Genomic DNA, 72,089 nt, shown 5'->3' with positions numbered 1-72,089 from the left:
AAAGCCACTACAATGGGGAAAAGTTGTAGCAGAGTAATGTTCTTTGTCAAGCCAATATCACTCTAAGTAGCTGGCCAGGACGCTTTGCACCAGCATTTGCCTAAAATCGCTCCAAAACCAACACTTCGAAGTGCCGCGTGAGCGCCCCTGCAAATAGAGCATTCATGACGGAACTTACAGGTTGCAAAGGACCTGCAATGCCCCTCATTGTATAGCCAACAGGCTCCCGCAGGAGCTGCTCCTGGACCCGCAGCCCCACTGTGAATGGGTCTAGACTGCTTCCCACTCTGAGCTAAGATTAATCGTAACCATACATCCGTTGCATTTGAAGCCCAACCAATCTCAGACGGCGACTAAATTATTAGTCGTAATGCCACCAAGCCGCACTACCGTGTAGCCTATGGGAGCTAAATATGGTGTCCAAATACACGAACAGCTCAGCACTTCTCTCAGGGTGGCGCTGGCATACTACATGCGCCAGGGTAGCAAAACCCCATGAGCCAATTGCCAAAAGTTTTGGCAACCCTACCCTTCTTGTCAGAACCTTTCTAAAAACGCGCCCCTTATCCACAGTCACCTGTTCTACCAAGACCAAGGACCAAATATCCACAAATCCATTTTTCCAAATTTTGTCTCTGACCTCGGCAGATAAGTGTGTGCCGAAAGGAGCTATACCGCAGAACATGGAATCCCTAGACGTAAGACAAGCTCAACTAGCTTCCTTCACAGACGGGGGCTTGTGCCCCCCTGGCGGAACAGGATGCACAGACGCACCTCCACTTTTTTCAAAACCGGGCACCATGGCCTTTAAAACAGATACCAAATTACTACCAAGCACATTCGTTTTATTCAGCCATGCATCAACGCATGAAGACTCACCGAGTGCAGCGGTCTCCGCCACTCTCGAGGTTTCTTTGTCCACAGCGGGTATTGCCGGAGCCACAGACTGCTCCCCGCCTGGAACAAGGGCCGAGGAAACAACCTGGGACGGTCCGACCACATCTTCCACATGATAGGAGACATTATGATGTTAATGTGCTAAATGACTATTCTAGCTGCAAACGTCTGGTTTTTAATGCAATATCTACATAGGTGTATAGAGGCCCATTTCCAGCAACCATCACTCCAGTGTTCTAATGGTGCATTGTGTTTGCTAACTGTGTTAGAAGGCTAATGGATGATTAGAAAACACTTGAAAACCCTTGTGCAATTATGTTAGCACCGCTGTTAACAGTTTTGCTGTTTAGAGGAGCTATAAAACTGACCTTCCTTTGAGCTAGTTGAGAATCTGGAGCATTACTGTAATGACGAGGGTGGGGAGACAGACAAGTGAGCCCTAATCTACCCACCACTCAGTCCCTGCCTACTTGCAATGACCCGCCCTAGGCGACGGGGTACAACTGGGCGACGGTCCCTACGCTCAATAAGTGCACGACAGACAAACAGACAGGGGTACACAGAGCTAGGGGGAGAAAGGGGCAGTTGCCCACGGCAACACCGTGAGCAACAAGAGAAGTGAACAAGCCGAGTAAAACCAGGAGAGTACGAGGTGCCAAACGCAGAGCAGAAGAGTAGTAAACAAGCCGAGTCAAACCAGGAGTGTACGAGGTACCAAACGCAGAGCAGGAGAGTAGTCGGCAAGCCGGGGTCAATATGAAGCAAGGACAATGGTACAAGAAGCTGCAGCAGGGCCAGGAAACCAAACGAGAAGAATCACAAGCAAAGGAGGAACAGGAAAGGCAGGTATAAATAGACAGAGGGCGGGAGCTAGCTCCGTCTGGCCAGGCTGTGATAGGTTCTCCCACTCCTAAGCCTGCCACCCTGAGTGGTGGAAGATGGAGTCAGTCTCACAGACATAGAAGCAGGTGCAGACTGATTATCTATGGGCGTTAACCCCGAAGCTGTGCCTGGCAGATCCTTTACAGTACCCCCCCTTTTATGAGGGGCCACCAGACCCTTTCTAAGTGGACCTGGTTTACTGGGGAAACGAAGGTGAAACCTCCTGACCAATATCCCAGCGTGAACATCCCGAGCGGGTACCCAAGTCCTCTCCTCAGGCCTGTATCCTCTCCAATGGACCAGGTACTGGAGGGAGCCTTGGACCATCCTGCTGTCCACAATCTTGGCCACCTCGAATTCTGCCCCCTCAGGGGTGAGAACAGGGACCGGATGTTTCCTCGAGGGAGCCAAGGACGGGGAGCAGCGTTTAAGGAGGGAGGCATGGAACACTTCGTTTACTCGAAAAGATGGGGGCAACTCCAGTCGGAAGGAGACAGGATTGAGGACTTCAATGACCTTGTACGGCCCTATAAACCGGGGAGCAAACTTCTTGGACGGGACCTTAAGGCGCAAATTTTTTGACGATAGCTACACCAGATCCCCGACCATAAACAAGGGGTTAGCAGAACGTTTTCTATCTGCCTGAGTTTTTTTGTATGCTCTGGGATGCCTCTAGGTTCTTCTGAACCTGGGCCCAGACTGTGCACAGTTCTCGATGAACGACCTCTACCTCGTTATTGTTGGAACTACCAGGTGAAACGGAAGAGAACCGTGGATTAAACCCAAAATTACAGAAAAAGGGGGAGACCCCTGACGAGTTACTGACCCGGTTATTAAGGGAAAATTCGGCGAGGGGAATGAATGAGACCCAATCATATTGACAGTCAGAGATAAAACACCTTAAATATTGTTCTAGAGACTGATTAGTCCTCTCAGTTTGGCCATTAGTTTCAGGATGGAAGGCAGAGGAGAAGGACAGATCAATCTCCAATTTTTTACAGAAGGCTCTCCAAAACAAAGAAACAAATTGTACCCCTCTGTCAGAAACAATATTGACAGGGACCCCATGGAGACGCAGGATGTGTTTGACAAACAAGGTAGCTAACGTCTTAGCATTGGGTAGTTTTTTGAGGGGCACAAAGTGGCACATCTTACTGAAGCAGTCTACTACAACCCACACCACCGACTTGCCTTGAGATGGAGGCAAATCGGTGATAAAATCCATGGAGATATGGGTCCAAGGTCTCTGGGGAATGGGCAAAGAACATAGTAAGCCTGCTGGTCGGGACCTGGGAGTCTTGGACCTAGCACAAACTTCACAAGCGGCGACGTAGGCCTTAACGTCTTTAGGCAACCCAGGCCACCAATAGTTTCTGGCAATGAGGTGCTTGGTACCCAGGATGCCTGGATGGCCAGATAGTGCAGAGTCATGATTTTCCCTAAGTACCCTTAGCCGGAATTGCGAGGGAACAAACAGCTTGTTCTCAGGAAGGCTCCCGGGAGCTGAACCTTGATCAGCCGCAATTTCAGAGACTAAATCAGAATCAATAGCGGAAATGATTATACCTGGAGGCAAAATACAAGCAGGATGTTCCTCCGAAGGAGGGCTGGCCATGAAGCTACGTGACAGTGCATCAGCCTTAACATTTTTAGACCCAGCCCTATAGGTAACCACAAAGTTGAATCTGGTAAAAAATAACGCCCAACGAGCTTGTCTCGGGTTTAGCCTCCGGGCAGATTCTAGGAAAACCAGATTCTTGTGGTCGGTAAGGACCGTTACCTGGTGCCTAGCCCCCTCCAGGAAGTGGCACAACTCTTCAAATGCCCATTTAATGGCTAAGAGTTTGCGGTTGCCAATATCATAGTTACTCTCAGTGGGTGAAAACTTCCTGGAGAAGTAGGCACAGGGACAGAAATGGGTGAGGGACCTGGTACCCTGGGACAAGACAGCCCCCACTCCCACCTCGGACGCGTCAACCTCCATGATAAATGGCTCCATTTGGTTGGGCTGAACCAGCATCGGGGCCGAGATAAAGCACTTCTTAAGGACCTCAAAAGCCTGGACAGCCTCAGGAGACCAGTGGAGGAGATCAGCACCTTTGTGAGTGAGATCCGTAAGAGGCTTAGCGATGACCGAGAAGTTAGCAATAAACCTCCTGTAATAATTAGCGAACCCCAGGAAGCACTGTAACGCATTTAGGGAGGCAGGTTGGACCCATTCCGCCACAGCCTGGACCTTGGCGGGGACCATGCGGAATTCATGAGGAGTGAGGATTTGGCCCAAAAATGGTATCTCCTGCACCCCAAACACACATTTTTCGGTCTTTGCAAACAGTTTGTTTTCTCGAAGGACCTGGAGCACCTTCCTGACATGCTCAATGTGGGAGGACCAGTCCTTGCAAAACACAAGTATGTCATCAAGGTACACTACAAGAAATAACCCCAGGTAGTCTCTTAAAATCTCATTTATGAAATTCTGGAAGACCACGGGAGCATTACACAACCCAAAGGACATGACGAGGTATTCGAAATGATCTTCGGGCACGTTAAACGCAGTCTTCCACTCATCCCCCTCTTTGATGCGGATAAGGTTATACGCCCCCCGTAGATCAAACTTAGAGAACCATTGTGCACCCTGAACCTGATTAAAGAGATCAGGAATCAGAGGAAGGGGATACTGGTTCCTTACAGTGACCTTATTCAAGCTTCGGTAGTCAATGCATGGCCTAAGACCACCATCCTTCTTCCCTACGAAGAAGAAGCCAGCACCTACCGGAGAAGTAGAGGGGCGAATGTAACCCTTGGCCAGGCATTCCTGGATATACTCTCTCATGGCTTCACGTTCGGGACAAGAGAGATTAAATATCCTACCCTTAGGGAGCTTAGCTCCTGGTACCAAATCGATAGCGCAATCGTATTCTCTATGAGGAGGTAACACTTCGGAGGCCTCCTTAGAGAAAACATCAGCGAAGTCCTGAACAAACTCAGGCAGCGTGTTCACCTCCTCAGGGGGAGAAATAGAATTAACAGAAAAACATGACGTCAAGCATTCATTACCCCATTTGGTAAGATCCCCAGTATTCCAGTCAAACGTGGGATTATGCAACTGCAACCAGGGAAGGCCTAAAACCAAATCGGTGCATCAACAGTACAGAGCACTGCTCCAAATGCATGGAGCCAACAAGGAGTTCAAAAACAGGGGTATGCTGTGTAAAATAACCATTAGCAAGAGGAGTGGAGTTGATACCCACTACCAGGACAGGTTTAGGCAAATCAATCAAAGGCATAGCTAGAGACATAGCAAATTCCACAGACATGATATTAGCAGATGACCCTGAATCCACGAAGGCACTGCCGGTAGCAGACCTACCACCAAAAGAGACCTGAAAGGGAAGCAAGATTTTATTACGTTTCATATTTACGGGAAATACCTGTGCGCCCAAGTGACCTCCCCGATGATCACTTAGGTGCGGAAGTTTTCCGGCTGCTTATTCTTACGCCTAGGACAGGTGTTCACTTGATGCTTGTCATCCCCACAATAGAAGCAGAGACCATTCTTCCTGCGGAACTCTCTACGTTGTTGGGGGGACACGTAGGCCCCGAGTTGCATAGGTACCTCCAAGTCTTCCGTGGAAGAACGAAGCAACGGAACCTCGGGAGGCATCATGGGGGAGTCAGAGGAGAAAACACAAAAACCTTCACGTTGTCGTTCCCTGAGACGTCGGTCAAGTCGTACCGCTAAAGACATAACCTGGTCTAGGGAGTCAGAAGAGGGATAGCTAACTAGCAGGTCTTTCAGGGCGTTCAACAGACCCAACCTAAACTGGCACCTTAAGGCAGGGTCATTCCACCGAGAAGCTATGCACCACTTCCTAAAGTCAGAGCAATACTCCTCAACAGGTCTCTTACCCTGACGTAAGGTCACCAGCTGACTCTCGGCAAAGGCAGTCCTGTCAGTCTCGTCATAAATGAGTCCGAGAGCAGAAAAGAAAAGATCAACGGAGGAAAGTTCAGGGGCGTCAGGAGCCAAGGAGAAGGCCCATTCTTGGGGCCCTTCCTGGAGCCGGGACATAATTATACCCACCCGCTGGCTCTCAGAACCTGAGGAGTGGGGCTTTAAACGAAAATAGAGCCTACAACTCTCCCGAAAGGAGAGAAAAGTCTTCCGGTCCCCTGAGAACCGGTCAGGCAACTTGAGGTGGGGTTCAAGAGGTGAGGTGAGGGGCACTACCATGGTAGCATCAGGCTGGTTGACCCTCTGAGCCAGGGCCTGGACCTGTAGGGGGAGACCCTGCATTTGCTGAACCAGGGTCTCAAGGGGGTCCATAGTAGTGTGAGGGACCAGGGTAGAGTAGGTATATGGGCTTGTGATTATGTAATGATGGGGGTAAGGAAACAGACAAGTGAGCCCTAATCTACCTGCCACTCAGTCCCTGCCTACTTGCAACGACCCGCCCTAGACGACGGGGTACAACTGGGCGACGGTCCCTAAGCTCAATAAGTGCACGACAGACAAACAGACAAGGGTACACAGAAGCAAGGGAAAAGGGGCAGTTGCCCACGGCAACACCGTGAGCAACAAGAGAGGTGAACGAGCCGAGTCAAACCAGGAGTGTACGAGGTACCAAACGCAGAGCAGGAGAGTAGTGAACAAGCCGAGTCAAACCAGGAGTGTACGAGGTACCAAACGCAGAGCAGGAGAGTAGTCAGTAAGCCAGGGTCAATATGAAGCAGGGTCAAATGGTACAAGAAGCTGCAGCAGGGCCAGGAAACAAAACGAGAAGAATCACAAGCAAGGAGGAACAGGAAAGGCATGTATAAATAGACAGAGGGCGGGAGCTAGCTCCATCTGGCCAGGCTGTGATAGGCTCTCCCACTCCTAAGCCTGCCATCCTGAGTGGTGGAAGATGGAGTCAGTCTCACAGACATAGAAGCAGGTGCAGACTGATTACCTATGGGCGTGGATACAGAAGCTGTGCCTGGCAGATCCTTAACACTATCACTCCATTTTTCAACGCCATGTCATACCCTGTGGACAGCGCTTGATTGGAGCAAATTTCATCCTACAACAGGACAATGACCCAAAGCACACCTTTAAATTATGCAAGAACTATTTAGGGAAGAAGCAGGCAGCTGGTATTCTAACTGTAATGGAGTGGCCAGCGCAGTCACCAGATCTCAACCCCATAGAGCTGTTGTGGGAGCAGCTTGACCGTATGGTACGCAAGAAGTGCCCATCAAGCCAATCCAACTTGTGGGAGGGGTTTCTGGAAGCATGGGGTGAAATTTCTCCCGATTACCTCAGCAAATTAACAGCTAGAATGCCAAAGGTCTGCAATGCTGTAATTGCTGCAAATGCAGCATTCTTTCATGAAAGCAAAGTTTGAAGGAGAAAATTATTATTTGAAATAAAAATCATTATTTCTAACCTTGTCAATGTCTTGACTATATTTTCTAGTCATTTTGCAACACATTTGATAAATATAAGTGTGAGTTTTCATGGAAAACACAAAATTGTCTGGGTGACCCCAAACTTTTGAACGGTAGTGTATGTCCAAATAGAAAAAGAGAGCAGCACAGTAGTACAACAACCTCCAGGGTAGCAGGGTGCAAGCCTCCAGGAATCCAACTTTAGAATCCCCAGATATCAGGCAAAGAATAGAAATAGAGGCAGCACTCCAAAAGTAAAAAAATGGATTTTTATTCACCCATCTGTGTGATAGAATGCAATGTTTTAGCTGCTCAATGCAGCCTTTGTCAAGCAATAGAAACGTTGCATTCTATCACACAGATGGGTGAATAAAAATCCATTTTTTTACTTTTGGAGTGCTGCATCTATTTCCATTCTTTTCCTCCCCCTTCTAGACGATCTCCTCACTGAATTTGCAAAAGAAAAGAGAGACAAGGCAGAAGAGTGACTAGCTGCATCACCTCTATTCCCCTTGGAAACTGCCAAAGAGGAACCTTCCCTGTCCTGACCCCCCAAAGGAAGTGCTGAACAGGAGGGGTAATGTGGCAAAGGATACAGTGGTCGTTGCTGTGGATGACCCTGCAGCCCTGGCTGAGCACTGTCCTCTTCCATCCTTGCATCCACAAACCTTGCAGTTGATAGGGAGCAGGGCCATGAGGCACTCCCACAGCAGCACCCCTGCACTGCCTTGTCTGCCTAGCCTTACCCCTTACCTCCCTCGTAGCCCCGGCTGCCCCTGCACTCTCACCTGCTTCCAGGATCAAGGGGGGTGCAGCGATGTCAGAAAGGGTAGCAGTACCGCAAACCGTGCCATGCGCACCTGCGCTGTTCAGCTCCAGGGTGCAGGCCTCGTGGCAGGCCACCATGGCAGCCCTGTCTTCAGAAGCCGCTCCACCATGCACCACCCGCCCAACCACCAATGCCAGCTCCTCCCTCCGCCCAGGAGCCAGGTTAGTGCTGTGACTGCCAGGCGCATGAGGGGGAATAGCAGATGTCCGCACTAGGCCAGGGGAAGGGGGGACCAGGGCCGGCCTTAGGATAGATGGCGCCCTGTGCGAAATGATCTTTCGGCGCCCCACCTCCATCATAAAAAAAAAGGCCCCATAAAAAATGTATAATGCACCAAGTATTATTTATTATAATAATAATATAATATATAATTATTGTATATATAATATATAATATAATTTAGTATAATAATAATATTTAATTATATAATATATTACAACCCCTTCAATGAAACAGTATTTTGACCTCTAATTGTGCCCACAATAGTATGCCCCCTGTAGTACCCCTACACAGTATAATGTCCGCTTAGTGGCCCCCACACAGCATAGTGCCCCCTGTAGATTTTGCCATACAGCCTCCCTGTAGACAGTGCCCCCAAACAAAGGCCCCGTTCACACGACGAACTGAGCTGCTCCACAACGGGATCTTTGGGTAGGCCGGAATGATCTTGTAGCCTAGTACAGAGTTTCCCAACCTTTTCGGACTCAAGGCAGCACTGGAAAAATAAAATTTCTTCAGAGGAAATTTTTTTTTTTGAGAAAGACAGAAAACAGCTAAAAACAAGCACTACACTCGTAGGGTATGTTCACCCTGCGTGTTTTGTAAGGCAAAAAAAATCTGCCTTAAAATTCCTTCAGGAATTGACAGCGTTGTTTGACCCTATTTTTTTTTTTTGCGTTTTTTCTTAAGCCGTTGAAGCGAATGCAAAAGGCGCAGGAAAAAAAGCTCCAAACGGGCAACACATTTTCTGGCTCGTATTAATTTCAATTGGAGGTCAGAGGTGGAAACCACTTGAAGACCATCAGCCCCCCCACTCACAATAAAATGACCATCAGTCCCCCACTTACAGTAAAATGACCATAAGCCCCCACTCACAATAAAAGGACCATCAGCCCCCCATTCACAGTAAAATGAGCATCAGCCCCCCACTCACAGTAAAATGACCATCAGCCCCCACTCACAGTAAAATGACCATCAGCCCCCACTCACCGTAAAATGACCATCAGTCCGCCACTCACAGTAAAATGACCATCAGCCCCCCACTCACAATAAAATGACCATCAGCCCCCCTCTCACAGTAAAATGACCATCAGTCTGCCACTCACAGTAAAATGACCATCAGCCCGCCACTCACATATTCCCTCTGTAGGTAGTGCCACACAGCCCCTTGTAGGTAGTGCCACACAGCCCCCCTGTAGCTAGTGTCACACAGCCCCCTTTGTAGATAGTACCACACAGCCCCCTTGTAGATTGCACCACAAAGCCCCCTTGTAGATAACGCCACACAGCCCCTTATAGATAGTGCCACACAGCCCCCTTGTAGATAGTACCACACAGCCCCCTTGTAAATAATGCCACACAGCCCCCTTGTAAATAGTACCACACAGCCCCTGTAGAAAGTGCCACACAGTCCCCTGTAGAGAGTGCCACACAGCCCCCTGTAGGTAGTGCCACACAGCCCCCTGTAGGTAGTGCCACACAGCCCCCTGTAGATAGTGCCACACAGCCCCCTTGTAGATAGCGCCACACAGCCCCCTAGTAGATAGCGCCACACAGCCCCCTTGTAGGTAGTGCCACATAGCCCCCTTGTAGATAGTGCCAAACAGCCTCCTAGTAGATAGCGCCACACAGCCCCCTTGTAGATAGTGCCACACAGTCCCCTTGTAGATAGCGCTACACAGCCCCCTTGTAGATAGTGCCACACAGCCCCCTTGTAGATAGTGCCACACAGCCCCCTTGTAGATAGTGCAACACAGCCCCCTTGTAGATAGTGCCACACAGCCCACTTGTAGATAGTGCCACACAGACCACTTATAAATAGTGCCACACAGCCCCTGTAGAAAGTGCCACACAGCCCCCTGTATGGAGTGCCACACAGCCCTGTGTAGAGTGCCACACAGCCCCCTGTAGGGAGTGGCACACAGCCCCGTGTAGGTAGTGACACACAGCCACCTTTAAGATAGTGCCACACAGTCCCCTGTAGGTAGTGCCACACAGCCCTCTGTAGGTAGTGCCACACAGCACCATGGTAGGTAGTGCCATACAGCCCCCTGGTAGGTAGTGCCACACATCCCCCTGGTAGGGAGTGCCACACAGCCCCCTTGTTGGTAGTAATACATAGCCCCCTTGTTGGTAGTGCCACACAGCCCACAGCCCCCTTGTTTGTAGTGCCACACAGCCCTCTTGTAGGTAGTGCCACACAGCCCCCTTGTAGATCGCATCCCCCCCCTTCCTGTAGATAGCGTCACTGTAGCTCGCTGAAGGAGCGGAATCGCCGTGTGGCCAGGGATTCCACTCCTTGAGCGTTCCGCTTGTTGTCTCTGTCAATATATGGACAGTGACATTAGAGGCAACTCCTGAAGCAGAATCCCCGTCCACAGCGTTGCCTGTCGTCTGTGTCCATTAATGGACATTGACGTCATTGACTTCTCCTAGAGTGGAATCCCCAGTCACAGAGTCGGCAATGCTGTGGACGGGGATTCCACTTCAGGAATTTCCTCTGATGTCTCTGTCACTGTCGCTATAGCTGCTACAGCGGCAGCAACGCTACTAAGTGAAGAAGCACCCGGGCGGAAAGGCGACTGCTGAGTCGCCGGGCCCGGACGCTTCAGAAACAAGCAGGGGAAGGGAGCCAGCGCAGCGCCCCCTTCCACCTGTTGGAGTGATGCGCCCTGTGCAAAGGTACAGGTCGCACACCCCTAAGGCCGGCCCTGGGGGGGACCACATCCTCCGACGATGTGGTGAGGGAAACGGGCCGAATCCGCCTTGTGTGCCTCCCGGCACCGTCGGTGGCAACCGCCCCTGAAGAGCAGGCAGGTCTGGGAAGGGGACTAGGGATTTTTCTAGCAGGAGGACGGGGAATCCGTTGCGGCCTACCTCTGGTCACACCTGATGGCTGTCCTAAGTCCAGTGAATTAACCTCTCCCTCCTTTTGCTTCAGGAAATCCTCCAGCCAGGCGGTACCTTCAGCTGCCACCCGCTGACCCACCTGCTGCATCAAAGCATCAGTCATGCTGGAAAGAAGAAAAGAGAGGACAGAGATAAGAAAAAGTTCCCCTCACTACACAGATTCACTACACAGAGTGTAACTCCAAGGTGTTACTCCACGCTGCAGCAGAAGGTAAGAGAGGGCTATGCCCTTGAACTCAACCCTATATCCCCTTAACCACTCCTCCTTTAGATCTATTACCCAATCACGCTCCTGATTAATTTTGTACTCCACCTCCTCTTCCCTGCTCTCCCTGGAGCTCTCCCTATGCGGATTGGCTCCATCAAGTCCCGGAGCAGAGCCGCTTGTAGCGCTCTGCCTGGGACTCCTTCCTGACATCACTGTCCATATATGGACAGTGATGCCGTGACGATGGCAGCGATAGCACTCAGCAGTCGACTGGGCCCCCCTAAAGGTAGTGGGCCCCGGCACTTGCCCGGGTTTGCCAGGTGCTGACACTGGCCCTGCCTATGACAGTAGGTTTGTTAGGGCTCCGTTCACACCTGTATCAGGGCTCCGTTTATGGGTTCAGTCTGAGCTTTCCGTCAGGGGAACCCATGAACGGCCCTGACTGAAACAAATGAAAACTATAGGTCCATCAAAGCAATGAAACCCTTAATCAACGGTGAAAAAACGGAAACCATTTGCACCGGATCTGTCACCATTGAAATTAATAGTGATGCAAACGGAAACCTATAGTTTCCATTTGTTTTAGTCAGGGTTCCGTTCATGGGTTTCCCTGATGGAAAGCTCCGTCAGAACCTATGAATGGAGCACTGACGCAGATGTGAACTTTGACTTTTTTGTATCGCACATATTGTATTGCTTGGATTTTTGTGTACACATTATAAACCCAGTCATTCGCTTATCTTTCTGTGGTTTCAATTTGCATTTTTATCCGCCCCTGACAGGTGTGTTTGTGTATGGCGTGGTAGGCAGTTAGGATTCTGTGTCCGTATGGTTTGTAGTGGTGAGCCATATTCTTGTGTGACCATAGAGTATGTTGACAATTGACTTATTAACTGTGGATTTTCCGGCAACGGATTTCATTTCGGAAAATCCAAAGCGTATTACAGTAGCAGAAAAGTGAAACAGATTTGAACAAATCTTATCCACATGCTGCAAAAAAAAATTAGGTTGCGGTGTCGCTGCACTTTTGCTGCGGGTTTTCCTTATTGTATTCTATGGGAAGGTAGAACCTAAAACAAATAGCAAATGTTGCAATTTTTGCGGCAGAAAAGCTGCCATTCCACCGCAAAAATCATATATATCAGAAAAAAAACAAATCATTCTTATTGTATAAATCTAACAAAAAGCGTCTATGCTTTCCCCCTACAGTTTCAGCGACGTGTCCCTCTGTTCTTTGTGCGGCTCGTTCACCCAGGATGACATTTCATCCCATGTGACTGCTGCAGCCAATCACAGACTGTAGCAGTCACTGTGACTTCAATTCTGTTTTCCGCAGCAGAGATTCCGCCCCAAAATCTGGTCCACAGTTTGGTACGGCTTTTCTAATATCCACCCTGAATTTGTATATACATTTGATATATTAATAAAATTATATTTTTTTAGATAGACGGCTTTGGCCATTCTTTTCCTCCACTTTTTGTTTTGGTTTAGCTATTTAGCCCTTGTTTGAGAGAAACTCTTTGTACGTCTTATAAAAATATGCAACAGGTCTGATCCATTCTTCAGAGGTTTTCACAGTTACATAGTTACATAGTTACATAGTTAGTACGGCTGAAAAAAGACACATGTCCATCAAGTTCAACCAAGGGAAGGGAAAAGGGAAGGAAAAATTTCTACACATAGGAGCTATTTTTTTTTGTTCTAGGAAATTATCTAACCCTTTTTTAAAGCCATCTACTGTCCCTGCTGTGACCAGCTCCTGCGGTAGACTATTCCATAAATTCACCGTTCTTACTGTAAAGAAGCCTTGTCGCCTCTGCAGCTTGAACCTTTTTTTCTCCAGACAGAGGGAGTGCCCCCTTGTTTTTTGAGGGGGTTTTACAAGGAACAGGATTTCACCATATTTTTTGTATGTGCCATTAATATATTTATATAAGTTAATCATGTCCCTCCTTAGTCGTCTTTTTTCAAGGCTAAATAGGTTTAATTCTTTCAATCTTTCCTCATAACTTAAATTCTCCATGCCCCTTATTAGCTTCGTTGCTCTTCTTTGTATTTTTTCCAACTCCAGGGCATCCTTTCTATGAACTGGAGCCCAGAACTGGACTGCATATTCTAGATGAGGCCTCACTAATGCTTTGTAAATGGTAATATTACATCCCTGTCCCGCGAGTCCATGCCTCTTTTAATACACGACAATATCCTGCTGGCCTTTGAAGCAGCTGATTGACACTGCATGCTGTTATTGAGTTTATGATTTACAAGTACACCCAGATCCTTTTCAACAAGTGAATCCGCCAGTGTAGCTCCCCCTAGGACATATGATGCATGCAGGTTGTTGGTACCCAGATGCATAACTTTACATTTATCTACATTAAACTTCATCTGCCAAGTGGACGCCCAAACACTTAGTTTGTTTAAATCTGCCTGTAATTCATGAACATCTTCCATAGTCTGAACTATATTACATAGCTTGGTGTCATCTGCAAAAATAGAAATCGTGCTATTAATCCCATCCTCTATATCATTAATAAATAAGTTGAATAATAGTGGTCCCAGCACTGAACCCTGGGGTACACCACTTATAACCGGTGCCCATTCAGAGAAGGAATCATTGACCACAACTCTCTGGATACGGTCCTTGAGCCAATTCTCAATCCAATTACAAACTATATTTTCTAAACCTATTGTCCTTAATTTACCCATTAGGCGTCTATGGGGGACAGTGTCAAATGCCTTTGCAAAGTCCAAAAACACTAAATCCACAGCGGCTCCTCTGTCTAGACTTCTGCTCACCTCTTCATAAAAACAGATTAGGTTGGTTTGACAACTTCTGTCCTTAGTAAAACCGTGCTGGCTGTCACTTATAATGCTATTTATTGTCACATAATCCTGTATATAGTCCCTCAATAGCCCCTCAAACATTTTCCCCACGATGGATGTTAAGCTTACTGGTCTATAATTACCCGGGGAAGACCTAGAGCCCTTTTTGAAAATAGGCACCACATTTGCCCTGCGCCAGTTGATCGATCAATGCCCAGGTTTCAATCTAAGCTCTGCCTGCATAAGGCTATAGCCACACATTTTGTTTTTTGTTTTCCTGCATAATTTTTGTTAAAAAAGAAAAGAGACTGGTTATGGCAGATCCTATTAATTTCTGTGTGACTCAAACTGATGCCAGTTTCATCAGTTTCATAAAAAAAAGAAAACAAGTGTGAAGACATCAGTCTCAATCACACATTACAGAATGTAATGTACATGGGTAAACACTAAGGGCCAGTTCACACGTTGCGTAAATACTGCAGATTTTCCGCAACAGAATTCGTAGTTCCGCGGAGAGGCAGGGACACCTAGCGTCATACATAACTATGATGCTAGGAGCCCGGCTCCCTACACTGTGTTTGGTCCGGGGAATGCAGCCGACATGCGGTCCGTATATCACGGACCGAACATGGTCGTGTGCAGTGTTCCCCATAAGGTGCGCGGCTTCCACGGTCCCCCCACTGACTAATTTTTAAATCCCATGCCCCGGTGCTAGTGGCAGCCACATTCACTTGTATTTGCGCCTTCAGGACGCAAATACAATTGAATACTACAGGCTGCAAGCCACGTTAGGCCTGCAGCCTATAAGGCGCTGGGAAGACTCCCTGCGCAGGCCGGCCTGATGAAATCACTGCATCATGCTGGTCTGCGCATGCGTCCCACATATACAATTCCCCTATATACAAAGGGGGCTGTGTGGCAGTATATACAAGGGATGTGTGGCAGTATATACAAGGGGAATCTGTGTGGTACTATATAGAAAGGGGAGGTGTGTGGCACTATATACAAGGGGGGCTGTGTAGCACTATATACAAGGGGGGGCTGTGGCACTATATAAAAGGGGGGCTGTGTAGCACTATATACAAGGGGGGTCTATAGGGGGTCTGTGTGGCGATATCTACAGGGGCTGTGTACACCGCGTTCCAAATTATTATGCAATTATTATTTTTCGCTGATTTTCCTAAATAGTCGATGCAAATGACAGTCAGTATAATCTTCAAGCCATCAACCGTTGCAGTATAATGCAAATTTTATTGAACAAATCTCCTAATGATAACAGATTGTTTTTTAGAAGTAAAAAACTCAAAATGCACTGTTTCTAATTATTATGCACAACAGAGATCAAAACATTTTAAAGGTTGTAAAGAGAACTAAAATGTTAATTTGTTGAATTTGCAGCATCAGGAGGTCATATTTACAGAAATCAAAAGCTCTTTCAATCAAAAAAAACTTAACAGGCCAAGTTACATGTTAACATAGGACCCCTTCTTTGATATCACCTTCACAATTCTTGCATCCATTGAATTTGTGAGTATTTGGACAGTTTCTGCTTGAATATCTTTGCCGGCTGTCAGAATAGCCTCCCAGAGCTTCTGTTTTGATGTGAACTGCCTCCCACCCTCATAGATATTTTGCTTGAGGATGCTCCAATGGTTCTCAATAGGGTTGAGGTCAGGGGAACATGGGGGCCACACCATGAGTTTCTCTCCTTTTATGCCCATAGCAGCCAATGACACAGAGGTATTCTTTGCAGCATGAGATGGTGCATTGTCATGCATGAAGATAATTTTGGTACGGAAGGCACGGTTCTTCTTTTTGTACCACGGAAGAATGTGGTTAGTCATAAACTCTACGTACTTTGCAGAGGTCATTTTCACACCGTCAGGGACCCTAAAGGGGCCTACCAGCACTCTCCCCATGATTCCAGCCCAAAACATGACTCCGTCACCCCCTTGCTGACGTCGCAGCCTTGTTGGGACATGGTGGCCATTCACCAACCATCCACTACTCCATCCATCTGGACCATCCAGGGTTGCATGGCACTCATCAGTAAACAACACGGTTTGAAAATTAGTCTTCATGTATTTCTGAGCCCACTGCAACCGTTTCTGCTTGTGTGTATTGTTTAGGGGTGGCCGAATAATAGCAATATGCACACTTGCAAACCTCTGGAGGATCCTACACCTTGAGGTTCGCGGGACTCCAGAGGCACCAGCGGCTTCAAATACCTTTTTGCTGCTTTACAATGGCATTTTAGCAGCTGCTCTCCTAATCCTATTAATTTGTCTGGCAGAAACCTTCCTCATTATACCTTTATCTGAACGAACCCGTCTGTGCTCTGAATCAGCCACAAATCTTTTCTCAATACGATGATCACGCTTAAGTTTTCTTGAAATATCCAATGTTTTCATACCTTGTCCAAGGTATTGCACTATTTCACGCTTTTCGGCAGCAGAGAGATCCTTTTTCTTTCCCATATTGCTTGAAACCTGTGGCCTGCCTAATAATGTGGAACATCCTTCTTAAGTAGTTTTCCTTTGATTGGGCACACCTGGCAAACTAATTATCACAGGTGTCTGAGATTGATTACAATGATCCAAAGAGCCCCAAGACACAAAACCATCCATGAGTTGAATTGAAAAACTAATAATTAAATGTTTATGACACTTAAATCCAATGTGCATAATAATTTGGAACACGGTATATGACGCTCCCTATAGGGAGTCTGTGTGGTGGTATCTACAGGGGGTCTGTGTGGCGCTATCTATAGGGACAGTGGTGTAATAGAGGTATTCTTTTTTTCATACCTATAATTGCAGTATATAAGTTTCTATTTTACTGCTGTACTTGTAATATTATAGTATTTAAAAAAAGTTTTCTTATTCTCTTATTTAGTCGCTATATTTGCGTTTACTGGGAGTATTACTTTTGGTAATCAGATCGCTGTCACGATGCGGGGTGTGATCCCACTGGGCCATACCGCGTAGCGGAATGTCAGCTCGCCAAACAGGTAAGTGCAGAGTTCTATAGTTCAGCGAGGATACCTGAGGCAACCGTAGACAGTAGCGAGGCAGGCACGTCCAGGACCAGGTGGCGGAAGATGTCAGGAGAGGAGTAGCAAATCAAGCAAGACTGTAGCACAGCACGGCAACAGCTCGGCAAAAGCACAGCACGGAAACAGGATACGGGATACAGGAACAAGGTACACTGGGAAACTTGGAAGACACTGGGAGACCATTAGCACGACAAACTATGGGTAACAAACAACGCTCTGGCAAAGAGCAAGAGGGCAGAGCCCTTTTTATAGCCCAGGGCATCCTGGGCTAGATTTCAGACTTCCTGCAAAATGCGCACACTGGCCCTTTAAGACCGAGGCTTGTCCTGCTCCCTAAGGGCCAGTTCACACTTTTTGGACGAGTTTTTTGATCCGGAAACCGCGCTGCAAAACGGCTGAAAATGGGAGGCGGAGGCGTGTTTTTGCCCTATCTTCGGGCGTTTACTCATCTGACCTCCCATTGACATTAATGGGAGGCAAAGAAAGCGTATTTTGCTAAGTTTTTTGCTTGCAGCGCTCAATGGCCGCGGGCGAAAAATCGGCGTGCAGGCAGAGGAAAATCTGCCTCAAAATTCCAAACAGGATTTTGAGGCAGATTTTCCTCCTGCAAAAAACTCTGTGTGAACCCAGCCTAACTGCTCCACTCAGGAGCTGCGAAGACTTAGAGGGAATATTGGTTGTGTGAATTAGGCCTTAGTCTATAGGATTTTCTGCATGCTCTTGAGACAGTCTTGGAGAAATCTTGCAGAGAACACAGGGGTTAAGAACCCAGCCTAATGTTATTTTATGTAAAAGCTAAAGTATTATATTTGCAAACGAATCACCACAATAAAAACGGATGTTTACAATATTTTATTCATTTTCCAAAGGTATACAAAAGCACACACAAGAAAAGCTGCAAATCCAAAACGGCTGTAGGATTTTACTTTAGGATACGGCTTTAGGATATTACAAATGTGACAAATCAAAAAGCATATTATCAAAAATCACCGAACAAAGGAGGGAAAGACAGGAGTATGGGGGGTGTAAATAGGGACAAAATAGGGTCATAAACATAATCACACTTTATTACAGACTGGAGCAGTTCTTGAGACACAGCAGAATAAGTATCAGTGTTATCCAAGATGCATGCATCCCTGTAAAAAAAAATAAAAAATTTTTTGTAACAACAGGCACAGTGAGGGGGATTTATTATTTAAGGTGTTATATACTTGATGACATGCAGCTGTGGTATCCAATATGTGTGCAAAACTATTCGCGAATTTCGCAGACGTATTAGAGACCACATTAATGATACAGAAGAACCAGCTGATACTCCGATTTCACGTCATATCTGGGAATGTCATCATGGTAATCAAGATCATCTGAAATTCCAAGGCATTGAATGGGTACGTCCTGATCCTAGAGGCGGTGACTGGGATAAACTTATACTAGAACGGGAAGCTCGGTGGATATTTTTATTGCAGACTGTTAAATCTCGGGGCCTTAATGATAACATTTCCTATACTTGTTTTCTATGAGGTAATGTTGGTACATGGCGTTGATAGGTTGCTATAATGGTATCGTTGACAACCGTTGATTTATGTCCTCTGGCAAGTTCTATGGTTTATTTATATTTGTATTTATTATTACCATCTATTCCTTTACGACCTCTCATTGACATTAGTTTTATTGCTTCTCCTCTATATAGTACGCCTTTATTTAGAATTCACAGCCGCTTGGAGATTCCCATGGCTACGTGACGCTATGCATCGTCCAATGTGCTCTGGGAGGAGAGATCTGGATGAGCTCCTGAGGGGGCGGGGCGTCGGATGACGTGGTGTCGTCTAATTGGGGGTTTGCGGCAATCGTCCAGCCTCTGAAAGGGCAGGGCTAAAAGCTTAAATAGCCCATGTTCTGTTGCATTGCTGCGGTCAGATACCAGAACCTGCTGTTAGAGAAAAGCTCTAGTAGACACAGAGCGGACAGATAATACTGCACGAGAAACTAATGTGCTAATCGGCCCTGCCTGGCTACACGCCTCTGAAGAAACGTTCTATATAAATTAAGGACGTAGAAACGCGTTAGTCATTTAATTTTGTACAGTGTGAATGCACACTCTTGTCTCCGGGTGTACAATTTTTGTCAAGTGTGAATGCACACTACTACTATAGGTGCTGCACTGTTATCTATGAGTACTTATGCATAAATAATCTATGTGCTGTGGCTCATTACAGTGTGAGTGCACATTGTTTCGATGGTGTTGCGTTTCCACTATTGAGTGTTCATGCACACTCTGCTAGGTATCAGATCTTTACTCAGTGTGAATGCACACTTTGCTATTTAGTCCAGTTAGGGACAGGTGTTATATGTTTAAACTAGATATTTTGGAGTAGTTTCATAATAATTTAACCTCACACAGATTATTATTCAGTATTGGCACCCTTATCTATTCTTACCTACCTGGTATCTATAGGAAATTGTTGGCTTATTCAACCCATTTTTAGGATATAACATTAAAAAAAAAATTTAAGCGTTTTTGTCCAGGCGTTATTATCTATGAGATTCATTATTTCATTAACGCCAAATTTTAGAAGTGGGTGGGGCATAGCGGGAGTGGCCTGACAAATTTACTATTACTTACGCCCAAAATTAGAGTAAATTATAGCGAAAATCTACTCCAGCTGGTAGCTTATGTAGATTTGAGTCTGTGGCGAATGGACAATGCAAAATGCTCTAAATTTTTTTTTAGAGATGTGTGTCAATTTGTTGCGCTTCTCTCTAAGACTGGTGTATGAAACGCCAGTTTTAGTAAATCTGGGCTCGCGTGATCTGATGATGACTATGCTCGCTATCGTGTGGCTACTGCCTTGCTTTGCCTGTGGACAAGTAGTTACAACTAATACATTGTAAATTATAATAGGAACTTACCAGCAGCATCTGAGGTTGAATCATCGTCTGAAAATAATAAGGCATATAAATAGATATTATAATCCTGCTATAACATAAAATGGATTCTATGCAAATTAGATTTATCTAAAAAGGCTGATAAATAAGAGATTATGGTTTTGTCTCCTATGTTGGTTCATGTGTGCTACTATTTTGAACAAAGAGCAGACCTTTCTGCATTTTATCCTGGTGCTTGAATGTCATATAATAATGGTGACTGTTTCTTTCAAAAGTGAAAACGAATGTATTTGGTTTTATTTATTTATTTTTTAAATATTGTGGCAGATTTACTAAGTTGTGCAAGTTTAAGGCCGGGTTCCCACTGGTCGAAAACCCTGCGTAAAATCATATAGTGTATCCAACCAGGAACCCATAGCACATTCCGTCCGAAAAACCGCACCACATTGCGAAAAGCAGTGGTAGAAGAAAAAATTAAATACTTACCCGGCCGCTGTCATTGTGACGGGTCCCTCCTTTGACGTCCAGTCCAGTCTCCCTGGATGATGCTGCAGCCCATGTGACCGCTGCAGCCTGTGATTGGGTGCATCAGTCACATGGAACAAAACGTCATCCCAGTAGGCTGGACTGGAGGAAGAAGCAGGAAGTTCTGGGCATGTATAAACTTTTTTTTTTTCTGAGCTGTGACTTTTGTGGGGGAATCGCTGCGATTTCGCCGCAAAGGTTGCATCACTTGGCTATTAGTAGCGGGTTTTGCCTCCCCATTGAATTCAATGGTGAAAACCCACAACAGAAAAGCAAAGAAATTGCAGCGTAAATTGACATGCTGCAAATTTGAATTCTGGATCACAATTTATTAACATTTTTGCTGCTTTTTTTTTCGCAGCAGGGGGAATACGATTTTTAAAATCTCATCTACTTTGCTGCTACTGTAAATGCTGCAGAATTTCCGCACAGAATTCAGCAGCATTTACGTTACGTGGGAACCTTATACGGCGTAAACTTAGACCAGGCTGTCAGAAGGCGCACCACATTGATCACAGAGGCACATGCTGTGAATGCTGTATGAAAATGTTTATTTTGCAACAAAATTTTGTGCCAGATTTTTGCCACAATTTGGTAAATTGAAGGTGTGACTCGTGGCTTAAAACCGCATGGAAAAATGCATACGTGTGAATACATCTTGAACCATTCCCCTTTTTTCTTGTTCGGCCTTTTCCCACTTAAACACGGCCTTTTTTTTTTAGACACTTTATAAAAGTTTATAGTGAGGCGCAAACATCTGGTCTAAAATAAAATGTGCCAAATTGTGACTAAATGCAAACATCTAGTCTGCAACGAAATGCACCAAAATTTGGTGCATTTTTCAAAACATTCTAAGTAGTAAATCTGCCCCAATATATAATTTTTTGGGGGTCTTTTACAGATCCTAATAAATGTGTCAGAACCTTTTTCTTTTTGATCAATGCCATTTACTTATTGCACAAATGGGTAATTAAAGTAAATACTATTTTTTAATTTTTTGTGCCACTTTTAGCATTGCCTAGGAATATTAATTTCAAAGTGACTGACATTGGACTCCTGCGCTTTGTGTGTTACCTTGCCTGCATGCTTTACTATAAGGGTATGTTCACACACAAACTCAAAAACGTCTCAAAATACGGAGCTGTATTCAAGGGAAAACAGCTCCTGATTTTCAGACGTTTTTTAAGCCACTCGAGATTTTCGCAGCGTTTTTCACAGCGTTTTTTTACGGACGTTTTTGGAGCTTTTTCTCGATAGTCAATGAAAAACGGCTCCAAAAACGGCCCAAGAAGTGACCTGCACTTCTTTTTCACGGCTGTTTTTTTACACGTAAAAAACACAGCGAAAAACGCTCCGTCGGAACAGAACGCTGTTTTCCCATTGGAATCAATGGGCAGATGTTTGGAGGCGTTCTGCTTCCGATTTTTCGGCCGTTTTTTGTCCCTTTACGGCCCAAAAAACGGCCGAAAATGGGCCGTGTGAACATACCCTTACTCACTATATTGTCTTCAATAAAACCATTCTTCATTGTTCTGTGTAAAGGTGTAAGAAGGGGATTTCCCAAGGGTCAGAGGGAGGAGAAAAAGTGTAACAAAACAAAAACAATGTTTTGTCGTTTTATAACAAAATACAAAATAATAGAATGTATTAATTTATGATTTTTTTTAACAAGAAAACTAAAATGTTATGGGCCCTGTATGTGGCTGGACCTGTCTAGTTAGTATAGTGAATTGATTAATACATTAACTTATTACCAGTTTATGGTCCCTATTAAAGGTCAAATTGGATTTTTTTTAAAGTACTTGTTATAATGATTAATTTTGATGATAAAGTTTGTTATGGTTTTAACACTCAATTTAGTTAAATTTATAAAGTTCAAGTTTTTGAATTATTTTTTTGCACTTACAAATTATATTACAGAATTTAAATGACATTTTTTCTTTGATATTCTGTGGTGAGAAGTCAATGATTCTGGCACTTTCCGGTAAAAGTATTAATACTCACTTGATAGGTTTATGGGACCATAATCCAATACAAAAAGATTATCATCACTCTGACGGAAACTTGAGCGAACACCAGAACATGACTATAAAGAAAGCACGTCAGATTTATATGTTAAGAAAGAAATAAAAGTGAAATTCCTGACATATATTAAATTTAATACTATAACATTTTAGTGATATTATTCCTATACTCCTTTAGATCTATATTGATCCCTCACTACACGAAAGAGTTTCCTCTTATCTGGTCTGTTCAGGAGAAAACATGGTGGAGAATATATTAAGACTGGTAAGTGAAACGCCAGACTTAAATTGATTTATGTTGGTGGAAATTTCGGCAAATATATTAAGAGGTGCAACGGAAATTTAAATCTACGTCTGCTATGAGCAGACATACATTTGCACCTTAACCAACTCCAGTTTCTGTCGTAAATTATGATAAATCTGTCCTTTCAGCAGAGGCCCGCCACCTCTGGATAAACCCTGCCCCTTTTCTTGACACTTTTGGAAGTGGCCAGAAAAGTAAAAAGTCTAAATTTGTAGCTATGGCATGGGGCTTTTCAACTTTTAACGCCAGAAAACTGGTGTAAACCTGTTGCTGTATTCACCGCATGGTGTTAAATGCAAAAAAATATTTCTGATGCTACAAGGGTCGTTCACTGGGAGCTATATAAATCCCTATGGAGGGAGCTCCGTCTAGTGGCAGATGCAGGCAGACGCAATTTTATAATGTTAAAGGGTAAGGGCCTGTTCACATCACCGTTCGCTTTCCGTTCCGGGGTTCCGTCTGAGGTTTCCGTCGGGTGAACCCCGCAACGGAAAGTAAAAGTGAAACCACAGCTTCCGTTTCCATCATCAATAGTCGACTCCGCTATTGATTCCGTAGTTAAAACGGAAAACTGACGGAATGGTGACAAACGGAAACCATTAGCAATGTTTCCGTCACCATTGATATCAATGGTGACGGAAACGGAAGCTGTGGTTTCAGTTTCACTTTCCATTGCAGGGTTCACCCGACGGAAACCTCCGACGGAACCCTGGAAAAAGCGAACGGTGATGTGAACAGGCCCTTACTAAACGTTTAACAAACTTCTGACATGTCATAGTGGCATGTCAGAAGTTTTGATTGGTGGGGGTCCGAGCACTGAGACCCCCACCAATCACTAAAACAAAGCAGCAGAAGAGCTCGTGTGAGCGCTCAGCCGCATTGTTTCTGTTCGGCTTTTTCCAGAAATCAATATATCAGAGTACGGGCTCAATAGAAAGTCTATGAGTCCGTACTCCGCTACATCAGCTTTCCGGAAAAAGGCAAACAGAAACTAAGCGGTTGAGCACTCACACGAGCCCTTCTGCTGCTTTGTTTTAGTGATTGGTGGGGGTCTCAGTGCTCAGACTTCCACCAATCAAAACTTCTGGCATGTCACTATGACATGTCGGAAGTTTGTTGAATGTTTAGTTACCCTTCAATGTATAGCTGTGTGAATCGTAGCAAAGGACTTGAAGCTCTGTATCAGGAAACTCGAGCACCAACCTGGACACTATTAAAATTAAATTATTAGTACACTTTCCTGCCCGAGACCAGCACTATTAACCCATTCACCATCCTAAGCCATATAATCATTATATGCTATCAGGTGTTAACCACTAAACCACCACAGACCTCCAGAGATATTAGATATTGACCCGTACTCATCCTAGATCAACGTGGATGATATCAATATTAACCCGTTTATGACCTTAGAGCACCAGAGATATTAGGTTAAATAATGGAGGAGGGGGTATAGGAACATGGGGTGTAAAACTGCTAAATGAGCACACACCTTAAAATCAGAATAATGGGTTATAAAGTTTATCGAAACAATAAAAACATTGGTTATTAATTGTTTTCAATATATTTACAATCAAAGAGGCCATTACTTACAGGTTTGCATATGTCTCTTGTGGTATCACAGATTCTTGCTTCACAGTGCAAAAATACTGAGTCGTAATCTCCGACAAATTGGAACATCTGAACGGAAAAACGTCCTTGTGTAGAGACTCCATTTTCCCTGACATTTACCGTTCCATCCCGCCTGTTAGGACAACTGTAAAAAAGAAAGTAATCAGATCAACTGCTAGCAATCCAAGAACTCTCCATGTGAACACAATATTATTATTTCCTAAGGCCCTGTTCACATCAAATTTTTTGGCCTACCTTTTACGTACAAGCTGGAAAAGGCTTGTGACGTATTTGTTAAATATAGGCAGTGACGGATTCCTAACAGTGGCATTTGTCACCCATAGACTATTATGACATCTGTTTAACGTATACGTCATGAAAAGCAATTGAAAGCTTATGACATATACACTATATGGACAAAAGTATTGGGATACAACCCTCAATCATTGAATTCAGGTATTTCATTCGGTCCCATTGCCTCAGGTGTATATAATTCAGCACCTTGCCATGCAGTCGCCTTTACAAACATTTGTGAAACAATGGGTCGTTCTAAAGAGCTCCCTGATTTCCTGCGTGGTCCTGTAATAGGACACCACTGTTCTAACAAGTTTATTTGTGAAATTTCTTCCACTCTAGATAATCGACGATCAACTGTTATTATTGCAAAGTGGAAACGTTTAGGAACCACAGAAACTCAGACATGAAGTGGCAGATAACGTAAAGTTACAGAGCGGGGTCGAAACGTACTGAGGGGCATAATCAGGGCTGGCTCCAGGTTTATGTGGGCTCTTAGGCGACATAGACTTAGTGGGCCCCTTTGCGGGGGAACTCACCGTAGCAGTAAAAGGGCAGAAATTGGCATAGAAGTTAGGCCCTGTTTATGCCCCCATATAGTAGTTAGACCCCCAGTTTGTGCTCCCATATAAAAGTTAGGCCCCCTTTATGTCCTCATATAGAATTTAGGCCCCCTTTTTGTTCCCCCATATATACAGTGCCGTCTATAGATAATGCTAAAGTGCCCTCTATAGATAGTGCCACAGTGCCCTTTGTAGATAGGACCACGCACGCCCCTGTAAATAATGCCACAGTACCCTCTGTAGATAGTGCCACACAACACCCTGTAGATAGCGCCACACCCCCCACCTTGTAGATAGCGTTATACCCCCTCCCTGTAGATAGCACCATTGGGGCTCCCCCTAGAAGAATCCGATCCAGGAGGGGCCCCTGATGTCACTGTCCATATATGAAGAGGGATGTCAGGGGCTCCCTTTAGAAGTGGAATCTCCGGCCAAAGCTTCGGTAACACTCTGGCCCGGGGATTCCGCTCCTGGAGGGTGCTGACGCCGGCCCTGGGCATAGTGCATAAAAGTCGCCAACACTCAGCTGACAAAATAACTGCAGAGTTCCAAACCTCCTCTGGCATTTGTATCTACACAAAAACTGTGCTCCGGAAGCTTCATGACATGGGTTTCCATGGCCGAGCAGCTGCATGTAAGCCACACACCAAGCACAATGCCAAACGTCGGATGGAGTGGTGCAAAGCACGCCGCCACTGGACTCTGGATCAGTGGAAACGTTTTCTGTGGAGTGACGGATCCCGCTTCTCTATCTGGCAGTCTGATGGACGAGTCTGGGTTTGGTAAATGCCAGGAGAACATTATCTGCCTGACTGCATAGTGCCAACTGTAAAGTTTGGCGGAGAAGGTATAATACTATGGGTTTTTTTTTTTTCAGGGGTGGCTTACGCACCTTAGTTCCAGTGAACTTTGTGGTAACAGTTTGGCGTTCGGTCCTTTTCTGTTCCAGCATGTCTGCGCCCCAGTATTGGTGATGGTTATAGCAGCATAACATAATGCAGTTCATGATCTCCTTCTCTGTCTATGTATTACTCAGGTTATACCTACATTTTCTTAAACTTACCTATTCTTTATTATATCATATTTCACCGGATCATAGAAATTTCTTGTTGGTGTGGCAAAGCAATTCTTCATCAGCATAACATACTGGAACGTGTTTTCACCTTCAAGAGTGACTGCAACATACAGTGTGGCTTTTGTTGACAACGTAATCTCATAATCTTTATACGGGGACACATAATTCTCATCTTTATAGAGGACCATTTGTGCCCTGAACTGCCCAGTGCCTTCAATGCTCAAAGTCAGTGAACTGTAAAAATAATGACGGCATTACGGATATTGAAAATTATCAACTTTGTACAAGTTATCATATACTAACCAACCAGAGATACATAGACGTATCTCGGCCCTGAAACGTCTTTTAATAATTATCCCAGGCTCTAAAAATGTTACAGATGTGGGGTGACAGCCGATAAAGGCAGACAGAACCGTCTCCAAATAAGGTCTCATCTGGCTTTCCACAGACCCTGCATGGCATATCAATTTGCATTACTATACATTTATATCATCACACTTTAATACTCTGCTTAAGTGTCACGGTAGTTGTGGCAGGTCTTTACTCTCTCATTCTATTCATGACACCACTGATGCCAGATGGTGGTTCCATGATAGAGAAGTACTTCAGTGTATGGCAATGTGTGTGGACACAGTATTTTTAAATGGAAAGATGAAAGTTTAGATAAATTCTAGGATGAATACATAAAGAAAATGAGATTATAATCAGGAATCAAAGCAGAATTTGTGGTTCCAATCTATGAGATGCTCCTGGAATAGCTTAAAGGGGTTGTACAGGATTAGATAAAAATAACTGCTTTCTTCCAAAAACAGCACCACACTTGTCTACTGGTTGTGTGTGGTATTGCAGCTCATCCCCATTCCCTTCAATGGTGCTTAGTTGCAATACAGGAGACAACCCATGAACAGATGTGGTGCTGTTTCTGGAAGAAAGCAGCCATGGTGGTTTTATAATCCTGTATAACTTTTTTAATGGTCACACAAAATACATTGGAAGAAAGTCCCGCAGTTTAGCTACCATTACAATGCGGAGCACCCTGGTGAAGTCACTCCTTCCAGACACACACAAGTATTTTTATTGCTACTTTTACATGTCTCGGTATTAATAGAGAGTTTAGTCACCAGTGTATGATACCATTACCTTATAACTGGCTTTAATGAGTTATCTAGAGTTAGTTGTAAATCCAGCGGATATGAACAGGAAAATTCCAGTTGAACCTCATGATTTCTTATAATGATCTGGTCTGTTTTCATTTGCACAATCATTGTATTTTTGTAAATTGCATGTGTTCCATTATTCTAAAAAAAAAGTTACATTAATTGTTATTCGTATATATATTTTCTATTTCAGCACGCCATTGTCATATTCACAAATATAGGGAACAAAATTAGGCTCTGATCGCTATTCAGTTCTCTCTGGTTTCCATTACTTTTGATGGGCAGAATAAAGTAGTCTACTGCGTTGTTCTGCCAAGTAAAAACAAAAAAAAAACCTGGCGGATTCATTACAAGTCAATGGGATCTGTTAAGATGTTACAAAACGGATCAGAACAGGTCCATCAAGGATCCTCTAAAAAAAACTGTGATCACTCAATTTTACATAGGATGCTTCTTTAATAACAAAAAATGCACCACATGACTGAGGCAATAGCATGTATTTTCAGCTACCTGCTACCTCTCTCAATGCCAAAGTCTTACGCGATCTTGTCTCATTTTTTTTTTCCAATCATGCATAAAGACATATATACTAAAGTGGACACAGGTCAGCCCGAGCCATCATTATAGTTGACAGCTCTCCCAGATTGTTTAGGAGTCTCTAAAAATAAGAGGAAATTCCCATATTTAGAAATGAGTAAGCAAGTCACCCTCCTGAGGAAACAGCTGTAATGTGCGAGGCTGTGAGCGCAAAAAGCAACGTTCTCAACTGGGCCAAGCTTTGTTACGGCACAAGAAAAACCAAGGCAAATCCAGTCAAAATGGTTTTCTTATATGGTTCCTGCGTGTGAGAAGATCGCATTGGCAAAGTGTCTGATCCATAACCATCACTGAGTGCGCAGGTTTAAAGGCTCTATAGAGCTTTTTTTTTTACTCCTTTGACACTACCTAAAAAATTTTAGAGAGTCATACTACATTCTAAACAAAAAAACATTTATATCCATAAAGGTGTGGTCAAAATATTGTGTCAGGTTTTTAGTAACAGAAATCTCTGAACAGGGCCAAAGGGATTAAAAAATCTTTATTGAGCCATTTTATTCTGGAAATCAATGGTGGTTATGAATCAGAGGCATCACCGATATGATCTTCCCTCGTGTAGGGACGGAACAAGCTCTTTTGGTGCCCAACGCAAACATGCCGAAATGTCCCCTCCCATAACAGTGACAGCTACAGTTCCCACAGTGATAGCCAAGTGTCCGCATAACAGACAGCCAGGCCCGTCCTTTAGCCCCTTTGAGCATCCTGGGCCCTGCACTTGCTGCCACAGTCTCCATCTACTTACCCTCCCCGGGTTGGGTCCTTTTTCGCTCCGGGCGCTGTGCTGGGTCCTGATGCCATTCAATGTCAGAACACAGTATGCGCAGCGCAGATAATGTCCTGACACTAAATGGCGTCAGGACCCATCACTACACCAGGTCCTGAAGAGGAGATTACTCAGCAGCAGGGATGGTAAGTATATGTCTTCTAGGACACTGTATCTAATCCTATCATGTGTGATACTGTTTGCTGGAGCCCTGTATCTAAGCCTCTCATGTGTGATACTGTCTGCTGTGGCTCAGGAGAGAGCCGCACCATCTTACACCGGCGCGGATCACTTGACATAATATAGACAGGAAGTGTCATGTGATTTGATTCATGGCCCGGTTTGCGCCTGAAGAGAATAGGAGAAGGACACGCAAGACGCGTCTGTGAAGGGAAGATAAGCGAGTCAGTGAATACAAGGCATGTTAAAAAAAATACCATAGGCCTGTGTGACACATTGATTTTTGTGAAATGCAGGAGGACCCCACAATTAACCCTTGCCCTGGGCCCCAAAAAGGCTAAGGACGGCTCTGCAAAGAGCAACAGTGACTTTATTACAGTGACAACCACACTTCCCACGTAACAGTTCCACCTACAGTGCTCCCATAGATACCAACAACACTGCCCACATTAGTACCAGCTGCAGTTCCCCCAGGAGTACTAACTACAAAGTGCCTCCTTCAATTGGCAATACTAGCCACAGTTCCCCATGAAAACTGTGAAATGCAGGAAATCACAGGCAAGGAGCCACTAGAGGGTGCTTAGATCTAACCATCATGGCTGCTGTTGAGTGATGCACCCCGTTTTCTGCATGAAAAGGATGAAGCTGTCTTTTGACAGCCATATCTTCCTATATGATTGGCGCTGTATGAGGGTACTTACTATCAGATGATTTCCACATGCTCCATCTTGGAGAAGAGTAGCAACTGAAATGACTCCAGTATTATTCCACTCTGTATTACCAATACAGCTGCTATCTAGGAGGTGGGTATAGGTGACATTAAGGTTAAGCCTTCTCAATTGGCATGTATGGAAAGAAGCTGTCATTTTCTTTGTATCACACACTAGATCAAGGCCCAAGTCTTCAATATCTATACAAAAAAAATTGGAATAATTTGATTCATATATAAATAATTCTGACATATTTTTTGCTCATAAACGAAAATGCTAGATTATATTTGTTTTATATGATGATACATTTAACCATAATACAGCAACTTCAAAAATCTATGGGCTCTGACTGTACTCCCCTATGCCTCCAATTTTATATGGAGGGGCTTCATGCAGAATCTTTGAGCGACACAGATTGTGACATTTTACTGTAAATTTACAATGAGAATACAAAGAGGTACGTACCACACATCGGCATGGTGTGGTACGTACCACACGTAATGCTTACTGCCAGTGGCGTAAATTAAAGCTCCTGAGCCCCAAAGAAAAATATGTAACATGGTCTCCAATCTGCCATGTGCCATTTATAATACTGTAGTCTTGTTACATGGCAGAGGATCCTATAAAGGCGTTTTCCCACAAACACATGTATCCCCTATCCACAGGATGAGAAAATTGCAGATAAAAACAAGGATCTATAAGGCGCTGCTCGTTGTAGTGGACAAATGAGATTCCTGAGATCGGGTAAATAGTTTTGTAAAAAACTGTTTTAATTGCAACGCGTTTCAGCACCGAACCGGCGCTTTCATCATGCCTGATGAAAGCGCCGGTTCGGTGCTGAAACGCGTTGCAATTAAAACAGTTTTTTACAAAACTATTTACCCGATCTCAGGAATCTCATTTGTCCACTACAACGAGCAGCGCCTTATAGATCCTTGTTTTTATCTGCAATTTTCGTACCCAAGCGGTCTCCTTCGGCGACCGGCCCGGATCTGGCAGCAGCTACCTCGTGGACCCCAGTGCTCAACTCTTCTAACCCACACGGTGAGCATTTATATTTCTTCACCTTCTTACACCACCTTCTTGATCCATACCAAGTGGCGCCGTGGCTTTTTCTCTCCCCGTTCCTATCCACAGGATAGGGGATACAGGTGTGATCGGTTGGGGTCCGATCGCTGGGACACCCAGCTAAGAGGAGAATGGGCGACCGAAAGTCCCCCGAAGGCCTCCATGAGAATGGAGCGCTGGTGCGTATGCTCGACCAGCGCTCCATTCATTTCTATGGAGCTGCTAGAGACAGTGGTCCTGGAAGACCCATAGAAATGAATGGAGCACTTGCCGAGCATACGCACCAGCGCTCCATTCTCATGGCTGATTTTAGGTCCCCCATTCTCCTCATCACTGGGGGTAGGAGCAGTCAGACCCCCAGCGGTCACACATGTATTCCCTATTCTATGGATAGCAGATACATGTGTTTTGTGGAAAAACTCCTTCAATCCCACTCAGGCACCAGGGTTCAGACACGACTGCCACCTCTGTACCCCTTATAGCTGCGCTCGTGCCTACTGCTCTATAATTAAAAACCCTAGGGACTCTGAATGCTGTTGTGCAGCCTCTGTACAAACAGCTGAGCCGTCTGCATAAGGCCTTAACCTACGTATATGTCCTTTGTGTTAAAAGCTGAACAAAACCTTGAAAATAAATTTCACATACCGTAAATTTCACGTTTATTTTTACAGACACAAGTGTAGCTCCCATGAATCATTTTGCATTCTTCATCTTCTGTGCAGGGGCATACATCTTTTACTGTAGCTGGGTCTAAAATAAAATAACATAACATCAATCTAATATTTTATAATAATAAAAATCAGTGTATCTCGCAGGTAAAGTACTATACCTGTGCAATAAGCTGAGCTGCAGAACGGCACCCCATTTATATTATACACGTGATATCCACCTGGACAAGCCTTGATCTGGACACTGGTTGACTGGTGACAACAATTTCTATTCCAGTGCACACAAGCTGTAAGATTTACAATTCCCTCTCCTTCTCCTGGATGTGTTCCGTTTATCCACATTGGTGCATATGTTTTGCACTGCCTTTCAGGCACGCAGGTTTCCGGCATCCGAATGCCCCCTATGCCTGTAAATCTGTACCATCCGGATAAGGCGATATCGCAGTTATAACCAAAACGACTGTCTATGCTTCTCCATGGATCATCAAGTGTAGTATAATTAGAACAAGGGTCAAAACAGTTAAAATGTCCTTGATACTTTGTACAGGCCATGTCGTGACTACAAGCACCTGCAATACATTCATTCACTTCACAATAATTGCCATTACCATAGTAGCCAGATGGACATGTACACGAGAAGCCGCCATTAAAGTTTGCGCATTTTGCTAGAGGGTGACAACTGCTGTGATTTCGGTCAGAACATTCATCAATATCAACACAAACATCTACAGAGTTTTTGGTAAACCCATATGCACATTCGCATCTGTATGACCCATATGTGTTTATACAGGCACCGGAGCATTTGTGGGTCCAAGAATAGGCACATTCATCATCGTCAGAGCATTGAAATCCATCGCCGATTAACCCTTTGTTGCAATTGCATTGTTTCCTGCCCAAATTTTCTTCACATGTAGCATTAGGGTGACATTTAGAGCAGTCAGTGGTAGCTAGGAAAGAAAAAAAGACATAAATTAAATGCAACTCAATATTCTCCTGGGATAGTTCTAAGAAATGTAATGTAAACTGTAAGATAATAGCCGCTAATTTCTAGTAACTTTTAGGGTATGTTTTTACAATGTTATTATAATTCAGATTTCGGTGCGTATTCTATGTTGAAATCCACGTAAAATCCACACACAAACCGCCTCCCATTGATTTCAATGGGAAAACTACGCAGCCATTCAAACAATGCACAATTTTAAACTATTTAAAAAAACAGTGACCTGTCAATTCTTGGTGTGGAATCCCCGTATACTTTATCAATTTAACTAATGGAGGCTTAAAATTCGTACCTAATCCGCAGGAAAACCTTATCATTAATTTGAAGGTGGACCCGTGGATATCTGACGGGGATTTCCCATGAAATCCACGTTGGATTTTTTTGTCTCTAATTCCGTCATGTGAATATAGCCTATAGGGATCCAACCTATGGGACCCCTATCGATCCACAGAACAAAGGGGATTTTCTAAAGGTAAACAAACATTCGGTAATTAGTCAATTAAAATTAGAGCAGATTTCCATAATTGCAGCAAAACGAAGTAATATTGTAATTTTGCTGTGACTATGAAAATAGCTCCAATAAAACACGACAAAGAACACAAAAAGTCTCATGTAAATACACCCTAAAAAATGGCCCTAACAGCTTTTTTTTTTATGCAGTTTTTGGCCGTGTTTTTAATATGTGCCGGCACCATAAAGCTCAACTTTATTGTATCTAATTTAAATGGTCATTCCTTGACGTCCTTCGCAGCAGCACTCATGGGGATATTCTATCCTCCTAAAAGACAAGACAGGTGGTATCGATTACTTAAAGAGGCTCTGTCACCAGATTTTCAAACCCCTATCTCCTATTGCAGCAGATCGGCGCTGCAATGTAGATAACAGTAACGTGTTTTTTTTTTTTTAAAAAACGAGCATTTTTGGCCAAGTTATGAGCATTTTTATATTTATGCAAATGAGCCTTTCTTAAGTACAACTGGGCGTGTTTAAAGTTAAGTACAAGTTGGCGTGTATTGTGTGTGTACATCTGGGCGTTTTTACTTCTTTTACTAGCTGGGCATTGTGAATAGAAGTGTATGATGCTGACGAATCAGCATCATCCACTTCTCTTCGTTACCACCCAGCTTCTGGCAGTGCACAGACACACAGCGTGTTCTCGAGAGATCACGCTGTGACGTCACTTCCTGCCCCAGGTCCTGCATCGTGTCGGACGAGCGAGGACCCATCGGCACCAGGCGACAGAGGCTACAGTTGATTCTGCACCAGCATCGGCGTTTGCAGGTAAGTCGATGTAGCCACTGTCGCCTGGTGCCGATGTGTCCTCGCTCGTCCGACACGATGCAGGACCTGGGGCAGGAAGTGACGTCACAGCGTGATCTCTCGAGAACACGCTGTGTGTCTGTGCACTGCCAGAAGCTGGGTGGTAACGAAGAGAAGTGGATGATGCTGATTCGTCAGCATCATACACTTCCATTCACAATGCCCAGCTAGTAAAACAAGTAAAAACGCCCAGATGTACACACACAATACACGCCCACTTGTACTTAAGAAAGGCTCATTTGCATAAATATAAAAATGCTCATAACTTGGCCAAAAATGCTCGTTTTTGAAAAAAAAAAAACCTTACTGTTATCTACATTGCAGCGCCGATCTGCTGCAATACGAGATAGGGGTTTGAAAATCTGGTGACAGAGCCTCTTTAAGTCAACTAACAGCCCAATAATAGCTAGCATCACAGTAGGCATCTTGTGTTTTTTTCTGTCCTTTCTACAAAAGGAAATGTGGTGTGTACAGTGTTGGGAGTTATACTCTAAATTTTGTTGATATTCCAACTCCTGTTAAATTTATGTAGCCTGGTATATGTATGCAGGGTTGCTGCATTGTGTACAGCTTGTGATCTTTCTTTTCACTTTGCAGTTAGCGGCTTACATTGCCACTTTTACCTCCATTTCTTTGATATATCTAATTCTGTAGAGTCTGCTGGATATTGCGTTACAATATGTACTTACATCGGTAGGCGTCCTCCAGCTGCCATAGCGCTCCTGAGCATGCACACTTTAGCGGCCGTCATAACTCGCTGTGCTCGAAGCAGCGCCACACGTGCACGGGTTAGTGGCTACTGATAAGGAAAACACTAATGCACTGACCAATGAGTGCATAGGAATAAGCGAGGAGGGATACTTAAATCAGTCAGAGACTATTAATTAGTTCCTGCTCGTCCTGGCTGATCTAGATATTCCTCCACACACAAGGTACATGTATCTTCTTCATTTAATAAACTACTTAAGTTATAAAATTCATTATACATGAAAGGTCTGACTTCTACATCCGTTATCCACAGATGTCTAGTCAAGGCTCTGGAAATAGGGAATCCGTGAGAAAGTCTGCAGAAGTGCACTACGAAGGGCATATCTAACGGGTGCTGCCCAAGCAAAGACGGCACTGGCCTCCACCACTATGGCAAAAAAATTAAGATCTTGGCTCTTGCAGATGGAGGAGGATGTTGATAATGATGTCTCATGGGACGATATTCTGAAATCCTTCACACAAGTCTCATTAGCACCTGATTTTCTCTGCAATGCCATGGTCCAGCAGGCCAGATTCACAGCCCGTACGATGGCCCTATCAACAGCTGGGAGAATGTCCCTATGAATAAAACCATGGGGTGCAGATGTCCACTCCAAGAACACACTCTGTTCCATGGAATTTCAGCCTGACAGGCTTTTCGGGGCAGAACTTGATTCTCTAATGGAAGATCTATCCGACAAGAAAGGGAAATCTCTCCCTCAGTCAGGAAAACGCAAAAGGAAGTCTTATTTTTGTGGCCAATCCAGAGGCCAGAATAGAGCAGGGAGAAAAGATAGAGGGGACAATTCCTCCTCAACCGGTATACAAAGGTACCAGCGAGGGAGCTATAGACGCCCAAGAGGTAGAGGAAGAAACCCTCCACCCACTGGCAGAAGATTGGAGTTCTGACGTCAAATGTATACCAGTAGGAGGAAGGTTGTCTTTTTTTCTATCCCCAATGGGAAAAGTACATAAAAGACCATTGGGTGCTAAACATAATAAAGGATGGTTACAAAATAGAATTAAGTTCGCACCCACCAGAAATATTCCTCACTACTTCAATATCTTCCAGCACAAAGCAAGCTCTCCTAGAGAAAGCGATCTTAGAATTTATGGAGATGAAGGTCTTAGAGAAAGTCTCCAGTTCAGAGACTCAGAGAGGAGTCTTTTCCAAAGTATTTCTGGTTCCCAAACCAGGAGGAAAGTGAACAATAATAGATCTCCGATATCTGAACAAATTTATATGCAAGAGAAAGTTCAGGATGGAGACCATTCGTTCTGCACACTCTCTACTGGACAATGGGGATTTTCTTGCCACAGTAGATTTGGATTCATACCTTCACATACCCATCCATCCAAGGTACAGAAAATTCCTACGCATTACCGTTTGGATACAGGGGGAGCTAATCCATCTACAGTTCACATCACTGCCATTCGGGACCCTCAACACTATAGCGGACAGACTCAGCCGCGATCTGCCTCTACCAGGAGAATGGTCTCTAGACCAACATATCTTCAATCAGATGATGGAATATTGGGGTCAACCACAAGTGGACCTAATGGACACCCGGGAGAATGCGAAGGTAGGTCGATTCTGTTCCCTGTTCAGAGCAGACAGACCATGGGCCTTAGACGCCCTATCCATACCATGGGAATTTCGCCTAGCGAACATATTTCCGCCCATTCCGATGATCCCAAAGGTCTTGCAGAAGATCAAACGGGAACAGATCTCGGTACTTGCCATCTGCCCCTACTGGTCAAAGTGTGCATGGTTCTCTCTACTCATGTCAATGAGCAAGGGGAATTCCTGGATTCTACCCCAGATTCCGTCCCTGGTGTCACAGGGCAATTGATATTGTCCCCATCTGGACCGGCTCCAGTTAACAGCATGGAGGTTGATCGCTCCTTTCTAGCTGAATCAGGTCTGTCAGAGTCAGTCATTAACACCCTCTTACAATCTAGAGGAGCCGCTACCAACAGAACCTATGGTAAGATAAAGGTTTTTTTTTCCGAATGGTGAAAAAAACAATAAATTCTCTCCCTCCACTCCATCTGTTCAAAACATACTAGAGTTCCTACAGGAGGAGTTTGATAAGGGACTCAGACCAAGTACAATAAGAAAGTTATCTGCAGAACCTCTTATCCAAAGATTCTTAAAAGCAGTTCAGAAGATTAGATCAACTGTTTTTGATCCAGTACCTAAGTGGGACCTTTGTATTGTGCTCAATAATCTTTGTGAACCTACGTTTGAATCCCTACGTTCCGTAGATTTGAAATACCTCTCACTCAAGGTATGCTTCTTAGCGGCTATAACAACTGCCAAGAGGGTCAGTGACATACAGGCTCTGGGCTCTTCGGAACCTTATCTATTGGTTCTCCAGGACCATGTCTTAAATAGGACCTTGCCTTATTTTTACCCAAAAGTTCCTTCATTCCAGAACATTAATCAACAAATTGAGCTACCTGTGTTCTGCCCAAACCCATCATCAGAGGATGAATGTAAACTTCACTCATTAGACGCAGGTAGAGCGTTAAAGATTTATATGGAACGTACTAATGACTTTAGAAAGTCGGAACATCTCTTCCTATCATGTCACGGAAAAAATAAGGGGAAAAAAATAATCTAAGGCATCCTTGTCCAGATGGATAAGGGAAGTAATTACTATTTGCGATTCCCAATCAGGGTTGCAAGCTCCACGTCCTATCAAGGCCCATTCTACTAGAGCCTTATCCACATTGTGGACAGAGAAAAACTGCATTCCAATTGACCAATTGATCCAATTGAGATTTGTAAAACTGCCTCATGGAGTTCTTCGCATACTTTTGTAAAGTATTACAAACTAGACATCAGGGAAGATGGAGAAACAGCCTTTGGTCGAGCAATTATATTGTCCGTGATAAAATAACCCTCCCCAATGAGCTGCGAAGGACATCAAGGAAAGTGTCATTTCTACTCACCGTAAATTCTCTTTCCTTTAGTCCAAGCAGCAGCACTGCTTTCCCACCCAATAAAATATTTGTGTTCTGTTCAGCATACCTTGAGTATTGAAGATTTCTTTATCGTTAGAAAAACACAAAATGCCTACTGTGATGCTAGCTATTATAGGACTGTTAATTGACTAAAGTAATTGATACCACCTGTTCTGTCTTTTAGGAGGATAGAATATCCCCATGAGTGCTGCTGCGAAGGACTAAAGGAAAGAGAATTTACGGTAAGTAGAAATTACACTTTATCATTTAAACTATTTTACAATTGAACACCTTATAGAATGATCACTTCCTAATATAGAATATTTAAAAATTCTGACTCGGTACCTCCTTTCTTTCACTCTATCCCCCGTTGCTATGTGAAATTCTCCTAGTAAACCGATACTTAGTTGGCGGTCTTTATGTAAAATTTGTATACTAGATTAGCTACAGTGTATACAGAGTTTTTCCTCTCCTCAACAGCGTGCACGCTTCTGTGCTCTTATCAAAACAATGACTGCTCATGCTTCGGCAATTTCCTCCTCCACTTAGCTACATGCTGACATCATTACTAGAGGCAGCGACTTAGCGCTAAGCCTTCTTTTGCTGTCACTGCAGTTCGCGCTCCCGATCCAGCCACAAAGAAAGATAGAAGCTGTGGGCACCAGATGGAGGTAGATCCCGCTCCTCAACCATCCAGCTACAAAAAAGTTTTCAACCACCAAATGACCCGTGGATATCAATAAAAAGTTGGGCCAGCATTATACCACAATTGGAGTACTGCCACTTTTTTTTCGGGGGGAAGGGGGAGATAGGTACATTATAAACTGAGAACTGGATGGTTACTTACCGGAAATGTTTGTTCCTGGAAGGAAATGAGACAAAAAATTAGATATCTATGCATACAATAATCAAATTATAATATGTAATTTTAAACGCAGAAGTGTAAAATGTGATGTAATCAAAAAAGATTTACGGGTAATGCACAATCTCATCTGAATCACATTAGGCCTGTTCACACTAGTGTCATTGCTTCCGTTTACAATGGAGACATGACCACTGTGATGGATCTTTTTCTGACTGATCCTGTTGACTGTAATTGGGTTTGTAGGGTTCCAGTATTTTTAAACAAAAAAAGAGCACTGCAGACTGCTCTTTTCCTATAACGGAAATGGTACCCTGTAGCACATGTGTGAACAAAGCCTTATTGTTGGCAAAAAAGTAAGTGCATCATGTAAAAGAGGGCATCATGTACTGTAGAAATGTAGATGCCAGTATTGTGGCTAATTTCTACTTATATAACATATAAGTTCTTTTCCACAATTAACCTATCAATTGGTTCCAACCACTGGGACCCTCACCAATTGCTAGAACAGGGGACCTGTTTCTTCTAAGCCTTGTAATATGGTCAGCCGCCAAGCAAACACAAGCATGGCTCATTTCATACAAGTTTACAGGAGATTGTCATTATTAAAGGGATTGCCCGTATTCTGTATTAGGGTTATTGACTCAAGACATGGTGGCCTCCCTTTATGTGCTAGAGTGGAGGGACATTGCCAAGCAGCGCTTCTTGCTCTGGTGGACTCAGGTCATCCGTGTATTAGATTAGATAAGCATTGGTTATCATATATATATTTGGCAAGGACGTGGTGTCTGAGGCAGTTCGTTCCACCCACAGCCCGACCTGCAAGAAGCCTGTGAGGAAGGAGATGTGAGTGCTCAGTCTGTCTGTTGTTTGTGCCTCTATTTGTCTGTGTGTCCCTGTGTTTGTGTGTGTATAACTTCCAGTATGTGCCTTTGTGTGTGTATTTGTGTATAAGTGCCTATATATATGTATCTGTATGTGTATATATTTCTGTGTGTGCATCTACTACATTATCTGTACTCAGAGTTATCACTGTGAGTTATCTTTGTGTTTACATAGGACTACAGGTAACATCTACATTATCTGTACTCAGACAGTTATCACTGTGTTATCTTTGGTGTTACATAGGACTGCAGGTATCATCTACTACATTATCTGTACTCAGAGAGTTATCACTGTGTTATCTGTGGTGTTACATAGGACTGCAGGTAACATCTACATTATCTGTACTCAGAGAGTTATCACTGTGTTATTTGTGGTGTTACATAAGACTGCAGGTAACATCTACTACAATATAGGGTAACAAACAGAAGGAGGTCCACGTCCTTTACCCTGGGTGAATAATCTATTATTCAGCAAACGCTTTCGCATTTTTCTTAGGTTTCAAATTTTGGTAATTAGGTTTTAAAATACACTTATATTTTTTTATAAGATTTTTTACAAATACTTATCATCATTCCTTTTGCTAGTAAACCCGTGTAACGGGTTTTCTATGCTAGTATAGTATATATTTACTGGCCGATTCGTGACAAGGCTTATCTCGGATTACTGCCACGGATTTGCAGTTTGATGCGTGGCGGATGCACACACAGATTAGCTCCATTTTGGTGTGGACATTCAGAATGTGAAATTCGGAATACAGAACTAAATGTCATAATAAAGGTTTACATGACCGGAAGCTTGGTATGGCTTATACCTTGTTCTCCTTCCACAGTCAAAGAGTATGTTCCTTCTCCATCAGTATTTATTGTCCATGTTCCTAGACCAGGGTACTTTACAACATACACAGATCCCCACAGTTCAGACACAATTGTTTCCATTGCAGCATAACTATCTGGAAATAAAGTAATATTCTACTTTAACAACTTTTGATATTTTCAAATATGGGAGCTTTATGAAACTTAGTGCAAATAAAATTACTGGTTGAGCCTACATCAACAAATCAGGTTGCAGCTGTCATGTTTCTGTGGCAGGTTAGAAAATAGAAGCAGCAACCTGATTGGTTTTACAAGCAAATTTTCCCTTTACCTGTGCCTTTAATACATTATAAGACATATGTAGAAATACAGATAAACAAAATGCAATGCCTTCCTAGTAATTAGTGGCTAAGTTCATTGTAAATTTATCCATTTTGTCTAGAATTTTCTGTTGTAAAAAAAATAGTTTCAAATTATTTCTAAATCATCACCCTGAGATATAAGCATTTGTGCTGTCTGACCTGGTGTAGACTGCCCAACAGCTTTTTGATGTAGAAGATGTTGTACAGGATTTATTAATTAAATTGGCGCATACTTTATTAATGAATACAGTGAGAATTCATGTAACCTTAAAAGGGTTTTCCCACGAGGGACATTTATGACATATCCACAGGATATGTCAAATGTCAGATAGATGAAGGTCCCACCTCTGGGAGCCGCACCTATCTGTAGAACGGGGCACCCTAAACCCTGTTCCACCTCTTTGTGTTACGGCTGATTTCCGACCATGAAGTCTCCTGAATGGTAGTTACGGAAACAGCGTAGCTCAGCGAGTTAAGCTGTTTTTGTAACTCCCAACCATGTAATCAGGAAGTGGCCGGGAGGCAGCCTGAGCACAAAAAGCTAGAACGGGGATTAGGGGCTCCCGTTCTAGAGAGAGGTGCGGGTCCCAGAGGTGGGACCCGCATCTATCTTACATTTATGACATATCCTGTGGATATGTCATAAATGTCCCTCGTGGGAAAACCCCTTTAAGGGTATGTTCCCACAGGCAGGATACGCAGCAGTATCTAAAAAAAACACTTTCTGCACAATTTTTCTGCAGTTTTTTTCCACATTGTGGTCTCAAGATTTGCAATATCTCATCCACTTTGCTGCTACTGTAAATGCTGTGGAATTGTCACAAAGAATTTCCTTGCGGAAATTCCGCACTGTTTACACTGTATGGGATCCCAGCCTAAATGGTTTTTCAGGGACTAAAACATTGATGGTGGGACCAACACCGTTTAGGAGAATGAAGGCTACGTGACACTGCAGCCCCCTGTGCCTGTGTAAGCAATAAAGGGGCGGGAGCACCATGACCCTTTCATTCTGCTGATTGCATTTGCTACCTCTACAAATAGAGATAATAGAGCAAGAAAGCTGCAAGGAATGCAAATGCCGCCCACAGCTTCCATGCATCCTCTCGGCAGACTAATTATGTCTGCTGCTGTACAAACACTAAGCTATATCCTATTGACAATGACAGGAAACTGAATTCTATGCAGCCCTGCGAGCTACGGTAATTCTTTAAGTACTCCTGTTTGCAAAGTATGTGATAGGGAATTGCCAGCTATAAAATTGCATAATTTATAAATGCATGTTCACCAAAGGTACTCCCGAGAATGATACAGGGGAAGGATCTGCTTTTTTACCCCAGAAGTAGCGCCATCCTTGCCCATGGTCTGTGTCTGGTAATGCAGCTCAGCCCTATTGACAAAGGGGACGCTGCTCCTCGAAAAAAATCAGACCTTGATCTCAGATAACTCTTTCTATAGTTTCAAAAAAGAGAGTTTCATATTTATAGATACTGAATTATTGGTGTTCTGAATAAACGAATCACTTACCATTTGGACCAACTATTGATATTGTAGAAATTACTCCATCGGTCATTACTATGACTTTATTGAATAAATCAGCAACAATGAACTGGCTAGAATTAAAGCCACCATAGTACTCTACAGAGAAGAGTCGTGTTGAAGTATTTACCGGTCTTGAAAGAGTGAAATCCAAATAATAAAATACCTGTAAAAAAACATGAAAATCAGTGAGCAAATACTTATTGTTTAGAACTGTCGGTTATCTCAGCTACTATATACTGTAGTATAATGGCCGGACAAGCTATCTTGGTGCCCAAGTCAAGGATGTGAGAAACCCAATGTAAGGTAGAGGACCTAAGATGGTGCACAACCCTTGCAGGTTTGTTGCAGAAGAGATGGAGCAGATTCCAGTAGATACCAGCAACAAAAGCTAGACTTTGGTGGTACTAACAGCTCACCCAGCCAAAGAATACAAATGAACACTTCTCAGACTCGAGAGGCACAGTTCTTACAAGTGGTGGTTCAGGCAGGTGATGGCTGACTCTTTTCGTTGGTCAAGGGCACTCTTCTCTGATGCAGGGGATGTCTGGTAAATTCAGGCCTACTAGGCCGCAACTATCTGTGCTAGCTTATCTGCTCCATTGTCTCACTTGGGAAGGCTCCTGCCCATCACCCACCGACCAAAACAGTACACACAAGTGCTGAGGCTCCTTTCTGTCACCTACACTGCTCCTGGACCACACAGACTCTGGCCCAATGCCTATGCCACTCACACTGTACAGGAGTAACAGCAGCTCACTCGTCACACCAGGTTCCTCAATTTACACCCGCTCACTGAACACTCTTGGTGGGAACAGCAGAAGTTTATAACATAATTTCTGCCCCCAGCGCCAGGACGTGGCGTAGTTAAACTGCAACATCCTGGCGCTGTTATGGCAAGGCAGAACATTTATTAAGATGGCATTCTGGACTTTTACTCAGGCGCCAAGTAATTAAAACCACCATCATCTGTGGCAACTGCCATAAATAAAAATAACGGTACAGTACAATAAACAATTGCACAACATAACTGACCCTGTAATTCTTAGCTGCTTGCAGTTGGCTGTTGCTATGTAAAACCACTACAAGGACATGACCTGGGGATTCCTCTCAGGACAACCCATACCCTGGTAAGGAGGTCTTAAGGTAAATAACGGACTATTGTTGGACTGCTACCTAATTTTGTCCTAAGCCAAATCTGATAGTAACGCAGTGGGTTCACTATATGTCCTGCCTATGACATTAGTTGAAGTTAACACATGTTTTCATGCAAAGTGCTTCACCCTCAACGAGATGGAAATGACCTAAAATGTCAATTTCCAGTCATTGAACTCTGTGGTGAAGTACATGTAGACAATAGTCATTGGTATTCAATGTGAAATTAATCATAAAGACACAATATGCTCTTGATTTGTATATCTACAGTATGATCCACCCAGTGTGTACTATAAAAGACACATCTTAAGTTAAAAGTGAGTTTGTTCCTCATGAGACTCAATGAAACCAGTAATTTGTTGGAGTCAATTATAGTATTTTACTGCTCAGGCTGCAAAGATTGTACGTGTCATTATAATGGCTAATTTGCAAATTAGTGTAAAAGTGTTAATTTGGATGAATCATTTCTTTAAATCTTTAAATTGACCTAAACATTAGGAGTCATTGTGTGATCATATGTTTTATATGTTAATAACACCAAGGATTATATCTTAGTTCTCTTCTTTACTATATACTTTTTTTTCAGTAGATCTGATTTTTTTTTTGTGTCAATGTCTTTTGTATTGGTGAGCTTACAGAAGATGCATGGACTGTACAGTGAAACTCTAAGACAACCACCCAAACTTGCATTGAAAAATCTTCTTCTAGATGGGTGGTCCTCTAAAAAAAGAGGCCAATATACATAGGAGGTAAAGTAGTTGAAAATCTGTAAAAAAATAAAAATCTGGTCTAAATAAATGGGTGGACTGTTATTTTTTTGTCTTTTTGCTTTTTTTTCCCACTAAAAATACTATGAATCTTACTAAAATACAATAGAATATAACAGGATTTTTCTAGGAAATAACATTGATGGCATTGCCTCAGGATGTGTGATCGGTGATAGGCCAACCCCGGGACCTACCACTGAGCTTGAGTTGAGATGCAGTATCAGACACAGCTACATGGACAGGAACTACGCTGGGTTGGGTCCTGCAGTAAAGAGTGTTGTTGGTCACGGGGTCCCTCCTTTGGACCCCCACAGATAACACATTGATGGCCTAACCTAAGGATAGGCAATCAGTGATATTTCCTGGAAACTCCCTTAAAAGATACATCAGAGACCACGTCTTCTACCCATGCTTCTATGGGTTGGGTAAATGGTAAAGAGAAACCAATAAACAATATAAAAAATATATAAATAAAAAACAATAAAAAATAATTAACTATAATGATTGTCAAGAATGCTTATTTGGTCAAATTTTTTTTCTTCTTGCTATTTCCATTTTGCTAATTATTTTTAATAATATAAAGGTTGTGTGATTATTTACCTTGCTCATTTCTGAAAGATTGATTTGAAACACATGCCCAAAGCTCCTATGGGCAATATCTCTGTAGATCAAAAATTGTGGGTCATCTAAGCCACCACACAGACCAGTGATCAAAAAGAAAACCTACAAATGAGAGAATGTGATATAATGAATTATGATTTGTAATACCTAGTGTAAGAAATCTATACATATCTACAGATAATAAAATGTATATGTAACATTATATACAGTACGACAAAATTTATGAGGAAAGAAAAATCTTAAAGAGAAAATAAGACAGAAAAAATGCTGTTTGCATAGGGTTAATGTAATGTCGTCGATGGAATGCTACACCGCAAAACCGGAGAGTTTCAATAAAACCTTTCTGGGTAAAAACTCTGCAGTAACAATAGGTTTACATAGGGCAATTTGGTGCAGTTTTTGATGCATTTTTTTAAAGAAAATGCCAATAGAATAAATCCTACAGGTAGGAAAAATATGAAGGAAAGACTAATACTTCTCTTTTTTTGGGTCAAATCCTGGTTTTGGATAAAACTCAGTACCACTTGAACATGGCAATTATAAGTTTTTTATGGACGTTTCGCCGGTACATTTTTTTTTTTTACATGGACAAGAGCACTGGGCAGATGTTAGCTATGAGTTAATCCAGTTTTTTTTTTTTCGAGCCTAATGCATTTTTTAGAAGGTTTCATATGTGGCGTTTTGTGGCTTTTTATCCCATTATATTGACTTCAATAGTAAAAAGAACAAACTAAAAAATGAATAATGCAATACACTGTACATGGAAATGCTCCAGGAGGACATTATAAAAAAAAATATACAGTTATGTCGTTCTACAAGACAATGAGATAAAACAAAAGTAATACTGGAAAGGGTGAAGACCAGTGAGGTGCTATTCCACAAATGGTCCAGCCAAAACCCTAACCTTAACCCTTGGCTTCACGTACACGGCCATATTACGCATAATAAGGCACCTATAGAAGTGCATGGGGCCTTACTATATTTCCATATGACGTCCAGAAATAAATCGTAGCAATTTACATCAGACTATTTCTATAAAAGTTAATTAATGTACAATAGATAGATAGATAGATAGATAGATAGATAATAGTTTGGTTGGTCCTGTTACCTGGGACTTCTTTGACGATATAAGTGAATATATGTTGTTTATTAAAGTTTGATTGTTGTAATCTTTTGCAGAGGCATCAGTTAGGACCATGATTACTGAGTTGTCAGGTGAATTTTCCAGGCCTAATTCAAGACCCCCCATAGCCAGTTCAGGACAATCACCACCTCCATTTGCAAAGAGATTATTAAAAAAAATTCCAAACTCCCTTCGTGAACTGGTGATTTGGGTTGGTCCAATCGCTAAAAGAAATACAACCATTGTTTCATTTTAAAGTTATGACATATGATATGATCTGGTTTTCCTGCCGATAAGTCAACTGAGATTTCTTAAAGAGGTTTTCCAGCTAGTAAAAACTGATGGCCTATCCTCAGTATAGGCCATCAATAGCTGATGGGTCGGGGTCCGGGACCCCTGCTGGTCAGCTGTTCTGAAGGGGGTGCAGCACTCGTACGAGCGCTGCTTCCCCTTTATTTCTACTTACTCACTGTGAATGCTCGACGCACATTTAGCGGCGATTCACAGGTATTGCAGCCTTCTTCATCCATTCAGTTCAATGGGAGATAAGGCTGCAATACTCTGAATCGCTGCTAAATGCATGTCAAGCATTCACAGTGAGCAAGTAGAAATAAAGGGGAAGCAGTGCTCGTACGAGTGCCACACCCCCTATAAAACAGCTGATTGGCGGTGGTCCCGAGAGTCAGACCCCGACCCATCAGCTATTGATGGCCTATCCTGAGGATAGGCCATCAATTTTTACAGACTAGAAAACCCCTTTAAGGCCAGCATCACACACACAGTGCAGCTTTTGTTTTTTGTGGCGCTATTTGGGTCAGCTGTTTGAGCCAAACACAGAAGTAACACAAAAGGGAGGAGATGTATCAGTCTTTTCTATATACCTTTCCTTCCTTTGAGATTAACTTCTGGCTTTAGCTCAAAAAAGTCGAAAACTGCCACAAAAGCTGTATCAAAACTGTGTGTGTGATCCTGGCCCAAAGGTGATTGCTGTAACATGGGACCCCTCTTTTAACTAATATGGTCAGCTCTTAATGGGAGGAGATGTATGGAGACCTGCAGCAAACACCATGTAAGTCTATAGATAATACAGAAACAGACAAACTCATGATTTTCAATATCTCAATATTTTTTACACTCAGAGAGTTCCACAGCTATTACCTAACCCCTTTCTGAAATTTCCTGTGCTAGTGGGAGGTAGTTCCCGTACAGCGCCGTAAATGAATAGTGCAGGGATTGCATGTGCTCAGGAGCAGAGCCCCTGACATCAACAGCTGGTGTCAGCTGTAACATATGTTCAATAGCAACCGCAGCACCTAAGGGGTTTTACGGAGGGAGGGCTTTCTCCCTCTGTAAGCCCATAGGCATCGACGGAATCGTGGGGTACCGATGGGTTGCCATGGCAACTGAGGGCCTAACAGAAAACAAAAAAAATGTTCTGCGTCCTTGGGGCCCAAGGTAGGCTGAATTCTCTGGGGATTAATGAAGTTGTAACGGCCACGGTCGTGGACCACCTCCTTTAAAGGGGCCAGCATACGCACATGCAAACTATTACAAATTATCCCCAAATCACCCTGGACTATAAAAATCCTCTCCTTGCCTGAGCGTTGCTGTTGTATTACCCATGTTAGTTTTAGCAAATGCTCCCTTAGTTGTATCCTGTTCCCAGCGTTCCCGTCTCCTGATTCCTGTATCCTGTATCCCGTGCTGTTTGTTCCTGAGCCTTATCTAGTGTTGAAGTCGTGTTGTGTCATCTGCCACGCCTGCTGTATACACCACGTCTGGTGTCATCTGCCACGCCTGCTATAATATACCACGTCTGGTGTCATCTGCCACGCCTGCTGTAATATACCATGTCTGGTATCATCCGCCACTTTTTGCGTCATCTGCCACATCAAGTTCCATCCGTGTTAAAGCCTCTGCTACTGTCCGGACTCTTAGGCCCCATGCACATGGCCGTGCCCGTAATCATGGCCCGTGTTTGTGGGCAAGGCCGGCCGCCGACGGTCACCCGCATTTTTAAGTATGGGAGCACGGCCCGTAAAATGCAAAAGAACGGACATGCTCCATAATTTTCGGAACATTTCTATGGCGTATAGCGATATGGAAAGGTGTCCGCGGCCAATAGAATTGAATGGGTCCGTAATTGCGGACCATATTACGGTCCGCAATTTACGGACAATTTTTATATCGTGTGCATGGGTTCTTACAGGTACTCTTGTACTAAGACTTTATAGATTGTTGTTTGGCCAACTGCTACTCCGCTACGGCGGTGCGGCCGAGTGGTCCACATACCCACAGATCAATAGACAATCACTATTCTAGTCTTGGGGGAATCCAAAAAGTGGACAATACTAAAAGAACCCTGTAAGTTTTTTTAGCCCATATTATATCCACACATTCTAAATTTGAGCTATATTAGAAGTATAATATGTCACAGCTGTAAAACATAAGCAATATTTTGTGGCTGTGACATCATTATTCTTTAAAGAAGAGAATTTATTTATTTTTATTGCATGTCAGAGCGTTTGACTTTACAGATATTAATTTCACTGTAGTAAAATCTAAGAGAAAATCTAATCATTAAGATATATTACTTGGATCATTGAACTCCATCATCGTATACTGGCGAACGCCACACGGAAATCGTGCTGAAACTCTGTCGAGAAGCCAACTATTCACCATTTTCAGCTGATAAAGATCATCGCTCATAGAACCACTCACATCCACCACATATGTCAGGGAAGATGACTCTGTAATAAAAAAAAAGAAATGACATAAATTAGATAATCCCTCTTAGTCAGATTCCGGAGTCATACAATGCCTTGCGGAACTATTCACTCTTTCCCTTGATGTGTTTCCTGTTTTGTTGCATTAAAACCTAGAATTAAAATTGATTTTTGGGGGTTTGTACCATTTGAGTTACACAACATGCCTACCACTTTGAAGGTGCAAAATATTTTTTACTATGACACAAACATTAATTAAAGGCTTTGGGATTTGTTTGCTTTTTAATAAAAGGGTCAGTCAATGTATTTGGTGAAACTTTCTAATTAGTTTTTATTAAAAATTATTTTTACTTTTTGAGATACAGCTGTTTTGTATCCTGTAAACAGAGCAGCTGCATCTTGCTCTGAATCCTGTTCCCGTCAGGTCCGTGGGTCTGACGGGTTCAGTGAAAGCGAGTCCTGCGTGTCTCAGACATGCAGGATCCACATGTTATCCATCACATTTAAGGTCATAACTTAGATGTGAAAGATTATGCAATGTCCACTGCCGCGGACCGTCGTTGCTACTCACCACCCGACGGCAGCGGCCATAGACTTGTGAGTGCTGGCTGGCATCTCCTTCCTAGGAGACACCAGCACTCACTTCGACTCCGTTCTGCAATGTCCCGTAGGGTGCGTGTGCGCGCTCCTGCTTGGCCTTAAAGGGCGAGCGCGCGAACATGAAACATTTTACTAATTAGCCCTAATCACTCTAGACTATAAAAGGGGCTCCGTCCTTTCACTCCTTGCCTGAGCGTTGTTTGTATTCCTATGTTAGTCTTGCAAATGGTTCCTTAGTCGTATCCTGTTCTCAGTGTTCCCGTGCCCTGCTACCTGTATCCTGTATCCCGTGCTATATTTGTTCCTGAGCACTCCCTGGTATAGAAGTCATGTTGTGCCGTCTACTACACCTGCTATCTTACACCACGTCTGGTGTCATCTGCCACGCCTGGTACCTCCTGCCACGTTTTGCATCACCTGCCGTCAAAGTACCATCTGTGCCTAAACCGCTGCTAATGTCTGAACTATTGCAGGTACCCTTCTGCTTGGGCATTATGTTGACATGGTACACCGTTTGGCCAGCTGGTACTCCACTATGGCAGTGGGCCCACATACCCACAGATCGTGACAGATTACAGGTGCATCCTGCATGTCAGAGATATCATTTGCGTTTGTTTTCAATGTGTGCCCATTCAAATACATACAAATGTTTATCTGTATGTGTGAGCGCATCAGAACTTATATTTTTTTGTAACTCAACCCTGATCTAAAGATGGATGCCAGAGGCTACATGTGCGACGTCGACGTTTCGGTCATACGACCTTAGTCGGACACTGAGCCGTACTGGGGACTCGATTGATGAATATCTTTAATGTGTAATAGCGCTGCTATGATCCGTATTGGCGGCTTACCGCTCTTCATGGGCGCCCATGAAGAGCGGTAAGCCGCCAATACGAATCATAGCAGCGCTATTACACATTAAAGATATTCATCAATCGAGTCCCCAGTACGGCTCAGTGCCCGACTAAGGTCGTATGACCGAAACGTCGAAGTCGCACATGTAGCCTCTGGCATCCATCTTGAGAATTCAATAAATCTAATTTCTGAAACGCAAGCAAGGTGTGCCGACTACAAATTCTTGACCTACATCCGGGTTGGGACCCTACCTCGAGCACCCAAGGAAACCTGTGCTATCTGAACACAACCATAGATCAACCCTGATCTATACGGACCGTAATTGCGGATCAAAGCACAGACCGATTAATTTTTATTGCCCACGGACACCTTCCCATATATTTATGGGAAGGTGTCCGTGCTGTAGAAATGAGTCGTAAAAAACAGTACATGTCCTATTTAATGATTTTACGGACTGTGCTCCCATACTTCAATGTTCGTGAAAACCTCGGTAACAGTGATCAAAATATAGTTACATTTTACCTATACTGTAAAAAACAAACATGGGCTGGGAGGGCGAAAACACTTAATTTTAAGAAGGCCAATTTCCCCAAGATGAGGATTGCAATTCAGAATATAAACTGGGAAGAACTAATGTCAAATAATGGTACAAATGATAAATGGGAGAATTTAAAGAATGTGTCGCTAGAAAAAAAATTTTTTTTAGTTAAACAGTTAGTATATACATGATTAGACATTGTTCTAATATTTTTACTTTTTTCACAAGTCAGGAAATATTATAAATTAGATTCTAATTGATAACATTTCCATGTGCTGGTCACTAGAGGGAGCAATTCCCAAAATTGCAGCTTTGGCATGTGGTAAAGCAACCTCATTGCTTTATGCTGCAAAATTGGAGAAGACACACTCGCTCTAGTGTGCTCAATTAATCCCCCTCCTTTATCCTGGCTAGTGCCAGGAGAAAGGAGGGGGTTGAATGTTCAAACCTCCTACACTGTGTGCCGCCATTTTTTGAACAAATGCACAGTGTAGTAGGCTTACATACAGTGGTAATCACACAGTAAAACACGAACATACACAAACTTACTTGCTCCTGCCGCCGCCGCTGCCGCCACTCACTCCGCTCCTAGTCCTTGCTTCTGAACACATGTCCGGAACCGCGACAGGAAGTAGTCATCTTACTGTCCCGGCCGCGGCTTCCGGTCAACATGAAAATGGCGCCGGATGTCGCTCGGCCGAAGACCTTCCTTTTGGACTGTGTGGGAGTTCCCACATATACGGCGTACACCATAGTGAATGGAACGGCTCCCGTTCGCATTCTCTATGGGGATGTTTGTGCCGTATTCCATCTCTGTATGTGTCGTTAATCGACACATACAGAGATGAAAAAAAAATGTCAGCCCCCATAGTGAAGTAAAAGTAAGAAAAAAGAAAAAAGTAAAACACAAACACACAAATAAATAAAATTTATTTAAACCTTAATGACCAAGCCATTTTTCACGTTTTTCCATCGTTGCATTCCAAGAGCTATAACCTTTTGATTTTTGCGTCGACATAGCTGTATAAGGTCTTGTTTTTTGCGGGACAAGTTGTATTTTTTAATAGCACCATTTTGAGGTACATATTTATTGATTAACTTTTATTAACTTTTTTTTGGGGGGGAATAGAAAAAACCCTGAAATTTTGCCACGCTTTTTCGCGTCTTAAATCTACGCCGTTTACCGTGTGATATAAATAACACAATAACTTTATTCAGCGGGTTTTTACGTTTGCAAGGATACCAAATTTGTATAGTTTTTGTATGTTTTACTACTTTAAGACAGTAAAAACGCTTTTTTTTCAAAATTATTTGTTTTTGTGTCTCCATGTTTGAAGAGCCGTAACGTTTTTATTTTTTCGCCGATGCAGTTGTATGAGGGCTTTTTTTTGCGGGAAGACTTGTCGTTTTTATTGGTACCATTTTGGAGTAGATGCGACTTTTTGATCACTTTTTATAACATTTTTTTAAAGTCAGGATTCACAGAAAACAGCAATTTTTCCATAGTTTTTTATTAAATTTTTTATGGCGTTCACCGTGTGGGTTAAATAATGTAATAGATTTATAGTGGGGGTCGCTACGGACGCGGCGATACCAAATATGTGTAACTTTTTTAATTTATTTTGGTTTTTTAATAGTAAAGCATTTTGTAAGGGGAAAAGCTGGGTTTTTCATTTTTTTTCACATTTTTTTTTAAATTAACTTTATTAAACTTTTTTTTTACTTTTTTACTAGTCCCACTAGGGGACTTCACTATGCGATTCTCCGATCGCTATTATAATACACTGCAATACTTCTGTATTGCAGTGTATTACTGCCTGTCCGTTTAAAACGGACAGGCATCTGCTAGGTCATGCCAGAGGCATGATCTAGCAGGCATTCATGACAGGCAGACCTGGGGGCCTTTATTAGGCCCCCGGCTGCCATAGAAGACACTGACACTCGGCGATCTTATCGCCGGGTGTCGGTGGGAGAGAGAGGGAGCTCCCTCCCTCTCTCCAAAACCACTCAGATGCGGTGCTCGCTATTGCGCACCGCATCTGAGGGGTTAAACATGTGAGATCGATACTAATATCGATCTCACACGGCAGAGCAGGGACGCTCCCAGCCCTCAGCTGCCTCTGGCAGCTGAGAGCAGGGAGATTTGACGGCTCCCTGCTCTGTTTACTCATCCTGATGCAGTGCCGTAAAAAGGCATATGCATCAGAATAAAGCCCGTTAGTGGCCGCCGTGAAAAGGCGTATTGGCGGTCACTAACGGGTTAATAACACACTAAAAGCAAATTTATATAAAGAAAATGTTTTCGCGACACCTGTCCTTTAAAATCTACTTTGGGTATTTATAGTGCAAAATTTATTTCTATAGGTAACAAGTATAAATTACTAAAATTAAACCCCCCATGACTTTCACCTCCTGTAAAAAGGTCAATATATAACAAAAAAAATGGTATTTGAAAAATACAAATCTAAGGGTACAGCTGTAGCCTTTGTAAATTAAAAAGAGCTTAATAAAGGGTAATAAAGGGTAATAAAATTAGCAAAAATACAAAATGAAAGGCAGGTGGCCAATGATAGTAAAACAAATCCCCAAAAATTCTTCAAGTATATAAATGCAAAAAAGCCAAAGCCTGAATATGTAGGACCCCTAAATAGTGGTAATGGGGAGTTGGTCACAGGGGATCAAGAGAAGGCAGAGTTACTAAATGGGTTCTTTGGCTCTGTATATACAACAGAAGAGGATCTGATGTAGCCGGTGCCAGTGCTGTTAATATATCAGTTGTTATACTGAATTGGCTGAATGTAGATATGATGCAAGCTAAATAAAATAAAATAAATGTACACAAGGACCCGGGACCAGATGGGTTACACCCTAGAGTTCTTAAAGAGCTTAGTTCAGTTATTTCTGTCCTCCTCTTCATAATATTTAGAGATTCTCTAGTGACTGGTATAATGCCAAGGGACTGGCGCAGGTCATATGTGGTGCCTATTTTAAAAAAGTGCTCTAAGTCTTCCCCGAGCAGTAATCCTAACATCCATCGTTGGGAAAATGTTTGAGGGGCTATTGAGGGACTATATACAGGATTATGTGACAAAAAATAGTATTATAAGTGACAGCCAGCACGGTTTTACTAAGGACAGAAGTTGTCAAACTAACCTGATTTGTTTTTATGAAGAGGTGAGTAGAAGCCTAGACAGAGGGGCCACTGTGGATATCGTTTTTGGACTTTGCAAAGGCATTTGACACTGTCCCTCATAGACGTCTAATGGATAAATTAAGGACTATAGGTTTAGAAAGTATAGTTTGTAATTGGATTGAAAATTGGCTCAAGGATCGTATCCAGAGAGTTGTGGTCAATGATTCCTACTCTGAATGGTCCCCGGTTATAAGTGGTGTACCCCAGGGTTCAGTGCTGGGACCACTATTATTCAACTTATTTATTAATGATGTAGAGGATGGGATTAATAGCACTATTTCTATTTTTGCAGATGACACCAAGATAAGTAATATAGTTCAGTCTATGGAAGATGTTCGTAAATTGCAAGCTGATTTGAACACACTGAGTGTTTGCGCATCCACTTGGCAAATGAAGGTTAATGTAGATAAATGTAAAGTTATGCATCTGGGTACCAACAATCTGCATGCATCATATGTCCTAGGGGGAGCTATACTGGGGGAGTCACAAGTTGAGAATTATCTGGGTGTACTTGTAGATCATAAACTAAATAACAGCATGCAGTGTCAATCAGCTGCTTCAAAGGCCAGCAAGATATTGTCGTGTATTAAAAGAGGCATGGACTCAAGGGACAGGGATATAATATTACCACTTTACAAAGCATTAGTGCGGCCTCATCTAGAATATGCAGTTCAGTTCTGGGCTCCAGTTCATAGAACGATGCCCTGGAGTTGGAAAAAATACAAAGAAGAGCAACAAAGCTAATAAGGGGCATGGAGAATCTAAGTTATGAGGAAAGATTAAAAGAATTAAACCTATTTAGCCTTGAAAAAAGGCGACTAAGGGGGGACATGATTAACTTAAATAATATATGAATGGCACATACAAAAAATATGGTGAAAACCTGTTCCATGTAAAACCCCCTAAAAAAACAAGGGGGCACTCCCGCCATCTGGAGAAAAAAAGGTTCAATCTGCAGAGACGACAAGCCTTCTTTACTGTGAGATCTGGGAATCTATGGAATAGTCACCGCAGGAGCTGGTCACAGCAGGGACAGTAGATGGCTTTAAAAAAGACTTAAATAATTTCTTCAAAATAATGTGTAGAAATGTTTCCCTTCCCTTTTCCCATCCCTTGGTTGAACTTGATGGACATGTGTCTTTTTTCAACCGTACACTAACTATGTAACAAGGCACTGCACTCTTTTCTATCTATCACCTCTTTCTAACCTACCGAATGTAAGTTACTAAGAAGTAGGGGCCATATGGAAGGGACTATGACCACAGAATCAGACTACACAAGGTTTGTTTGTAGTCTGTAACCATAGAGACACATAGGCCTTCATAGGAACTGTAGACACCAAATGGTAATTGATTTTTACTTTAGATGTATTGGTGTCATTAAAATGATTGCAAAGACGGACATAGCTTTTAAGGTATTTTCTTTTCTTTTCCATTACTGAATTTGAAAAATTAAATCTGATCAGCTGCTATATCAGTGCTGTTAGTCTTTTTTTAACCTACCCGGATATATGGAATAGCATAATTTAATTACAGTATATTATCCAATACCATATTTCAGTGTTTCTGAAGGAAGTATATAATAGTAAAATATAGTATATATCTGGTTGTTTCTCCTACAAGCTTTATTTTCCTATTAATCGTATATTGATCTAGTCATACCTGTTTGGGATATGCATTCCTCATTAAAAGTGTTTGGACCTGCAGAAACAAAACTTGATGTCAATAAATGTTTATATCACACATAGCGTCTACATTACGCACATTTATATATTTGACCTATGCCTTGCTTGCAACATACATTAGTCTAATGCAGTTGTGTGTAGTCTTTAAGTGTCAATCAGAAATGATGTTCCTCAATCCGCTTTAGTGTCTAGCAAAGGTAAGTTATTTTTAGAACCACATATTTTGGGGTTTTAAAATTGGCAAACTGACCTCTAAGGGACTTTAATTCACCAAAAAGTAGGAATACAACCTATACAGTCAAACAAGTTCTAGGCAACTTAAATGTAGCCCCTTCAGCTGCTTTGGATCCCAATGTGGCCTCGAGGTGCCTCTTCCCTCCCTGTGGGCAGTGTAAAGCTTTGTAGTTGTCTTAAACTCATTTACAAACTAAACCATACATACACAGTGAGATGTCTATAATTTGTCATTAACATCAGAGGGCCCCTGTACAAGAAGAGGATATGGTCCCCATGTACTCTAATAGGTCAGCATAGAGTACCGGACAATGTCGCTATGAGAATCCATCAATAATTGTGAGCTATGGCGTTTATTAGCTTACTTTGTAGTCACTATTTTTATGACTTAATTTATAATAACTAATTAGACCTTATTGATAATATGTTTTATTTCCTATATATAAAGGCACAGGCTCTATATATAGCTGGAAAGTCGGCTCTCACAATAATTTTCTATGGAGGGCTTAAGGAACCCTGGTCTGTCTCTGGCTGCTGGTGCAACAGAAGTCCAATTCTTGCAATTGGTATGAGAAAAGAGAAGTTATTATCTAATAATAGTAATATTCTTTAAAGTGCTCCGTGAACACGTTCCTTTTCTAGGCCTTATCAAAGCACTGTGCCTAAAAATTACCCAATATAAGAAAAAATAAGATGGCATTAAATACATTATATTAACCAGAGGAGCATGAAAAGTAGTTTAGAAGAATTGGTCAAATAACCGTTTTCATGTATTTTAATGATACTTACTCATTGTTATAGCAGAAAAGCTCCAATCACACAAGAGCAACATGACCAAACATTGGAGATTCATGGTGAAAGGTCTTGAGCCTCAGTGATATGAGCTCCACAATGAATTTCAGAAGCTTAATGCATCAAAGTATGTGACTTCTGTCGGTGGAAGCATTGTACATATTCTACAACACCCCCTATATATAGAGCAATTTAGTACACGGAAATATTTGCTCTGGAAATATTACCAATTGGAGCATACAATTTGGCACACCTATTAATACATCCTTCTTTGTTGTATTGTCTCTAAGCACATAATTTGCCAAAGAATTATTTGTTCAAATACAATAAACCGTATTTATGGCTAGTTTATTAATCATGTAACAGGTCAGACAAGCATCCTGAAATGTAACGTATATTGCTCATTGCATACTAAAGTAGCTTCAGATTGGTGAGCAAGTTCAGATGTAAAATGATTAAGTTTCAAACCGCTCTATGAAGTATGTACCTTCATTAACCAAGATGCGGACCACCCATAGGCTATAAACGTCCGGGCGGTCTTTAGCTAGCTCTGCAGCGACGTCTAAGAACGTCCTGCAGATTTTCCCCCTTTGCGCTCACCAGCTGCATCGGAGCTCAGTGATCCCGCTGTCTCTAGAAAAGTGACATCACAGGGTTTTGCCCGGAGACAATCGTTGTAACATCCAGTCACAGCATTCACAAAAAAGTTTGTTGGTAAATCTATCTAATCTATCTCATATCTACCTCTATCTATCTATCTATCTATCTATCTATCTATCTATCTATCTATCTATCTATCTATCTATCTATCTATCTATCTATCGATCGATCGATCGATCGATCGATCGATCGATCTATCGATCTATCGATCTATCTATCTATCGATCTATCTAAAGTCCAAATACAATGTCAGCCGCACAGCCTTGTGAACCATGGATGGGTGCCGATTTGCCCAGGTCAGGGCCAACAGACCTGCTGTAGTAGAATCCAAAAATCAGGCAGCACTCCAAGGTATAAGCAAAGAAGAAAAAGGTCCATATACACACGACGTTTCAGCTCAACACAGGAGCCTTTCTCAAGTGAACAGATTCATGTCATGAACACACATTTATAAGAGAACCAATATTACAAAAAAGTAGTGCCAATAAAATGCAACAACACATATAAGGTTGCCAAAAGGTACATAGTGAATTCATATATGTATATGCAAAATCATAAAGATGCGAAGAAAATCCACAATAAGAAATGGAGTTTATGAGTGAAGGGAAAAAGCCCTTGTCGCTCCTATTTAATACAGGAAGACAATATGTACTAGAATGCCAAATATGTATGTGTATATATAAAGAAACCTCAGTCTACTACGTAGAGGATTAAATACAGAACCCTGAATCAAGGGTATGCGCAGCCGGCATCATTATGACACTCTGTTTTGATGTTTTGAGGGGCTTTTATGCTTCCCTTCACTTCTTTAACAACTGTAGCGCGAATCACGCGCCTCACTCGGAAGTGCTTCCGTGTGCCGTGCGCGATTTGCATGCACCCATTGACTTCAATGGGTGCGTGCTGCGCGAAGCACGGGCAAGTATAGGACATGTCATGAGTTTTACACTACCATTCAAAAGTTTGGGGTCACCCAGACAATTTTATGTTTTCCATGAAAACTCACACTTACATTTATCAAATGAGTTGCAAAATGACTAGAAAATATAGTCAAGACATTGACAAGGTTAGAAATAATGATTTTTATTTCAAATAATAATTCTCTCCTTCAAACTTTGCTTTCGTCAAAGAATGCTCCATTTGCAGCAATTACAGCATTGCAGACCTTTGGCATTCTAGCTGTTAATTTGCTGAGGTAATATGGAGAAATTTCACCCCATGCTTCCAGAAGGCCCTCCCACAAGTTGGATTGGCTTGATGGGCACTTCTTGCGTACCATATGGTCAAGCTGCTCCCACAACAGCTCTATGGGGTTGAGATCTGGTGACTGCGCTGGCCACTCCATTACAGATAGAATACCAGCTGCCTGCTTCTTCCCTAAATAGTTCTTGCATAACTTGGAGGTGTGCTTTGGGTCGTCCTGTTGTAGGATGAAATTGGCTCCACTCAAGCGCTGTCCACAGGGTATGGCATGGCGTTGCAAAATGGAGTGATAGCCTTCCTAATTCAAAATCACTTTTACTTTGTACAAATCTCCCACTTTACCAGCACCAAAGCAACCCCAGACCATCACATTACCTCCACCATGCTTGACAGATGGTGTCAGGCACTCTTCCAGCATCTTTTCAGTTGTTCTGCGTCTCACAAATGTTCTTCTGTGTGATCCAAACACCTCAAACTTCGATTCGTCTGTTCATAACACTTTTTTCCAATCTTCCTCTGTCCAATTTCTGTGTGCTTTTGCCCATATTAATCTTTTCCTTTTATTAGCCAGTCTCAGATATGGCTTTTTCTTTGCCACTCTGCCCTGAAGGCCAGCATCCCGGAGTCGCCTCTTCACTGTAGACGTTGCGGGTACTATTTAATGAAGCTGCCAGTTCAGGACCTGTGAGGCGTCTATTTCTCAAACTAGAGACTCTAATGTACTTGTCTTGTTGCTCAGTTGTGCAGCGGGGCCTCCCACTGCTCTTTCTACTCTGGTTAGAGCCTGTTTGTGCTGTCCTCTGAAGGGAGTAGTACACACCGTTGTAGGAAATCTTCAGTTTCTTGGCAATTTTTCGCATGGAATAGCCTTAATTTCTAAGAACAAGAATAGACTGTCAAGTTTCACATGAAAGCTCTCTTTTTCTAGCCATTTTGAGAGTTTCATCGAACCCACAAATGTAATGCTCCAGATTCTCAACTAGCTCAAAGAAAGGTCCGTTTTATAGCTCCTCTAAACAGCAAAACTGTTTACAGTGGTGCTAACATAATTGCACAAGGGGTTTCAAGTGTTTTCTAATCATTCATTAGCCTTCTAACACAGTTAGCAAACACAATGTACCATTAGAACACTGGAGTGATGGTTGCTGGAAATGGGCCTCTATAAACCTATTGCATTAAAAACCAGACGTTTGCAGCTAGAATAGTCATTTAGCACATTAACCCCTTCCCGACATTTGCCGTACATGTACGTCATGGAAAGCATTGACTTCCCGCATCTTGCCGTACATGTACGCCGAATGTTTGGGACCGGCTCAGAAGCTGAGCCGGTGCCATCATCACCGGATCTCAGCTGTATCTTACAGCTGACATCCGGCTGTAACGGCGGGGACCGAAATTAGCTTCGATCCCCGCCATTAACCCCTTAAGTGCAGCGCTCAAACGCGATCGCTGCACTTAAGGTGTTTGCAGCTCATCGGAACCCCAGTAATGAAATTGCCGGGGTTCCGGTGGCTGCAATGGCAACCGGAGGCCTAATACTGGCCTCCCGGTCTGCCTAGCTCCGAAGCCGGTCAAGATCCGCCCGGCGGCGGAACCTGATCGGCTTCCGTAGCTGCCGGCAAGATGGCGCCGGGTCAGGAGCTGATCCGGCGTCATCAGCGGTGGAAGTCAGCTGTACTGTACAGCTGACATCCACCTGTAACGGCAGGAACCGGAGCTAGCTCCGATCCCTGCCATTAACCCCTTCGATGCAGCAATCGAAAGCGATTGCTGCATCGTAGCGGTTACTAGCAGATCGCCAGCCCTGACAAGCAATCGGGACTGGCGACTGCTGTTATGGCAACAGGAGACACAATGGTCTCCTGCTCTGCCATTACGGAAGCCGATTTAGGTCCCGCCGGGAGGCGAAGCCTAATCGGCTTGCTGTCAGTGAATGACTGACAGATCTAATACATTGCACTACATAGGTAGTGCAATGTATTAGAAAAAAAAAAATCTGACCGTTGGACCTTCAAGTCCCCTAGTGGGACTTGAGAAAAAGTGTAAAAAAAAGTATAAAAAAGTGTAAAAAAAAGTGCAAATAATAAAAGTTTGAAAACAATAAAAGTTTCAAGTAATCAAATAAAACACAATCCCCCTTTTACTCTTATCAAGTCCTTTATTATTGAAAAATAATAATAAACCATATGTATTTGGTATCGCCGCGACCGTAACGACCTGAGGTATCAAAATATTATATTATTTATTGCACGCGGTGAACAGCGTAAAAAAAAACGTAAAAAACTTTACCAGAGTTTCTGTTTTTTAGTCACTTTGCCCTACAAATGTTAGAATAAAAAGTGATCAAAAAGTCGCACGTATCCAAAAATGGTACCTATAAAAACTATAGCTTGTCTCGCAAAAAACAAGCCCTCATACACCTCCGTCGACAAAAAAATTAAAAAGTTATGGTTCTCACAACTTGGCGACAGAAAAAATACATTCTTTTTACAAAAGTAATTTTATTGTGCAAAAAGTTGTAAAACATAAAAAAGTGCTATAAATTAGGTATCGCCGGAATCGTACTGACCCACAGAATAACGTGAACATGTAGTTTATAATGCGTGGTGAACGCTGTATAAAAAAAACCGAAAAAAGCTCTGCCAGAATTGCGTTTTTTTGTTTACCTGGCCTCCCAAAAAATAGGATAAAAGGTGATCAAAAAGTCACATGTACCCCAAAACGGTACCAATAATAACTACAGCTCGTCCCGCAACAAACCAGCCCTCATACCGCTACGTCTATGAAAAATAAAATCAGTTATGGCTCCAATAAGTCAGGAAATAAAAAAATGTGCAGTTGTGCCCGAGGGGAACATTTCTTCTGTTTGAAGAGGCGATTTATCAAGGACCTAAAATTAGGGAACCAGGAAAGGGAGGGCCCAAACATATCCGCTGGAAGCGACGGTGCCCGTATTATACCAGGACAACACTTCCTAGCAAAATTCCCCAAACTACAAAGGCGCGGAGTGTGGGCCAAAAGGGGGATAATAAAGGACGCCATATATCAGTGTGACACCGGCCTGTGCAGAAAGGATTGCTTCACAGCGTTACACACATCTATGGATTATTTTATTGTTTTTTTTTACCCCATTATTATACCACCTGACTATGCCCCTTATATACTCCGCCCGGCTTACATATGCCCTACATTATAAATGGAAACACCAGTAAGACTCCAAACAAAACTACTACCAAGCAAAATCCACGCTCCAAAAGCCAAATGGCATTTCCTCCCATCTGAACCCTACAGCGTGCCCAAACAGCAGTTTCCTTCCACATATATGGCACCGTCATACCCGGGAGAACCCTTTTAGCAATTTTTGGGGTGTGTGTCTCCAGTGGCATAAGCTGGGCACGACATATTTGCCACTGAATGGCATATCTAGGGAAAAATATAAATTTTTAATTTGCACCATCCACAGCGCATTCATTTATGGAAAAGACCTGTGGGGTGAAAATGCTCACTACACCCCTTAATAAATGCCTTGAGGGGTGCAGTTTCCATAATGGGGTCACTTCCCAGGGGTTTATTTTTATTATTTCACATCTGAGCCTCTGCAGTTGTGAACCAATACTTTGTAAATCGCCAAATTAGGCCTCAATTTTACATGGTACGCTTTCACTCCTGAGCCTGGTCGACTGTCCAGGCAAGAGATTAGGGCCACATGTATGGTGTTTCTAAAACCAGGAAACCCAGCATAATAATTAGAGAGCTGTCTTAGAAAAAACAAGGGAAGTAATCCAGCGCTGAGTCCAGTTGTAAGTTTAAAAAGGAAGCGTTGTTCCCATCTTTATTAAAGTAATATTGTAAAAATCGTAGGGAGACGCAGTCCCAGAAAAATTGTGAGTAGGCAGTATGCCCCAGCCTACGCGTTTCGAGCAGCTCCTGTGCTCTTAATCATGGCAAAGAAGTATGAGGACAACCATCGTCCTGTCTGCTTAAAAAGCGTAACTAATTAGTACGCAAGAAAAACAGGTGAGTGGTTAACCCTGACTGCTAATTAACTTCTCAGGTGAGATCCTCCTATATATGGATGAGATACGGGAAGTATATATTGAACATAGAGAGGAAAACCCTTTCTATGATCCCTTAGTGTTAACACATCAAATGGTGAAAGAATATAGAAAATACAGCTATATTAAGACCAATTCAGGGATGCTCAAAGCTGCAGTTTATAATATACCGGGTTAGATAGTAAATATAGCAGTCAGGACGACTTAGTCCCCACAGTTCTCACAACGTATATCACAGATGTTATCAATTCAATATACGAAATTTAAAAACAACAACACATATTCATGGTTTGGCTCAGTCAGAAGTATAACATTCTCCAACAAATACATATATAAGATATTAAAGTATGTAATATAAGCATCCAAAAACATATCGAGAATACAATTAAAAAGAAAAAGTGGGAATGTAACTCCCATCGAAATAAAATGTAAATCGATTTACACAAATATGATCTAAGTAAAGGTATGTAAACTATATGATAATAATAATTACATGTTGTAAATATGATTACGTCAATCTCATGATCCCAAAACGTTATAATTATTTCCATGATGTTTTATATTGGAATTAAACAGAAAAAACAGTCAGGTCTGAATAGGTGTATAGAACATTAATGCGTTTTTTTCCCAAAAATATATGCAAAAATCATTCTCAATGTTTCATATATTGGTTTATTACAAAAAAGAAAGGGACATGTTATCTGAGTCCACGTTGAAAAAGAATGTTCCCAAAATTATTCCTGAAAAATCTGTATGACATCAAACAGTATCCGAGAACCCTTATTATATACTGTATCTATTTGGCATTGCGTACTCATATATAATATACTTTATCCCTAGGTATGTGACAACGTTCGCAACAGGACATTGTTGGAGATGTAAACCGATTTTCGCAGAGAGAAAAAGGCACGGTGCCTATATTTTATCTATAAGGAAGATAGAATGCAACCTGAAACTACATATCTAGAATATCAATGCATGAAGACCTGTTTATATGCGTTGAATTCTACAATATAAAAAATAAAATAAATAAATAAATATATAAAACATATATGTGTAATAGCTACCTCTGATGAAATGTAACTGTAGATGTAAATATCAAAAAATAAATAAACAGAATTCATTCTACACTGGATCTGATATTCAATAATTATGGATTGTATCTCACGGGAAAAATACTCCACATGGGGAATATATCCCGGACATCTAGATGTAAAAGTTGTCCTTGTGCGACTATATGAAACTGACATTAATATATTCTATCAAGAATTACATAAATGACCCATATAACTAATGGTACTATTCAAAAATATGTAGTACTTAATATATTTCAAGTACATTATTCCATATAGAAGGGACCTCCTAACAGATGTTAACAGTGAGGAGTATTAAATATAAATTACGTAGTCACCCCCTGTGTTATATCGAATGATTTATATTCTGGAACATAATATTATCTGTGAGTGTATAGAATATTAATATACGATCCCCAAGAACAATCGGATTATGATAAATTCCAATGGTTCAAATATTATCACACAATATCAGGTCAATAACTCGGATAGCAACTGTCCCTGTCCATACTAAATGGTGCTGAAAACTCTCTGACCTATTACAATAGAGCATTATGTAAGGAAAATACCTGAAGAGATCCAAACCCTTGATTGGATCCCCGTGAAGGGAATATTTAACTGTCACAATATTATACCCATTCATCTCAACACGAGTATCTGAAAGACACTCGGAGAGAGAGGGTTCCGTGACTGATGTCGCTGTCCTCAATGTATGGTGCTGAAAGGAGTATTTAGCTATCATGGTAGTATATCCATTCATCTCAACACGAGTATCAGATTATGATAAATTCCAATGGTTCAAATATTATCACACAATATCAGGTCAATAACTCGGATTGCAACTGTCCCTGTCCAGACTAAATGGTGCTGAAAACTCTCTGACCTATTATAATAGAGCATTATGTGAGGAAAATACCTGAAGAGATCCGAACCCTTGATTGGATCCCCGTGGAGGGAATATTTAACTGTCACAATATCATACCCATTCATCTCAACACGAGTATCTAAAAGACACTCGGAGAGAGAGGGTTCCGTGACTGATGTCGCTGTCCTCAATGTATGGTGCTGAAAGGAGTATTTAACTATCATGGTAGTATATCCATTCATCTCAACACGAGTATCTGAAGGATACCCAGAAAGAGAGGGTTCCGTGACTGATGTCGTTGTCCTCAATGTATGGTGCTGAAAGTGATGGTAAGTTACAATCACTCGGGCATGTCTCCTAATATCTGATCCAATAGTATGTACTACCAATCTCTTACCCTATACCTAATGGTACTAGATATATTTAGAACTATCACCAAAGAAAGGGGGGTATGTGGTGAATATCTGTAAGGTCAAAATCCCTGAAAAGAGTCCCCTTAATTGGAGTGGGTAGATATAAGAATGAAATGCCCGCTTATCTCAACGAAAATACCACAGGGATATTGAAGGGAAGAAACAACCCATTACATGATATATGTTATATTCACGATTGATGGTACTGAAAATATTAATGAGCCACAATGTAGCTCCATAATAAATAATCTTCCCATGGGGAAGTACATGAGAATTGTTAAGCTCACAAAGACTTGTGCAGATGAAGATCAATACTTGTATGTAACTTATGATTTTAATAATGAAACATGAGTTCCTTCTTAACATTCAAACCCTGTGGGAATCGTGTTTCCAAATTGTAAATCCAGAAGGCTTCCCTCGTTAACAGGCGTTGTCTAATATTCCCCCCTCTTACATTACCTCTGACTTTTTCCACTGCATAGCAGCAAAATGAGTTGACACAACGGTTGTGTTGTGAAATGAAGTGTCTGGAGATATTTGAGATATTCAAAAAATTGGGGTTCCTGATATAACTTAGATGTTCTAAAACCCGGAGTTTGAATTTCCTAATGGTACACCCCACGTACTTAAGCTTGCAAATGGTACATTCTATGACATAGACGACATTATTGCTATTACAGTTGATGTACGATTTTATTGGAAAATTGATGCTACCTGAGGAATTTGAAAAATCCTTGGTGATCTTGGAAAAGTTACAGACCTTACATGGATGTGTCCCACATTTAAAGTATCCTTTATGGGTTAACCACGTGGGTTTAGGAAGACTAGTAGTCAATAGAGACGGGGCCAGCATATTTCCAAGGGTTGGAGGTCTCCGCGATACCACCCGACACCCACTTCTCAATACCTCTTCTAATTTAGTATCTTCATACAGCAAAGGAATGTACCTAAGTACCATGTTTTTGATAAGATTGAATTGGTTGCTGTATTGAAGTACCAAAGTAGGTATATCAGTGTCTACTGTACCAGAGCTTGTAGTGTCTGAATTGCGTTCGATGGAAAGGAGACCGTCCCTATCTTTATCTTTAACAATGGTTTTGGCCCTTTCCAATGTCCAATTCCTATACCCACGGGCTGTAAGTCTGCGACATATTCTAGATTCCTCCTTAATGTATCCCAACTGTGTGCTACAATTCCTCTTGGCCCTTGTCAACTCACCCACGGGTATTGCCAAGATAGTGTGCTTAGGATGACAACTGGTGGCATGTAGTATCGTATTCCCCGATATGGGTTTATGATAAATCTCTGTACACACCCTTGAACCATTTTTGGAAATAAATTTGATATCCAAAAAATTAATGGTTGTGTCATTGATAACATGTGTAAACCTTAGGTTGAGATCATTATCATTCATGAAGGTCATGAACTCCTGTATGGCAGACACATCGCCCTCCCAAATAAATAGGAGGTCGTCGATGTATCTGCCATACCAGTGGACATGGCCCACATATGGGTTGGACAAGGAAAAAAGAGTGGACTCCTCCCACCAGGACATGACCAGATTGGCCAAGGACGGAGAGAACTTAGCCCCCATAGAAACTCCCCTCCTCTGAAGATAGAAGGTGCCCGCAAAATTGAAATAATTGTGAGACATCAAAAAAATGGTCACCTTGACTATAAAATTTTGTAAAATCGGGTCATATCCACTATACTTGAATAAATGGTGGGTGAGGGCCTCAATAGCAACGTGATGTGGAATACTTGTGTAGAGAGAGACCACATCACAACTCAACCAAGTATGGTCTGAGTTCCAGATTTTGTTCTGAAAGATAGAAAGAACATCTTTCGTATCCCTCAAATGACCTGGCGCCCTTAGGACCAATGGTTGAAGGTGGCAATCCAGCCACTCTGAAATTCTCTCTGTCAGGAAATTCTCTCTCGCTTGTCAGGAGCTGATCCGGCGTCATCAGCGGTGGAAGTCAGCTGTACTGTACAGCTGACATCCACCTGTAACGGCAGGAACCGGAGCTAGCTCCGATCCCTGCCATTAACCCCTTCGATGCAGCAATCGAAAGCGATTGCTGCATCGTAGCGGTTACTAGCAGATCGCCAGCCCTGACAAGCAATCGGGACTGGCGACTGCTGTTATGGCAACAGGAGACACAATGGTCTCCTGCTCTGCCATTACGGAAGCCGATTTAGGTCCCGCCGGGAGGCGAAGCCTAATCGGCTTGCTGTCAGTGAATGACTGACAGATCTAATACATTGCACTACATAGGTAGTGCAATGTATTAGAAAAAAAAAAATCTGACCGTTGGACCTTCAAGTCCCCTAGTGGGACTTGAGAAAAAGTGTAAAAAAAAGTATAAAAAAGTGTAAAAAAAAGTGCAAATAATAAAAGTTTGAAAACAATAAAAGTTTCAAGTAATCAAATAAAACACAATCCCCCTTTTACTCTTATCAAGTCCTTTATTATTGAAAAATAATAATAAACCATATGTATTTGGTATCGCCGCGACCGTAACGACCTGAGGTATCAAAATATTATATTATTTATTGCACGCGGTGAACAGCGTAAAAAAAAACGTAAAAAACTTTACCAGAGTTTCTGTTTTTTAGTCACTTTGCCCTACAAATGTTAGAATAAAAAGTGATCAAAAAGTCGCATGTATCCAAAAATGGTACCTATAAAAACTATAGCTTGTCTCGCAAAAAACAAGCCCTCATACACCTCCGTCGACAAAAAAATTAAAAAGTTATGGTTCTCACAACTTGGCGACAGAAAAAATACATTCTTTTTACAAAAGTAATTTTATTGTGCAAAAAGTTGTAAAACATAAAAAAGTGCTATAAATTAGGTATCGCCGGAATCGTACTGACCCACAGAATAACGTGAACATGTAGTTTATAATGCGTGGTGAACGCTGTATAAAAAAAACCGAAAAAAGCTCTGCCAGAATTGCGTTTTTTTGTTTACCTGGCCTCCCAAAAAATAGGATAAAAGGTGATCAAAAAGTCACATGTACCCCAAAACGGTACCAATAATAACTACAGCTCGTCCCGCAACAAACCAGCCCTCATACCGCTACGTCTATGAAAAATAAAATCAGTTATGGCTCCAATAAGTCAGGAAATAAAAAAATGTGCAGTTGTGCCCGAGGGGAACATTTCTTCTGTTTGAAGAGGCGATTTATCAAGGACCTAAAATTAGGGAACCAGGAAAGGGAGGGCCCAAACATATCCGCTGGAAGCGACGGTGCCCGTATTATACCAGGACAACACTTCCTAGCAAAATTCCCCAAACTACAAAGGCGCGGAGTGTGGGCCAAAAGGGGGATAATAAAGGACGCCATATATCAGTGTGACACCGGCCTGTGCAGAAAGGATTGCTTCACAGCGTTACACACATCTATGGATTATTTTATTGTTTTTTTTTACCCCATTATTATACCACCTGACTATGCCCCTTATATACTCCGCCCGGCTTACATATGCCCTACATTATAAATGGAAACACCAGTAAGACTCCAAACAAAACTACTACCAAGCAAAATCCACGCTCCAAAAGCCAAATGGCATTTCCTCCCATCTGAACCCTACAGCGTGCCCAAACAGCAGTTTCCTTCCACATATATGGCACCGTCATACCCGGGAGAACCCTTTTAGCAATTTTTGGGGTGTGTGTCTCCAGTGGCATAAGCTGGGCACGACATATTTGCCACTGAATGGCATATCTAGGGAAAAATATAAATTTTTAATTTGCACCATCCACAGCGCATTCATTTATGGAAAAGACCTGTGGGGTGAAAATGCTCACTACACCCCTTAATAAATGCCTTGAGGGGTGCAGTTTCCATAATGGGGTCACTTCCCAGGGGTTTATTTTTATTATTTCACATCTGAGCCTCTGCAGTTGTGAACCAATACTTTGTAAATCGCCAAATTAGGCCTCAATTTTACATGGTACGCTTTCACTCCTGAGCCTGGTCGACTGTCCAGGCAAGAGATTAGGGCCACATGTATGGTGTTTCTAAAACCAGGAAACCCAGCATAATAATTAGAGAGCTGTCTTGTTATGGTGGCACAAGCCGGGCACCACATATTGTCCACATATCTGTGGAAAAAATCCCATTTTCACTCTGCAACATCGAGTTCACACTAATTTCTACAAAACACCTGCAGGGTTAACATGCTCACTACACCCCTAGGTAAATGCATTGAGGGGTGTAGTTTCCAAAATTGGGTCACTTCTGGGGGGTTTCCACTGTTTTGGGCCCACAGGCGCCCAGAAACCAATCCAGCAACATCTGCACTCCAAATGGCGGTCCTTCCCTTCTGAGCCCTGCCGTGTGCCCAAACAGCAGTTTATGACCACATATGGGGTATTGCCGTACTCGGTAGAAATTGCTTTACAAATGTTGGGTTCTTTTTTTTCCTTTATTTGTTGCGAAAATGAAAAAATTTGCGCTAAAGCTACGTCTTATTGAAGAAAATGGATTGTTTTTATTTTCACTGCCCAATTCTAATAAATTCTATGAAACATCTGTGGGGTCAAAATGCTCACTACGCCCCTAGATGAATTCCTCAAGAGGTGTAGTTTCCTAAATGGTGTCACTTTTTGGGCGTTTTCATTGTTTTTTCCCCTCAGGGGCTTTGCAAATGTGACATGGCCGCCGCAAACCATTCCTGCTCAATGTGATCTCCAAAAGCCAAATAGCGCTCTTTCCCTTCTAAGCCAAGCCGTGTCTCCAAACAGCCGTTTATTACCACATGTGGGGCATTGTTTTACTCGGGAGAAATTGCTTTACAAATTTTGTGGTGCTTTTTCTCCTTCAGTCCTTGTGGAAATGAGTAAAAATAAGCTAAACCTACATTTTCTTTGAAAAAATGTTGATTTTTATTTTCAGGGCCTACTTTCAATAATTTCTGCAAAAAACCTGTGGGGTCAAATCGCTCACTATACCCCTAGATAATTTCCTCAATGGGTGTAGTCTCCAAAATGGGGTCACTTGTGGGGGGTTTCTACTGTTTTGTCTCCTCAGGGACTTCGTAAATGTGACATGGCCTCCGCAAACCATTCCTGCTAAACTTGAGCTCCAAAAGCCAAATAGCGCTCTTTCCCTTCTCAGCCCTGCCGTGTCTCCAAACAACCGTTTATTACCACATGTGGGGTATTGTTTTACTCGGGAGAGATTGGTTTACAAATTTTATGGTGCTTTTTCTCCTTCAGTCCTTGTGGAAATGAGAAAAAATTAGCTAAACCTACATTTTCTTTGAAAAAATTTAGATTGTCATTTTCAGGGCCTATTTCCAATAATTTATGCAAAAAACCTGTTGGGTCAAAACGCTCACTATACCCCTAGATAATTTCCTCAATGGGTGTAGTTTCCAAAATGGGGTCACTTGTGGAGGGTTTCCACTGTTTTGTCCCCTCAGGGGCTTTGTAAATGTGACATGGCCTCCACAAACCATTCCTGCTAAACTTGAGCTCCAAAAGCCAAATAGCGCTCTTTCCCTTCTCAGCCCTGCCGTGTCTCCAAACAACCGTTTATTACCACATGTGGGGTATTGTTTTACTCGGGAGAAATTGCTTTACAAATTTTATGGTGCTTTTTCTCCTTTAGTCCTTGTGGAAATGAGAAAAAAAATCGCTAAACCTACATTTTCTTTGAAGAAATGTTGATTTTAATTTTCACGGCCTACTTCCAATAATTTCTGTAAAAAACCTGTGCAGTCAAAATGCTCACTGTACCCCTAGATAATTTCCTTGAGGTGTGTAGTTTCCCAGATGGGGTCACTTTTGGGGGATTTTGACTGTTTTGGCACCGCAAGAGCCCTTCAAACCTGACATGGTGCCTAAAATTTATTCTAACAAAAATAAGGCCCCAAAATCCACTAGGTGCTCCTTTGCTTCTGAGGCCGGTGCTTCAGTCCAGTAGCACGCTACGGCCACATGTGGGATATTTCCTAAAACTGCAGAAACTGGGCAACAAATATTGAGTTGCATTTCTCTGGTAAAACCTTCTGTGTTATAAAAAAAATTGTACTAAAAATTTATTTCTGCAAAAAAATATGAAATTTGTAAATTTCACCTCTACTTTGCTTTAATTCCTGTGACATGTGTAAAGGGTTAAGACATTTTCTAAATATGCTGTTTTGAATACTTTGAGGGGTAAACTTTTTAAAATGGGGTGACTTTTTGGGGGTTTCTAATATATAAAGCCCTCAAAGCCACTTCACAACTGAACTGGCCCCTGTAAAAATGGCCTTTTGAAATTTTCTTGAAAATGTGAGAAATTGCTGCTAAAGTTCTAAGCCTTGTGAGGTCATAGAAAAATAAAAGGATGTTCAAAAAACGATGCCAATCTAAAGTAGACATATGGGGGATGTTAATTAGCAACAATTTTGTGTGGTATAACTGCCTGTCTTACAAGCAGATACATTTAAATTGAGAAAAATGCTAATTTTTGCAATTTTTCGCTAAATTTTGGTGTTTTTCACAATTAAATACTGAACATATCGAGCAAATTTTGCCAGTAACTTAAAGTCCAATGTGTCACGAGAAAACAATCTCAGAATCGCTTGGATAGGTGAAAGTATTCCGGAGTTATTACCACATAAAGTGACACATGTCAGATTTGAAAAATGAGGCTCGGTCAGGAAGGTCAAAAGTGGCTAAAGAGGGAAGGGGTTAACAATGTATAGAGTGTATTTCTGATTAATTTAATGTTATCTTCATTGAAAAAAACTGTGCTTTTCTTGCAAAAATAAGGAAATTTCTAAGTGACCCTAAACTTTTGAACGGTAGTGTATGCTGCGTGAAAATCACGACCTGTCAGAACGGCCCCATTGACTTACATAAGTCTGTGCGACACGCGTGATTTCCACGCGAGTAGCACGGACGTAATACACGTTCGTCTGAATAAGGCCTAAGTGAGGCAATTATTTTCTAGTAAAAAGAACATGTTAACAAGTTTTCTAATTTTTCCAGTTTTAGATATGAGATATGACATTTATAGAAGACTAGCACTTCTTCGAACAATATAAAAGAATTTGGTATAATCCCCAAATTACACTTACTACACTCATGCACTTATTGTCAGGTAGCTATTTTAAAAGGCTGAAATGCTAAATTCAGACACACCATTGGTTGGAATTTTTCTACTGGATTTTGTTTCATTGTTTTGGAAATACTTCACATGAGGTGTCATAGACAAACTGTAATAGATCAGTAAATGGCACATGATATGTGAAGGGCCCTGTTTCAGATTTTCCATTGGGGCCCCGGAGTTTCCTCTAAGTTCCACCGTGTTGGCACCAAGAGATAAATGAGAAATTACCATGTAGTAGATATAATAAC

General features: G+C 42.3%; 1 protein-coding gene across 1 annotated transcript; it reads right to left on the bottom strand.

Annotated features, from left to right (window-relative positions):
- Positions 1–18,190: 18,190 nt before the first annotated feature.
- LOC142656629 (uromodulin-like) lies at positions 18,191–56,521 on the bottom strand. The gene is made up of 17 exons (XM_075831554.1): positions 56,458–56,521; positions 55,412–55,450; positions 48,433–48,588; positions 45,824–46,062; positions 44,695–44,817; positions 42,157–42,338; positions 40,274–40,407; positions 38,563–38,577; positions 31,840–32,625; positions 31,656–31,760; positions 29,934–30,142; positions 27,676–27,833; positions 26,524–26,769; positions 24,586–24,748; positions 22,669–22,750; positions 20,164–20,190; positions 18,191–18,389 (listed from the first exon to the last, which is right to left on the bottom strand). Exons 1-17 carry the CDS (start codon positions 56,519–56,521, stop codon positions 18,322–18,324), a joined length of 2,796 nt encoding a protein of 931 aa, XP_075687669.1. The 3' UTR covers positions 18,191–18,321.
- Between the last annotated feature and the right edge of the window lie 15,568 nt (positions 56,522–72,089).

Source organism: Rhinoderma darwinii, chromosome 6 (genome assembly GCF_050947455.1).
Source record: "Rhinoderma darwinii isolate aRhiDar2 chromosome 6, aRhiDar2.hap1, whole genome shotgun sequence".
NCBI classification, from domain to species: domain Eukaryota; kingdom Metazoa; phylum Chordata; class Amphibia; order Anura; family Rhinodermatidae; genus Rhinoderma; species Rhinoderma darwinii.
Note: the sequence above shows the minus strand (reverse complement) of the source record. Positions and strands in the feature narration are given on the sequence as shown.

Coding starts and splice junctions, on each gene's coding strand:
- LOC142656629 (XM_075831554.1), bottom strand. CDS start 56,521: ATGAATCTCCAATGTTTGGTCATGTTGCTCTTGTGTGATTGGAGCTTT. Junction 46,063..48,432: donor GATGGAGTTCAATGATCCAA/GTAATATATCTT, acceptor TATTTCTTTTAG/CGATTGGACCAACCCAAATC. Junction 27,834..29,933: donor CATGTGGAAATCATCTGATA/GTAAGTACCCTC, acceptor CTTTTTTTTTAG/AATAATGGAACACATGCAAT.